Raw genomic sequence first — 72,089 nt, 5'->3', positions numbered from 1 at the left:
AGTGTCCAAAGGGGTTGGATGGGGTTGCTGGGTTACGGGTATGGGGTGGTGTTGTGGGCTTATTTGGGGTGCTCTTTCCAAGGGCCGGTGCAGGCTCGATGGGCCAAATGGCCTCTTTCTGCACTGTAAATTCTATGTTCTATGTTCCAGTGAAGCCCAGCGCAAACTGGAGGAACAGCACCTCATCTTCCGATTGGCACGTTACAGTCTTCCGGACTTTAAATTGAGTTCAACAACTTCAGGCTGAACTTTCTCCACCACCTTTACCCCATTTTTATTTGTATCAATTTTTTTTAATTTTCATTTCTTCCATTGATTTGTTTTTTTCCTCACCATTTTCCCTTTCCCCTCCCCCCACTCCACTTGGGCTATCTGTTCCTAATTGCCCTTTGACACACTGCTCACCTTTGTTCTGCCATTAACACATTTTATTCTCTTTATGTGCCCGTCTTAGCCTTAATCACCTCCATTTACATTCCTTTTATCTTCTGTACTCAACATCTTTATCTATCTCCACTATCGCTGGCCCCCTGTCCAGCCCCACTACAGTATAAATCTGACCCCATTTCCATTCTCTCTAACTGTGATCATCCAGACTCGTAGGCTGGGTAGTTTGCTGCAAACAACGGTTTGTTTGAGGTTGAGCAGTTGTTTGAAGGCAAGTACTGGGGGTGTGGGAATGACCTTGGCAAGATGTTCATCTTCATCGATAATGTTTTGAAGGCTGCAAAGAAGATGTCGTAGTTTCTCCGCTCCGGGAAAGTACTGGACGACGAAGGGTACTCTGTCGGTTGTGTCCCTTTTTCCTGAGGAGACACATTAAAGGAGCCATCCCCTATGGACAAGCCCTCCGTATAAACAGGATCTGCTCAGACGAGGGGGAACATAACAGACATCTACAGACGCTGAAAGATGCCATCGTACGAACGGGATATGGCGCTCGACTCATCGATCGACAGTTCCAACGCGCCACAGCAAAAAACCACTTGAGAACATCACCCACAAGATACGCGGTACATACTCGTGCGACTCGCCCAATGTTGTCTACCTCATACGCTGCAGGAAAGGATGTCCCGAAGCATGGTACATTGGCGAGACCATGCAGACGCTGTGACAACGAATGAACGGACATCGCTCAATAATCACCAGGCAGGAATGTTCCCTTCCAGTCGGGGAAGACTTCAGCAGTCAAGCCTCTGATCTCCGGGTAAGCGTTCTCCAAAGCGGCCTTCCAGACGCGCGACAACGCAGAATCACCGAGCAGAAACTTATAGCCAAGTTCCGCACACGAGTGCGGCCTCAACCGGGACCTGGGATTCATGTTGCACTACATTCAACCCCACCATCTGGCCTGGGCTTGCAAAATCCTACCAACTGTCCTGGCTTGAGACAATTCACACCTCTTTAACCTGGGGCTGCCCCTATCTTTGGATCTGTAAAAACCGAATTACCTGCAAATGCTCGCATTCTGAGCATTGTCTGGCACCTTTGAATTTGTCTGTTTTTATGTTTCTGGAACATACCTCTTCATTCACCTGAGGAAGGAGCAGTGCTCCGAAAGCTAGTGTTTGAAACAAACCTGTTGGACTTTAACATGGTGTTATAAGACTACTTCCTCTGTTGTAACAAGGTTATTTTCACCAGGTGACATTATTTAGTCTCGTTGACTGACCAAAATTCTGTTGATATTAGCTCATATGAAATTCTTTCTACTATTTTACTACTATGTTAAGAGTAGCAAGAATCACTTTGTGAAAACAAAGGGCAGGGAAATTTCATATGAACTTTATGTGTTAATACATTCATATGTCAATACGTCATAGTGTGATTTTATAACATACACAATTGAAAGGTCTAAAGCCCGTTTGAAGAAATAGTAAAGTCATCATAGTCTTAGATGACCATAGGCTGCTTTCCCCTTTGCGGGGGAGAGCTGAGGTGTGGTGATTTAACTTGAGGATCACCACACCTCAGGCGCGGGGCAAGGTACCTCAACCAGTACTGTTAGCCGTGCTCTGCATCACGAACCAGCTGTCCAGCCAACTGAGCTAATAGGCGAGGAGCTATAAAGGAAGCTTAAGGAGAATCTTCTTTCTGGTGCAGAAAAGGCAGTGATTGATTTTCTTTACGTTTGTTATTATAAAGTTGCTGGAACCATTCGTTACAAGATCAAACCATCACATCCTGGCTACTTCTGCTGGAGACCTTATGCATAAGCTAGGTTTATGACCAGATGGTGTGTCATTATCGCTTTCAGATCTAAATAAATTGCTTCACCACATTTTGAGTTAAAAATACTCCTATTTATCATGTAAATTGTAAATTGAATCAAGTTGGAAAGGCAGTCATAAAACCATTGAGCTCATTTTCATTGCTGCATAGATTTGAATGCATGGTGTCTTACATCTACTAATTAAACATAATATAATGAAACAAAAAATTGGTTGAACAAAATTGAGAGTAGATCTCAAATAGAAGTCTGTTTCAGTTGTTTAATGACTTATATGGGTGAAATTAAAACAAATTTACCCCTTACCTCTTAGTGCAAATTATCTTGCAGACAGCTTCCCTTGTTTTTTAAAGAAGTCAGATGTTTTATATTAGAATTTTTCATAGGAATACATGATAACTCAGTAAGTTTAATGAAACTTTATAGAATCACAAATGATGGGTTTGATTGAGACTTCCGTATCCTCTTCTACATAATTTGGCTTTGATTGTTAGATATTGCGATGTGGTTTGGATCAGAGTGCAGCTCGGAAAATGATCTGAAGAGTTTTTTTCCTGAATTTTTTCATTGGAATTTATGTAAGATCAAATTGAATAACCCAGTATAAATAGTTTCATACTTGGTTTTGGAATGTAGATGTCAACTAGGATGTAATTTTATTATGTGCTCCATTACTATTTGGAATTATCCTTAAAATAAATATATTTTTAAATAAATAAAGGGCCAGAATTTACTGTAGCCAACCAAAAAATGGGGAAGGACTTCACCCTCTTAGCTTCACCCTCTTCCAATTCATTTCGATGAGCTTTTGCATCACAAGTTACTGTGGGAGAGTGAAACAGTGTGGCACCCACTACAGGGCAATTGGTGTTTGAATGAAGAGGAGAAGCAATTGTATATCTCCATTACCAATCAATTTGAAGAATAGTTGATAAACAGTGCAGAGACTGAACCAGGAAGGGTCAATTAGAATTGTGAATTCAATTTCAAATCAGATAATGAAAATGAAATCAAGGAAAGGGAAGAAAGATTGGATTAAGAAAGAAAGAAAAAAGTGACAGAAGAAAAACTAAAAACATTCGGCTGGACTCTCCATTCCTGAGACTAAGTGTTAACACCGGTGCAGGATTCATGGATTTTTACGACAGTAAAAGTGAAATGAAATGAAAATCGCTTATTGTCACGAGTGGGGCAGCACGGTAGCATGGTGGTTAGCATAAATGCTTCACAGCTCCAGGGTCCCAGGTTCGATTCCCAGCTGGGTCACTGTCTGTGTGGAGTCTGCACGTCCTCCCCGTGTGCGCGTGGGTTTCCTCCGGGTGCTCCGGTTTCCTCCCACAGTCCAAAGATGTGCGGGTTAGGTGGATTGGTCATGCTAAATTGCCCATAGTGTCCTAAAAAGTAAGGTTGGGGGGGGGGGGGGGGTTGTTGGGTTACGGGTATAGGGTAGATACGTGGGTTTGAGTGGGGTGATCATTGCTCGGCACAACATCGAGGGCTGAAGGGCCTGTTCTGTGCTGTACTGTTCTATGTTCTATGTTCTATGTTCTATGTAGGCTTCAAATTAAGTTACTGTGAAAAGCCCCTAGTCGCCACATTCCGGCGCCTGTTCGGGGAGGCTGTTACAGGAATCGAACCGTGCTGCTGGCCTGCTTGGTCTGCTTTCAAAGCCAGCGATTTAGCCCTGTGGCGCCACAACTGGACCAATTCCGCGACCGTTAAGGGGCTAGCACCAGCACCATGTGGAACATGACTGATTCCAATGGGAAAAGGTATCTGATTTGCCAGGTCCATGATTGACACTCAGGAGGCAGACAAGCTGCAGCCACATATACACATTTCACTCCCCAGACACACCATCCCAGCCAACAAGATGGCATTGGTTATGCTGGAGCTTGCCCATCCTGTTGATGGGTCAGCTGAGGCCAGAGGGCACCTAGGGGGGTGGCCTGGGAGGACACCCATACAACCCATGGCACTAAGTTCACAGTGGGCAGTCAGTGCCATGTGCAGCTGGATAGCTGCCTTACAGGCTGCAGCAATGGTGTTCTGTGACCATCCAGCCCGATCCCACAGCCCACTTCCTGGCCACCTCCCGCTACTCCCGCCAGCCCTAGCAGAAGCTCCCTGAACCAGCGGCACAACTGTCAGCACACTATGGCAATGTTGGACACTTTCCGTAACCCCTCTCTCCCCCTCAGCAGCCACTGCGCCGGGTTTCACGATTTTTGAAAGAACACGTGAGCCTCACCATCAGGAATTCCCCCCTTTGGAGGAGGAGAATCGCGGAGGCCCCAAAAAATACCTGGTCAGGCCCGCTGATGATATGCAAACGCCGTTTACTGTGCTTATGGAGTGGAACACATTGATGCCGCTGTTGAGGCACCGGAGAATTGTAATTTGGCGTGAACCCAGCACCTGCCACGATTTTGGAGTCAAAACCGATTCTCTCCCAATCGCCTTTCCCAATTTCTACGTCGGTCAATGGAGAATCCCACCCATTGTATTTTAAACCTCCAGTAATAAATAAAAGCTGAAGGAATGCAACTCCATACTTGCAAAACTTAATTTTCAGTGGCAAAATTGTTATTTGCAGAAAATAAGACCTAGCGCACAATTAAAAAGAGTACTTGGAAGGAAAATAATAAATATTAACTTTCTCTGACAAACTTCTATCATGGCTAGATTCTCCACTCCCCCAGTGGCGTGCCATTCGCTGGCAGTGGAATTCTATACTCCCGCCACTTGTGAATGGGATTTTCCATTGAAGCCACCCCACGCTGCTGGGAAAATCGCGGGCGGGAGTGCGCTGCTGGTGGGAACAGAGAATCCCAATGGCTGGAGAATTCCAGCACATATCTACCAAACAAGTCCAAGAATTTCACACCACTCAATGCAATTCACTGACCAGTCAAACAGCGCGATGTCATTTTCAAAAAGCTGTTGGCAGAACAGGTTATTTTTAGCATAAGTGCTGGATTTCTGCATTTACCCTTGCATCTACTCTCTCCTGAGTTTGTTGAATGATTAGAGTATGAATAATGATGAGCACTGTTAGCCTTACTGCTACTTTAACTGGATATAAGCATTGATTTGGCTGATTCCAGATGAACAGGGAAACATCATCACTAAAGGATGTTAATAGCTGCTTTAAAGCAGTGCACACACAAATTACTAGAAACATACTGGTGGGAGCAGCAATGCTCCTCCTAGCTCCAAATTTTAACTTACCCTGATTCAAGAGTTTGAATTTGCTGAAATTTTCATCATAACTCCATTATTGTACACCTAGGATTAGTCTTTCTTCTTTTCTTTACAATGTCTGCACATCCTTTTGAGGCGGGACCAGATTTGGGGGCAGTTCTTTCGTAAAATGCAAAGTATCAGTATAACCTCTCCACAAATTAGCAAAAAGATTCTGAAATGTCTTGATAGGGTATTTCAAAATGTTTTAAACCTTTTCTTCTATCTCTTGATTTCACATCCTGTACCTGATTTAACTATGAATTCAAACCTACACAACCTGGTTCAGTCTCTGCATTGATCACCAACAATTATTCAAGCTGATTGGTGGCGGAGGTCGGAAATTGCATGTCCTGTTCACTCCGATGCAAGGAACGGAATTTCCCCTTTTTTGCACAATATGTCAACTGAGGCGAGAAAAGCGGTGAACCGGAGTGTATCCTGCCCGCTGCACTGCCCCCGCCCTCCATATGTTTTGACACATTGTCAAAGAAAATCGTGGAGGCGGGTCCCATGGCGTCACACTGGCGCGATGGGCTCTGAAGGAGCCTGCCCGCCAGCAATCTTGGCCCCTGACAGATTGGGATGACGGGGTGAAAGCTGTTTTGGATTCTCCCTCAATTCTCTGCCCACGCTGCCATTCCTGCCTGCTGAAAACAAGAGCAAACCACCAACCACCCCCCATAATGTCCAGTCAAAGGCACCACATTGTTTCAATTTACTACTTGCAGCAACTTGGTGCACAAATGCTCACAGAAATTAAATACTGAGAAATACTCAGAATATTTATTCATTATTTATTTATTTGATTTATTTATTGTCACGTGTGCCAAGGTACAGTGAAAAGTATTGTTCTGCTCACAGTCCTGGCCGATCGCTCCATACATGAATACATAGAACATACTATAATAATTATAGAACATATACGGCACGGGGACACAGTGGTTATCACTCCTGCCTCACAGCGCCAGAGACCTGGGTTCAATTCAGGCCTTGAGTGACTGTGTGGAGTTTGCACTTTCTCCCGTGTCTGTATGGGTTTCCTTTGGGTGCTCCGGTTTCCTCCCTCAGGCTAAAGGTGTGAAGGTTTGGTGGATTGGCCATGCTAAATTGTCCCTTAGTGCCCAGGAATGGGGTTATGGGGTTGCAGGGGACAGGGTGGGGAAGTGGGCTTGGGTAGGGTTCTCTTTCAGAGGGTCAGTACAGGCTCGATGGGCTGAATAGCCCCCTGCTGCATTGTAGGGGGTTCTATACTATAATAACGGTTATAAAAAATGTAGGAAGAGGATCTGTAGGGAAGAGCTCACAAAGGGTCACCTCGCTCCGGCGCCATCTTGGAAAAGAACATTTTAATTTTAAAATCGAGCTGCAGCCTGTTGTTTCTTTGTGCCCGACGTCAGTCAGGAAGAGGAAGAGCTCAGTATTAGTCAGAATACTCAATATTCTGACATGCTGAGAGGTTGTATCTGTAATGTCCCGCACATGATGTATGGGGACGGAATGATGATATTCCCCGTGGTTCTCGCGGAGAACGAGATTCCCCCATTGAGGGGCAAGGGAACTCCATTCATCATTGTATAAACGATCGGCCAGTAAGGCACTGACCAGATAGAGACCCGGTAGGGATCTACTGGGAAATGTATCTACCATCATTGTAAATAAATCAAAGTTCTTTATTTTACTTGGTGTGGACTTCCCATGTACTTATTGAAGTATGTATTGTCCGGGAAAAATGGAGGCACAGTCTCAGGACAAGGAGCCAATCAGTTGGGACTGAAACAAGGAGAAATTTCTTCATTTAAAGGGTTGTGAATCGTTGGAATCCTCTATTGCAGAGGGTTGTGGATGCTCCATGGGCAAGCTGAAACAGACAGATTTTGGTCTCTCAGGCAATCAAGTGATAAGGAGAGTGGGCGGAGAAGTGGAATTTTAAGGCCGATGATCGGCCACAAACTATTGAATGGCAGTGCAGGTATGAGGGATCAGACTCCTGCATTTGGTTACATAACAGTGACCACATTTCAAAAGTACCTCTCAAGCTGGCGAAGCACTTCAGGATATCATGAGGATGCAAAAAGCTCTAATATGAAAGTTATTTATTTCTCTTCACTCTATTTTTCAAACTATGCATTTCAGCATTGATAGCAGTTTGCTTTGATATAATACTGTCTAGGTTGAAGTCGGGAGTCCATAATTACACCAAGGTCCCTTTACAAACCTCTGTGCTAATTAAATTATTTTTGACCAAAGCCAAATGAAATCATCAGCATCAGGAAGGACAGTAATTATTGGTTTCACTAATTGTGGAAAATGGTAATTTCTGAAAGTCTAAATACTCTCACCATTTACAAGAAGTACAGATTAATACAGGTGGACATGTCTTAGCTAAAGTGTGGCTAATTAGGGGACGGAAATTTCCAACTGCTTGAATGCAGCTTTTTTAATTTGTTCATGAGATGGGGAAAGAAAAATTAATAAGATTGATACGGGCCCACTGGAGGTGGTTTGTCAACAACTTGTCATTCTTCATCTTGTCTGAAAAATAGGCAGTTTGCTGATGCTGAGTGAGGGACTTTGGCCCCTGATGACTACCAAGTCTCAAGGGCGCAATTCTTGGGCCGGGCCCATAAGTGGGTGAACAGAATGCAGTAACACGCTAGTCACTGCTCCAGGAAAGGTCAAACAAAAGTGCTTTGGTGAACAGCAGGAAAAGAGAATCCTGACGACCGGAGAACTTTGGCACAGATACGGATATCCCATTCGATTCCAGTGGCTTGGTGCACTTGGTGTATTTTCACGCCTCCCAAATAAGAACTACCTGCAAGATGCCAGTCAAAGAATTTTCTTTAAAATCTAGAATTTAAAATAGTTCTTTGAATACAATTCAGATGGTTTGGAATAAATGCACTGGGTTTTGGAAAAGGATAGCAGCAGTCACATGTAATACAGATCTCTCCTGGAGGTGGCGACAAAATACTGTTGTCTTTTCAGTGGTAAAGCCAAATGGTTTAGACTTTAACTTCTGCCATTGTTCATTAGCAAAATGTTGTCATCAGAATAAATTGTTTCTCTAAAAATATGCTTCAAGCAAAAATTAGATCAAATCATCCAATTACAGTGTACTTCTCTGATAATGTATCCACCAATATTTTACTTTTGAGGGATTCTATGTAAAGTGTAACAAGGGAGCAAAATTGATTTTTTGTGGATAATTCCAATGCTATAAAATATTATCTTATACTCAACAACTGAACATCGACCAGACAATGGGGTGTGGTTATTCTGCTGATAATTGCCTAAGTCTGTAGTGTGCAATGCTCAGCTGGAGGCACAACTTTCACTATTGATTGTGCCTCATGGTGAACTTCGTGAAATTCTTTAAGTGCTCTCATGGTGGTTTGCATGAGTGACAACGCTTCACATTACAAAATTGCAAACAACAGAGATACATCTCTCGTAACATTAAAGAGATTGAAACCTAAAATATAATACATATTCTAAGATTATTTTTAAAAAGCTGTATGTGGGACTGGACGTAAATTAGATTTTGACGTGAAATGGAACTGGGTGAGAATATTTACTCGAGCTGTTCTCAGATTTCTCACTTCAGTGCTTTTAGGAGTCAGCTCAATTGCCTGACATTGAGTTACATTGTTGCTTTCATGTGAAGGTCTACCTGAAGCCATTTGACAACAATTTATGACTTTACCCTATTAAATCAGAGTGACGATAATACATCACGTTCCTTTACTGAGATCTTGTTAGTAAAATTGATAACAAGTTGGGATAATTGTTCAAAATATTCTACTCACCTGTGCAATTGAACAAATTGGACGATAGCATGGTCTCTATTTTATATTGGAACGAAATATATCAGGGAACCTCACACAATTAATGTCTGTTATATAGGTAAACATTTTTTATTACATAACAACAGTCCACATGTATATCAGTAAGAAGTCTTACAACACCAGGTTTAAGTCCAACAGGTTTGTTTGGAATCACTAGCTATCGGAGTGTAGCTCTTTCATCAGGTGAGTGAAGAGGTGGGTTACACAAACACATATATAGACAAATCCAATGATGCAGGATGATACTTTGAATGTGTGACTTTGCAGGTAATTATGTCTTTACAGTTCCAGATGGTGCAACTGGACTATATCTACTATATCTGCATATATTTCTGATAAATTGTCATATTGAATGTAGCATTGCTCATGGTGAGTCACAGAACATTATTTTTTTCAAAAAAGAGGAATATTAGGTGGTGTAATGATCCTAGGCTTTAACAGTGGAGGATCAGTCAGTGCTTGGATGAGGCGCCTGAGTTTGAGGCCACTGGAGGGGAAAATTCTGTGTTTCAGAGAACCTGGATCTGGGAGAGCTGGTTTCTTTCGGTGATAATTTAGACATTCTTGGAAGGAGATGGTTCATGTTTTTTCACACTGCAGAGAGAGCCAGGAAGCAGTTAGTAATTAATTTTAATGTGAAACATATTTATGCAAACATTTTGAGGCTGGGACAATAATTAGCCCCACAGCAGTAAATGCCTTCAGTAAACAAAGCTTGTTCAGAATTGTAACTACCTGCATAAACAAAACATAGGTTTTGTTAATCATGTCCTTTGTGTCTAAACCTTTGAGGTGCAGAATCCCTCTTTATATTCGACATTAAAGTGTTTAAATTGCTTGTCTAGTGCTTTTAAATTATTTGGAAAAACACACACTGAGAAAACTCAGAGGTAAATTCAAGTAAACCAATTGTGCAAATTTGAAGGAACAGGCGGCAAGAATTTTGACAGGGACAATAATGGGAACATTTATTAATCCCTTCAAATTTTCAAGGTTTTGTGGTGTGTTGGGAACTATTCACTACTGTCTGGAAACAATTGTAAATAACTGGGTTATTTTAGAACATGGGAAAGCTCAGTGGATTGTCAAAATGATACGCAGTGTAAAAGTGATTATAAGACATAGGGGCAGAATTAGGCCACTCGGCCCATCGTGTCTGCTCCGCCATTCAATCATGGCTGATATTTTCTCATTCCCATGCTCCTGCCTTCTCCCCATAATCCCTGATCCCCTTATTAATCAAGAACCTATCTATTTCTGTCTTAAAGACACTCCGTGATTTGGCCTCCACGGCCTTCTGCAGCAAAGAGTTCCACAGATTCACCACCCTCTGGCTGAAATAATTCCTCCTCATCTCTGTTTTAATCTGAGATGGTGTCCTCTGGTTCTAGTTTTTCCTACAAGTGGAAACATCCTCTCCACATCCACTATATCCAGGCCTTGCAGTATCCTGCAAGTTTTAACAAGATCCCCCCTCATCCTTCTAAACTCCAATGAGTGCAGACCCAGAGTCCTCAACCATTCCTCATGCGACAAGTTCTTCATTCCAGGGATCATTCCTGTGAACCTCCTCTGGACCCTTTCCAAGGCCAGCACATCCTTCCTTAAATACGGGGCCCAAAACTGCTCACAATACTCCAAATGGGGTCTGACCAGAGCCGTATAAAGCCTCAGAAGTACATCCCTGGTCTTGTATTCTAGCCCTCTTGACATAAATGTTAACATTGCATTTGCCTTCTTAGCTGCCAACTGAACCTACCCATTCACCTTAAGAGAATCGTGAACAAGGACTCCCAAGTCCCTTTGCACTTCTGATTTCCTAAGCATTTCCCCATTTAGAAAATAGTCTATGCCTAAATTCCTCCTTCCAAGGTGCATAACCTCACACTTTTCCACATTGTATTTCATTTGTCACCTCATTGCCCATTCTCCTAGCTTGTCCAAATCCTTCTGCAGCCCCCTTGCTTCCTCAATACTACCTGTCCCTCGATAGATCTTTGTATCATCTGCAAATATGGCAACAGTGCCTTCAGTTCCTTCTTCCAGATCATTAATGTATATTGTGAAAAGTTGTGGTCCCAGCACAGGCCCCTGAGACACACCACTAGTCACTGGCTGCCATCCTGAAAAATCTGTTAGAGTTCTTTGAGGAGGTAACAAGGACGTTAGACAAAGGAGAACCAGTGGACGCGATTTATTTAGATTTCCAGAAGGCCTTTGACAAGGTGCCGCAGAGGAGACTGTTAAATAAGTTAAGAGCCCATGGTGTTAAGGGTAAGATCCTGGCATGGATAGAGGATTGGCTAAATGGCAGAAGGCAGAGAGTGGGGATAAACTGTAGATTTCTTTCTGGCAGAGTCATTAGTTTGGAGTGCTATTCCATTTCTTTACTCAGTTGCTCGGGTTTCAATGGAGAAGGCTCAGCTCAATTCAGTGGAGACTGCTCCTCTCCTTTTTAAAGTTTAATACAGTACCATAGAATTACAACATACTGCTTTTAGAAAATATATATTGCAGTGTAAAGTGTTAATGTTAAATACATAAACAGGCAATCTAAATGGTCAGTGATGTAAGATTGCACAACACCAGAATATGCTGAGATAATTCTATGTGAACCTTGTACTGAACATGGTTAATAGAATGTTCAATAAAAGCGACAGTTTCCTAACAGCCATGCCTCCAGTGATCTTTATTATTACTAACCAAAGAAAACATCACCTAAGACCCACAATGATGATAATCGATGGCGGTAGCAGAAAAGACAATGAAAAAAGCCCCACGTAAAGAGCCCAGTGACGACAATAAAGCAGAAAGAAAAACAAGTGTGGGATAAAGATAGTGCAGGAAAAACACAAACAGAACTCAAATAAAAGGCTGGAGTGAAGCTTTGATCACAGAGAAGGCCAGATCAACCCAAGAAATGGAAGGACTGGTGTGACTGGTTTACCATGTAGAGAAGTGTTTTGAGACTATCAGGGAATTTGAGCACAGAACAGGTCAGTACCCTTCGCTGCACCATGACAGTGCTGATGATGTGATGGTCAGAGAGGGCAAAAACAAAGAAGCCATGACATTGAAAGAGGTTTTCAAGCCCTCTGGTAGATTTTTCAGCCATAGAAGGAACACCATCATAGAATGGGTGAAGTTCAATAAAGGGAGAAAAAGACTGGGAGATGGCATATATTCCTTCATTAATGATTTATATCAACTAATTGTGAATTGTGAATATGGAACCCTTAACGATTTTGGATTGCAGTATTTTAGGAGTCTTAGAAGAGGATATTTCAGCTTTTCTGCAATCAAAGAAGGATATAACACTATTAAAGATTAAAGGAAAATTGTGTATTCATTCAAGGTGACCACGAGACTTATTGGAGAAAATCAACTGACACAGTGCCATTTGTAGGACACAGAACACACAGTGCACCTACTCAAAAAAAAAGGAAAAGAGCAAAGAAGGTATAAGAGCCACTGTTATTCAGTGTTCCCACAGAGGCAGACAAAGGTTGCAATGTCACAAAGAATGTCCCATCAAAAATTCCTGCAAAAGATGACTGCATTTTAAAGATGTATTCTGCAGGACAAAGCTCCTTACTTAGAAATCAAAGGAGAAACCAATTAAAGCATGTAGAATTCAAGAAATTGAAGGTGGAACTGCGATGATATTATGGGCAAGGGTTTAGAGAACACCAAAGTATATCATGGAGTTCATCTGACCTGCAACGTTTAATAGATTTTGGTTATGAGGAGCACGAGGGCCCACTTTCCAGGTGTTATGCAACAGAGATCTTAAGTATTTTGAAACAAAACAATGTTTATTCTATGAATCCAGTTAACATTTTATCAACACACAGTAAACATCTTATCAACTACCAACACAAATACCCCCCCCCCCCCCCCCACCAAAAGATACAGTACGCTACAGGTAACCCTTAATAACTTTCCTAACAACATCCATAAGCCAAGCACCCTTTCTTTTCCTACAAAACAATAGGTTTGCATTCCTTACAGAAACAGGTATTACTGTGAAGTTATCACGTGGTCTGAAGACATTCTTTAGCATGCAGAGAGAGAGACCAAAATACACCTCCTTGGTTTGAATGTAGCTCCCAAACTGAAAACAAAACCAAAAACACTCAGAGCCACAAAGCAGCTTCCAGCTCAAAACAAAAGTAAAAGACAAAATCACAGTCCATCTCCACCTACACAATGACATCACTGCAGCCATTTGATAAAACAACCTTTTCTTAAAGAGACCCTCACATGACATTGAAGTTCCATTTTTGAGGAGAAACTGCAGGACCTAGACGGAACTATTGTAATGCAGAGATTATGGTCAACAGACATAAAACAAACTTAAAATTAAACACTGGAGCAGGAGTTTCAGTTACTTCAGTCACAGTACAGTAGCGAAAGCAGAAGTTCCTCCAGCCATTGACTATATAACTCCACTATCCAGAGGCAATCAACTGAAGGTTGAACAAAGGAAGAGGAATCACGGGCGCGATTCTCCGCTGCCCACGACGGGTCGGAGAATAGCGGGAGGGCCTTCCCGACATTCTTCCCGACCTCCCGCTATTCTCCCCCCCCCCCCCCCCCCCCCCCACGGCCGCCCCACGACACGAATCGCTGCTCGCTGTTTTTTACGGCGAACAGCGATTCTCCCCTGGACGATGGGCCGAGTTCCCAGGCCTTTACGGCCGTTTTCACGAACGCAAACACACCTGCCCTCACCGTTCGTGAAAACGGCCGCAAAGTGCCGTTCTGGACAACCATGGCACTGATTGGCACGGCCGCACCAGTGCGTTTAATGTGAACAAAAATTTACAGGTGCCCTAGCCTCTACAACTAAACTGTGCCCTTCACCCGTGCCAACTTACTCAGTGTCTCTCTTTGTTGCCTTACGGGCCCTACCACTACGTCTAAATGATTCCCCAGATGATACAGCAGGAGTGGAGGAGGACTGCTGCGAATCGCCCCCTTCGACTCGTTTCTCCTTTGGCAAGCGTTTCCTGGGGCGACCCGGCCTTGATGGGCCAGGCTGCTCAGCGGGTGTCTCGGGTGACGTTGTACCACCCTGCTCTGCCTGCTGCCCACCCGATGCACCAGGGATGGGACGGGGGGCGGCCGAGAATTCCGGGACGTCCCGTGATGGAGTTAATGGGACGGGCCCCGAAACCTCCTCCTCCCTCGGGGAGCCCGGTGGCCCCCGGACCTCCCTTTGGGACAGAGGTGCGAGCGGGGAGGTGCCCCGTCGCGCCACCGACACCTGGCGCTGCCAGTCCTGGAGGCCTGCAACAGCATCCACCAGGATCCGAAGGTTTGCAGAGACGGAGTCCAGGGAGTTAGACATTCCCGCCAGGGACTGTGCGATCTCGACCTGTGAGTGCACGACACCATCCAGCACATTTGTCAGGCGGTTGATGCTCTCCGCGACTGACTGCTGGGACTGTGCCATCGACTTCCGGGACTGTGTCATCGACTGCTGTGACTGTGCCATGGCGTGCTGCGACTGGGTCATGACCTGCTGAGACTGGGCCAAGGCCCGCAGCGCGCCGGCAATGTCGTGTTGGCGCTGGCGCATTGCTGCCTGTGAGAGGGCAACCCTGTCCAGGGCCGAGGATGACGCGTGCACATTAAGCCCAACGCCTTGCATAACCTGACCCATTGCCTCCACCGCGGATGCCACCCGTGCGGTGTCGGCCTGGGTTGCTGCCATGAGCGGCACCACTCCCTGCTCGTGGACGCGGTTCGACTCCTCTAACAGCGTCTGCAGAGTCTGGAAGACAGCCCTCAACCCGTCATTGTTTCCCTGGGTTTCTTGATGCATCGGCTGTGCGGGCGGGTTGAGAAAGTCCAGGAACTCGGAAAACGTCTGGGAACCAGCTGCATGCTGGGCCTGGCCTGGCCTGGCCTCTGCCAGTCCGGGCCCTCGGCTGCTCCGACCTCCACCTGCTGTACCTGCTCAGCTGTGATGTGCGACCCAGACTGTGACCCAGGAGCCTCATCACTAAATAGCCCAACCGGGGTGAGTGTCTCTGGGATGGTGGATGGTGTGGGAGATAGCTGTGCCGCAAGCTCGAGGTCGTCTTGGGTTGACGCCTCCTCTATGTCATCGGCCCGCTGAGAGGTCGAAGGGCGTTCGCGGGCCATTTCTCTCTCTTGCTCTGTCGCCGCCCTCTGGGCGTCCTGTTCCACAGATTCGGTTGGGGAGGATGGGACTCCCCGCTGATCGGGCACCCTCTGTTGTGCGGCCCTGGGTGAGGTGGGGGCAGATGCCTGTGTCCGCCTGGAGGCAGACGGCCCTGGTAATTCGGCATCACGTCCCAGGGAAGAGAATGAAACGGGTTATTTAGATTCGCTCGGCCGGGCGCTGGGCGGTCCCAGTGGGCAGGCTGTGAAGGGACAGAGGATGGGGGAGGTGTCCAAGTGGGCAGGGTGTGTGAAGGGATAGAGGATGGGGGAGGTGTCCCAGTGGGCAGGGTGTGTGAAGAGACAGAGGATGGGGGAGGTGCCCAAGTGGGCAGGGTGTGTGAAGAGACAGAGGATGGGGGAGGTGCCCAAGTGGGCAGGGTGTGAAGGGACAGAGGATGGGGGAAGTGCCCCAGTGGGCAGGGTGTGTGAAGGGACATAGGATGGGGGAGGTGTCCAAGTGGGCAGGGTGTGAAGGGACAGAGGATGTGGGAGGTGTTCCAGTGGGCAGAGTGTGAAGGGACAGAGGATGGGGGAGGGAGGGGTTGTTTGTCATGCAGGGTTGTCTCACTTGTTGCAGATCCGCCAACCTCGCATTGCGCGATCTCCTGGGTGGCAGATCCCCCAACAAGGTCCAGTGCACTCTGCTCAAACGTGGTGAGGGGACGCAGGATGGGTGAACCCCCTCCAGTCTTGTTCCGCTCACGGGTGTTGTGAGTGGTCTTGTCCTATTGGGGGAGGGGGCATAGGTATATCATTACAATACGGCAGGTATCAGCAGGCCGTTCAGATACTGGCACAGTTTGGGGGTCAAGTTGTAATAAGACCATTGCATCTCTCCACGGGGGCCAGAGCGCTGGGTCTGTGACTACTTTGTGAACCACCCTCAACTCACTCTGCCCCAATCCCCCTCCACCCCCCGCGCCCTTTTACAGCGTCGGGCGGCGTCACGTGGGCATGTTGGTAGCCTCGCCGCGTTCCGGCGTCATCGCGCACGTGATTGACGCGGCCCCGATCCTAGCCCATTTCCCGGACGTGAATACCTCGGGAAATGGGCCGTGTCGGGCCGTCACAAAAGTCGGCCGTTTTCACGGCCAACTTCGCGATTTTCCGCGGGTGCGGAGAATCGCGCCCCAGGTGACAGACTGGAGCAAGGAAAACAAGAAAATATGCTTTGTCAAGCATTTCTGTCGAAAAGTCTGAACAAGAAGACATAGATTTGATTGATGTAGAGTCCAGCGCCGGCCCTAGGGTTGAACTTCGGCGCCCTTGGGGGGGGGGGGCCGAGAGGGGAGGGGGGGCGGGGCCAAGGGGGGAGGACCCGGGGGGGGGGGACCCGAGGGGGGGCGGACCTGAGGGGGGGGGGCGGGGGAACGGACCGAGCGGGGGGGGGGGAGCGGACCGAGCGGGGGGGGGCGGACCGAGGGGGCGGACTGAGGGTGGGGCGGACCGAGGGGCGGGGCCGCCCTGGGGGGGGGGCCGCCCTGGGGGAGGGCGGCCACCGCGCATGCGCTGGTTGGCACCGGCCCAACTGCGCATGCGCGGGACCCGAGTCTCTGGCGCCCCCTAGCACATGGCGCCCCGGGCGACTGCCCAAGTTGCCGGTGCCTTGAGCCGGCCCTGGTAGAGTCCCATTCAGTAAGTCCTCACTTAAAGTTGTGGCTGCATTCCTGAAAATCACAACTTTAAGTGAAACGACCTTAGGTGAATCGTGGGTGCCCAGAAGAATCAATGTTAAAGCCAGAGTAAGGTTCCTTCAGACATTTCTCACCTGGAAAAAAAATCAATGTACAAGCTGAAATAATGTACCGTACATGGGCATTCCTAGCTGAAGTACTTGCAAAATAGAATAAATCACTGAATATAAAATAAATAAAATACAATGTCCAATATAAAAATATACTCACCATACAGGTACCTGTATTGTGCAGTACTTTTGAATCCGTGGTGGGCAACTCTGCGGTCCACCTGGGTTCTGAGTGAGGCCCATGAGACATTTTGTTGACTGCTGCCCACATACAGGTTTGCCACATCCCGCTGATTTCCATATGCGCATTTTTTTCCTACTGGTGTGACTGAAATGATCGGCACAGAAAGCAAGGGCAACTGAAGTGGTTGACTGTGAGAGCCGCATGAAACAGTTGGCATGTATTAAATGCATTCAATCTTATCCATAGGGTCATGGTTAGTCAACAAATCCAACTTCAATCTTGTGACCCACTGAGATGATTGAGTCACCAGCTGAGGTTGCCCATCTGTTTTAGCTTGATCAGGCTCCATCTAGTGGCAAATTCTGGTTGGTGCAATTATCAGTTGAAGTCCCAGTCCCTGCCACGAGATGGAGTCCAGAGTTTCAATGGGAGTTCAACATGAGTGAAGCAGCAATGCAAGCAGCCAGAAGAGCAGTAGACCTGGGGGCCTCAGGAAAGTACAGAGGGTGGAAGGTGAGGCCAGGAAGGCAGGAGGCGATACTGGAGAGCAGGAGTGGGAGAGGAGGACTGGGAGCAACGGCGGCAGTCAGGGGAAGAGGCACTGAAGGTGAGAATGGAAATGGTGGGGGGTAAGAGGTTTGTGACAAGGCAAGTCACAGAAGAGGAAGTCTGTGGCAAATGACATTAAAGTAAAACTGGTAACATTAAATGGACAGACTGACTACATTATCAAAACAATGTTACAGGAGATATGGCTGGTCTAGACCTTACTGTGCCTCATTAACCACAAAAACGTCCCGAGCAACAAGACAGAGGCTAAATAAAATTCAAAAGGCACAAAAAAGCGATGAAAGGTGTGCTAAAATTCGAGAATACTACTTCAATGGGTGGTCAGAAAATGTTCCAAATAATTTCCCGCTGAAGCAGTACATTAAGCATCTCAGTGTGGTGGATGATTTGCTGATTTATGACGAGAGATTGACCAGACCTAGATTCCTCCGAGTTGAGATGCTTCAGAGAATACACCGGTGACACCTAGGCATTACAAAATGTCGTGCTAGAGCATGCAATTCTGTTTGACGGCCAGGGATCTCAAAATGATTTTGAGAAAATGATTTCAAACTGTATCACCTCTGCAATCCATCGCCATGAGTAAATGAAACCCTGTTGTTATCCTCACTTTTATCCAGGCTGCAGGAAAGTCCCAGAATCTTCATCGATGAAGTGTTGAAGGCTGCGAAGAAGATGTCATAGTTTCCCCGCTCCTCGGAGATATGTCATCGATGAAGACGAACATCTTGCCAAGGCCATCCCCACACCCCAACTACTTGCCTTCAAACAACTGCGCAACATCAAACAGACCATTGTTTGCAGCAAACTATACAGTCTTCAAGAGAACAGTGACCACGTCACCACACAACCCTGCCATGGCAATCTCTGCAAGACATTCCAGATCATCAACATAGGTACCACCATTATACATGATAACACCTCCCATCAGGTATACGGTACATACTTGTGCGACTCAGCCAACGTTGTCTACCTATACACTGCAGGAAAGGATGTCCCGAGTTGTGGTACATTGGCGAGACCATGCAGACACTGCGACAACGGATGAACGGACATCGCGCGGCAATCGCCAGGCAGGAATGTTCTCTTCCAGTCGGGGAACACTTCAGTAGTCAAGGGCATTCAGCCTCTGATCTTCGAGTAAGCTTCCTCCAACGCAGCCTTCAGGACAAGTTCCGCATGCATGAGCACGGTCTCAACTGGGACCTTAGATTCATGTCACGTTATATTCAACCCCCCCAGAGCCCCCCCCCCCCCCCCCCCCCCACCCCCAATCTGGCCTGGGCTGTCGAAATCCTACCAACTGTCCTGGCTTGAGACAATTCACACCTCTTTCACCTGTGTTTATCCCTCTTTCCATTTGCACCATCTGGACCTGTAAAGACTTAATTACTCACAAAGATTCACATTCAAAGTATCATCTTGCATCATTGAATTTATTTATATATGTGGTTGTGGAACCGACCTCTTCATTCACCTCAGGAAGGAGCTGCACTCCGAAAGCTAGTGATTCAAAACAAACCTGTTGGAATTTTACCTGGTGTTGTAAGGCTTCTGACTAATTAATTGTGCAGCGCAAAGAGTGAGAATGGTTCTGGCTGAGATAAATTAAGAATCAAAGGTTCACAGGCAAAACTGTAACTGAGCAATAGGCTGCCTGAAAAGTAGAGATAGTTTGGGAATGGTCACAGTACATTCCCATGGGGAGAAAATCAGGGCAAACAAATCTAGAGCATCGTGGATGCATATGGCAAATATCAAGTGGATAACAGATTAAGTATCAGGCTCAATTTAAGTTGTTTAGGGAGGAGTTGACCTGAAAGAGGATTCATGGAGGTAGAGGGCATGGCTGAGGTAATAAATGCATGCTTTGCACCTGCGTCTACCATGGAAGACCAAGTCATGTTGAAAGAGGAGGTAGTTGAGACAATTGTGTTAAAATTGTTAAAGAGGAGGTATTAAATAGGGATGCTTTACTTCAAGTCGATAAAACACCAGAACTGGATCTGATGTATCCAGGGATACTGAGGGAAGTATGAATGGAAATTTCAGAGGCACCGGCCATAATTTTCCAATCCTCTTACACATTGGTGGTGCCAGAAGTCTCGAGTATTCAACTATTATACCCTCGTTCGAAAAATGTTGTAAGGATAGGCCTAACAACTACAGGCCAGTCAGTTCAACCTCAGTGGAAGGGCAGCACGGTGGCGCAGTGGTTAGCACTGCTGCCTCACGGCGCCGAGGTCCCAGGATCGATCCCGGCTCTGGGTCATTGTCCGTGTGGAGATTGCACATTCTCCCCGTGTTTGTGCTGGGTAGGTGGCCACACTAAATTGCCCCTTAATTGGAAAAATTAATTAGGTATACTAAATTTAAATTTTTTTTTTAAGTTTAAAAAGTTTAAAGCTTTTAAAAAAGATGGAGGGAATTTTGCGCCTGCATTCACCGCAAGAGCAAACGGTGCATGAGCGCAAATTGAGTCGGATTGAATGGCAAAGTAGACTTGAAGGGCTGAATTGCCGAATCCTGCACCAAATTCCTATGTTCCTAAATTCCCGTGAGAGTCGGGAAACAGGATTCTCACCGGTGAGATCCCATTTCCTGATTTTCCTCGTCCCTTGCTGGTGAGGTCATGAGAAAGGGTGAAAATCTCATCTCCATAAATGTTAATACATTTACATATTACTGAAGGGCATCATAGCTGCATGATCGGCCCTCGCTAAATATTCATATCTCAATGTCAGCAAGGTTGACAACAGGTATATAAGAATGGCAATCAGTCGAGGGGAACCCTCCGGGGGGTGCCACGGTAGGTATAGCCCCTGGAGGAGAAGAACAAGCCTGGCACTGCCCCATCATGGATCACTGGTACAGATTGGCATTGCCCCATGGCACAGGTTGGCATTGTCCATGGCATGGGTTGGCATTGCCCTGGCAGTGCCCCATGGCATAGCAGTGCCAACCTGATGGTACCAAGCTGTGCCAGAAGGTAGTGCCAGGGGTGGGCCTACTGGGCAACCCCAGGAGGGGGGTTATTTGTTGGATGGGTAGGGGTGATGCAATGGGGTGGGGGGGGGGGGGGGATAGTGCCCTTGCTACTGCTGTAATGGTAGGGGAGGGTCACGCTGATACCCGCAAACTTGTCCTCTCTTATTTCTCCCATGACAGTCATTCTTATGGAGCACGTTTCTTTTTCTTTGGAGTGATGTTCTTTATGAATTCTGGTAAGGAGAATGGGGTAGGTAGTGGTGTAATCTATATAAACCGGGCTTCAGTTCTTGGATCTTCAGAAATTCTAAGAATCATTGGTTTGATTTATGTGACTTTGATGGCTTTATTGTCTTACTGATTATTTTAAATGCACTGCAATAATTTTTAGCATATACTTAATCAGGGTCAAATTTTTCTGATGATGTAATTTATGCATTGCTAATTATTCATTTATATGTGATGAGTAATAAACAAGCAAGGTACCCAAAATGAATTTCCAAGTGGCCAATAAAACTTGAATTGAATTTAATTGAATTTTGGATGAGAATGGGAGGAGGCTTTATAAGCTAAAGGATGGAATTCTAAAGTGATGTAAGAACAGAGTCCCAATTGTAAATGCACACAAGTCATTGAAGGTTGACAGGGCTGGTTGAGAAAGTTATTACAAAAGCATATGGGATCTTGCACTTTATAATAGGGTAATAAAGCGAGGCAGTTATGATAAGGCGTTATAATACTTGGTTTAGCCTTAACCAGAGTATTGTGTCCAATTTTAGAAACACAAAAATCATGAAAGTGAGGAGGCAACACAAAGCAATACAAAGAGAACGGATATGGGCAGATAATAAATCACTTACTCCATGCCTAAAAATGGGAACAGACTCAATTTGAAACCTTGGGCTCCAAGAATAAGGCTACCTTTAAATTTTAAAATGTTTTCTCAAGCACTTACATTAACACTATTACTGATTAGTCACATATCATGAGGGCAAGGAAGAGAGTGTGCAAAATTGTCAACTGCCGGCTGTTCATTTCTCACTTCAACCTGAGAAACTGTGGGAGTGTGGAGAATGGTGGTGACTCACTGACAGCTATTTGCTGACTCATTCCTCAGGGTAATGCCTTGACCAATCAATGTCAAGTTGTCTAGTTTTAAATTTTAAACAAGGCTTTGCAGTTAACTGTCAGTCACCATCAACTGCTGCATTCTCCATGGCAACGGCTCTACCAATCAGTCCACTTGCCAACCAATCAGCATATAGCATAAATTGTTGTTTTCCCATTATATTGGTATTCTTGTGAAGCGTCTTGATGAGTGCAAGACAAAAAGCCTTCGGCATGCCTCTTTTTGTCAACAAAACTTGCAAGTGAAGAGTACCAGTCAAACCTGTCTGAACTGATCATGTATAGCTTAAAATATTACTTAGATTTGAACATTTCAAAATTGTTTTTTCCTTTCTCATCTCACTTTCTCCAAGCCGAACTGCAGTCTTTGAAGGAACCACTAGAGGTCATCTTGAAAAGAAATATCCTTCACTTTTTATAATTTGCAGGAGGGCAAGAAGAACAGTGTAGTACTCCAGATACCCAACCTCCGCCGTAAATATTTGAATGTACAAAAGGGAAAATAAATCTTTCTATTCATTTAAATTTAGATTAATTTTGGAATTAATTGCAAGACAACAGAAAAGAATAACAACTGGATTGTTACATTCAGATGGGTGAGACCAACGCTACTAAATGACCTGTAACACGTAAGACACTATTGCCATAAGACCATAAGACATAGGAGCAGAATTAGGCCACTTGGCCCATCGAGTCTGCTCCGCCATTCAATCATGGTTGATATTATCTGATCCCCATTCTCCTGCCTTCTCCCCATAACCCCTGATCCCCTTATTAATCAGGATTTGCACTATGCTTTCAGTCTATACTTCTTTACTTTCATATGTAGTGCTGTCAACATTAATAGGCTCGCCACCTCTAATTTTGCAGTTTTTATTAGGGTAGCCTGTACCCTAAGATAAACTTTCCTGTTGTGTTCTTAGACGCTGATTGATGTGCTGCGTTTCCTGTATATTGTGCGCTGTTTTTATTTTCTTCAATCACAGTTTTTTTGCTTTTTAACCATTTTTCAAAAAAATTAGTTTTATTCTCCTTTTTCACATTTTCTTCAAAATTTACACACACCAACAGACAATCAACAGTAACAAATACAATGTCAATCCCCTTAACAACAGCAACAGTCCCATCCTTCCACCAACCCCGAAACAACACTCCACATGTCAACACAGACATCAAATTTTAAAAAAGGATTAGGAATCACCTATAGTCATCATCAATATACACAGTCTCCCACCGCCCCCCCACCTCCTCATAAGGTTCGATGTCATTTAATTCTTGAAAGTGCATAATGAATAACGCCCAAGAATTAGAGAACCCTCCATCCTTCCCCTCAGTATAAGTGACTACTTATACTTATCAACATATGTACTGGAAATAGTAGAGGAACTGGTTTTTTGCAGCAAAATTGTAACTTTGGGATAACTAACTAATTTTTTAGACCAACATGCCCACCACTTTTACTTAATGCCAGGACCACTTCCAAGTGTTGATTGGTCAGTTGAACTGACTGGGCTTTCTTACTGTATCAGACACTAGTTCTGATGTGTTAGAATTAAGTATTACGAAGAAACGTTAAATTGAAAATGATTTGCAGGCAAATGCAGCATTTAAAAAATAAATCTGGATAAATGCATCCTTAAATTATCATGCTTCGCACACTGGGGTAAATCTTCTGATCCCACCCACCGCAAAAATAGTCACCATTAAAAGGTCCACTGACTCCGAGTGGGAATTAATTTCCGTTCTTAGGACGCTGGCTGACCTTTCTGGTGGACATTCTAGTCCAGCTGTTTTTTAATATTTCTGGTGGTTGAGAATAGGAAACAATTGGGCAGCATGGTAACACAGTTGTTTGCACTGTTGCTTCACAGTGCCGGGGTCTCAGGTTCGATTCCCGGCTTGGGTCACTGTCTGTGCGGAATCTGCACGATCTTCCCGTGTCTGCGTGGGTTTCCTCCGGGTGCTCCGGTTTCCTTCCACAAGTCTCGAAAGATGCGCTGTTTGGTAATTTGGACATTCTGAATTCTCCCTCTGTACCCGAACAGGCACCGGAATGTGGCGACTAGGGGCTTTTCACGGTAACTTCATTGTATTCTTATGTCCTTTAGCTAAGGAAGCTAAGGAGAAAAAGGCTATTAAAATGTAATTTGGTTACAAAAACATTAGATCTTATGGAGGCAATGGAGTTTTAAAAATTTCTTTATGGGATATCACTGGGAAGGCCAGCATTTATTGCCCATTCCTATTTACCTTGAGAAGGCGGTAGTGAGCTGCCTTCTTGACCTCTGCAATCTGTGTGGTGTAGGTAGGGATGGAGTTTATTTGGAATTTTAATTGTCAATTACTTTACGTGGGATTCCATACAATGGGCATTCTAAAGCTAGTATCCTTGATGAATGTCATGTAGATAATCATTCACCGTAGAATAATGTGCACTCTATGAAAGGTTTCAGTGAATAAAGTGCTGCATATGTGGGTATTGTAGTTGTGTGCAATGTCTCTTTAAGAATCAAGTCATGTGACATGTGTGGCATCATCGGCTACTTTGCGGGCTTTTTTTTCTTAGTCTAGTACCAGCCTCTATACAGTGAAGACAATATTTAATAAACCTCTGTTAGTGTTGCTTTCAACCCACATGCATTTGCAATCTGTTTCTTTTTTATGTCAATCCACAGATACAACAAAAAGATTATGAATTAACCTCGACGGTTTGAAACAAATGACGATGAGAAAGGAAATTTCCAAAGTTAAAAGTGGGGATGCAAATCATTGATTTTCTGCTTTAGAAAAATAAATGCATGCATGTAGGAATTGTTAGGGTTTCCAGAGGCAGGGTGTCACACAATATCACGCTTTGCACAGAATATGGAAGATTTTGATTTGTCTTGAAATTTTGGTCATACAGATGAAACCTATTTTTTATATAAAGGGAAAGAGGGGAATCTGTTAATTGTGTATTAATTGTGCTTAATTGCATGTGTGTGGTAGGCATTAACTCGGGTTAATTTGAGCTCCTACAAACAGAAACACATATAAACTGAAATTGTTGGTTTGGAGATGTATATGTCAAGCACAGAATTGATGTGTTATCTTAATACCCAGGATCAGCATGTTTTATATGGAACGATACTTATGTGTTTTCTTACCCTTGGAGCATGGATTCCACTAAAGTAATTCAGCAGCAAGCTTTGGTTAGTTTAAAAACAAATAAGGTTATTTATTCTCATACACACCCCAAATTTAAATGCAATGACAAACACGCTCATTCTCTCTCACACACACACAAACACAAAGCTTCAATAAGATAAAGATCATGCACTTCTACAGATTAAAGTTATTTCAGTGTCCGATTTACAATGCCTATTCTCCTGCATGACAGGCTTATTAGTTCATTGGATGGTTTCAATACTTTAGAGTTGGAGGGAGGGTCTTGTAAAGTGCAAGGTGACAGCAGGTTGTGATGTTTCTTGTAATTGAATTTCTAAGAGTTTCAGGTGAACTTTAACTGGAATATGTTATGTGCTCTGTCTAATGTCGCAGTTTGTTTCCAAGTTTGATTCATAGACTGGCAGAACTGATGGTTCTGCTGCTTTGGTGGGACTCACTGCAAACAGCTCCTAGCTGATCATTTAAACAGGCAAAAACAACATGGCTGTCCCATATGGCTTTTCCGAAGTTCAAAGTCTTTTTCCAAATAAGAGGGGTGTTCATGTTGATTAACCCTCCTGTGTTGTGGGTTAATACTTATGAGGATTTGAGGCAGTCGGTGTATTTATTTTATAATGACCCATTCAAATCAGATTGATTTTGATTGGTTTCAGGGAAGGGCATTGACTCACATCAGTCTGGAAAGAAAATATTCCTCTCTTGAGACAGGGGCAGACACTTTGCACAAAAGAAGTGGTGACTTTTTCCAGCTTTATTGTGTCAGTTTTTAAAATATATAATTAGTTTGATGCTCAGAATATGACACGTCAGTACTGGGCATGATACGTACCTATAAAATATAAATTAGTAAACAAAATGCTTATAAATATTTGGAAAGATTGGCTCCAGTTCTATTCTTCACCAAATGGCTTTCTGGAATATAACTTTTCACACCCTTCCCTCATCATAATGTCATAGAATTTTACATCAGCGAAACAGGCCTTTCAGCCCATCATGTCTGTGCCAGCCATCAAACACTGATCTATTCTAATCCAATTTTCCAGTACTTGGTTTGTGGCCTTGTATGCTATGACATTTCAAGTGTTCGTCTAAATGCTTCTTGAACATTGTGAAGGTTGTCGCCTTTAGCACTCTTTCAGGCAGTGAGTTCCGGATTCCCACCATCCTCTGGGTGACAAATTTTTTCCTCAAATCTCCTCTAAATTTCCTGCCCATTACTTTAAATCTATGCCCGCTAATTATTGACTCATGAAGTTACTGTGAAAAGCCCCTAGTTGCCACAGAGGCTGGTACGGGAATTGGACTGTGCTGCTGGCCTGCCTTGGTCTGCTTTAAAATCCAGTGATTTAGCCCTGTGCTAAACCAACCCCACTAATTCATCCACTAAGGGGAAAGTTTGCTTCATATCTACCCGATCTTTGTCCGTCGTAATTTTGTTCACCTCAATCTCGGCATCTGTGCTGTGAGGAAAACAACCCCAGCCTCTCTTTGTAGCTGAAATGATCCAGCCCAGGCAACATCCTGGCGAAACTCCACTGCACACTTTCAAGTGCAATCTCAAGTCTTTTTTTTAGAACACCCAGGGTATTAGCCTGGGCCTCTGCGTTACTTATCCAGTGACAATGCCACTACATCACCAAAATTGCCCTTAGTGTTGGGTGGGGTTGCTGGGTTGTGGGGATAGGGTGGAGGTGTTGACCTTGGGTGGGGTGCTTTTTCTAGGAGCCGGTGCAGACTCGATGGGCCGAATGGCCTCCTTCTGCACTGTAAATTCTATGTAAATTCTATGTATCCTTGTTAATGCTGAGGCTAAAAGAGTATTAAAATTAATAAAGTAAAAATTCTCCCTTTTATTCCAGGCTACCCAAACCTTTATAAAAATTCACCACCTATTAAACAGTTGCAGCAGTTACATTCAAATTACCACTTGAGAATTAATTGACAATAAGAACATAAAGACCTAGGAGCAGGAATTGGCCATTCGGCCCCTTAAGCCTGCTCCGCCATTCAATTAAATTGTGGCTGATCTTTATGTGTACACAGCTCCACTTACGCGCCCGCTCACCGTAACCCTTAATTAATTACTTTACTGTTCAAAAATCTATCTATCGTTGCCTTAAAAACATTCAACAAAGTAGCCTAAACTGCTTCACTGGGGAGAGAATTCCAGAGATTTACAATCTTTTGGGTGAAGAGGTTCCTCCTCAACTCAATCCTAAACCTGCTTCCTCTTATTTTGAGGCTCTGCCCCCTAGTTCTAGTTTCACCCGCCAGTGGAAACAACCACCCTGCTTCTATTTTAACCGTTTCCTTCATAATATTATATGTTTCCATCAGACCCCCCCACATTCTTCTACATTCCAGTGAGTATAGTCCAGTCTACTCAGTCTTTCCTCATAAGACAATCCTCTCAACTCCGGAATCCACCGAGTGAATTTCATCTGCCAGTACATCCTTTCTCAAGTAAGGAGACCAAAACTGTACACAGTACTCCAGGTGTGGTCTCACCAGCACCCGATACAGCTGCAATATAGCCTCCCTGTCTTTAAACTCCATCCCTTGAAAAATGAAGGACCAAATTCCATTTGCCTTCCTGATTACCTGCTGCACCTGCAACCAACGTTTTGTGATTAATGCACAAGGACACCCAGGTCCCTCTGCACAGCAGCATGCTGCAATTTTTTTTACCATTTAAATGATAGTCCATTTTGCTGTTATTCCTATCAAATTGGATGACTTCACATTTACCAACATTGTACTCCATTTCCAAGCCCCTTGTCACTTAAACTATCTATATTCCTCTGCAGACTTTCAGTGTTGTCTGCACACTATAATCTACCACTCATCTTCGTGTCATCTGTGAATTTTGACACACTACACTTGTTCCCCAACTCCAATAATGTTGTCTTTATTTTATATTTGCAATTTTCTAGCCAGAGTTCACTGACAACTTTTATCATTCTATTTGAGAATCATTGACAGTCCGTGCCATCAGCTTTCAAGGTTTCATTCTCTGGTATTCTCTTCCAAAATCCTTCTGTCTCTCCACTTTCTACCCTACGTTTTAAACCCATGTTTATAACTTGTGCTTTTATCAATTTTCATTTAAATACACTTGGTAAAACGGTACCAGCAGCCTCAAACAGGGTGCTGACCAACTCCATTGCATACCGTAGACTTCTGAGTGTACCTTGGGTCTTATCTGTAGTATGAACGGTTAACAGATTGGATGTGGTAATGTATGATATAGGTGATCGTGTATCACTGACATCGGTCAGTCACGTGAGACTCTATTTCTGAAGAGAGAGGTCGGAACACCATGCCAAGATGTAATATGCCTACTCTGTGACTTGTTTAGAAGTAATGTTAATTAACTGGTTTTAAGCAGAGACCAGAGTGTGATGGCAGTCTATTTATTAACCAAGTACCATACCTAGAGTCCACAGATAGAAGTGCCATCCCAGATCATGCGCCAAGGTTTTCCGGCCCTATTATCCCAGACCCTACCGTAAAAGACTTGGTGACCCAACCAAAGACTTTCGATGTGACTGGAAGATCCTGGTGTCAGGTAGGATCAGAACCACCCCCCCCCCCCCCCCCCCCCCCCCCAATGTATTTGTGCTGTGGAAGAACTTTAGCTCACAACAATACGACAATATGATAATGATTTCCATAAAAATTCTGAAAAGAGGAGGTATTTACAGGTGGTTTACAAGACTGCCTGTTGGAGCTTGAAAAAATTGCTACTATGAGGAAAGATTGTACAGGCAAGGGTCGTTGTCCTTACAACAGAGAAGACTGATGGCTGACTTAATTGAGGTGTACAAAATTATGAGGGACCGAGATTGGGGAGACAGAAAAGATCTGTTTCCCTTAAGAAACTCTCAGAATAGCCCAGGCAAGGAAGCAGATGTGAAGTCTACTTTTTGCCTGCCACTTGTTGAGCCTCCCTAAACCCAAAGTTCTCAAGCTTTGCTTTCACTTTTCTAATTCTGGGAAACCTGCCTATTCAGGTAAAAGTTGAAAACTCCAGTTAAATCAGCTATTAAGTTCTTCAACATATTTAAATTGACAACCCACCTCTCCCAAGGAGTCTTTCACACACAGTTGACTGCACTGCAGTTAAAAGCCTAAGTTGACAGGTTTCACTATCAATTTCAGCCTTTTTAAATGTCCATTTGCTCCCACATTGTGCGCAAAGAGTGGGTTTCATTTGAAATGCTGTCAATAATCCAACTTTGTAGGTCTCATTTTCAACTGGTAGTGGAAACTCTAGTCTGCTGTTTAAACTGGCAGCTCAAGAACAGCTGCCTGGTGAAATGTTGGAGGGCTGCTGGGGTCAATGGGGCTGTGTCGATATGTCATCACTTGCATGAAACGGCATGCAATTTGTATGTGTATGGTTGATGGGAGAGATTCTCTTATCACACAATCAAAACAAAATTAAATAAAAAAGGTTGCTATATTTTTCAAGTATTCTTCAAGAAAAAAGGGAATGTGGATCCTGCAAGGTCGGAAAGTGAACAAAGCAGATGGAAGATTGAAAAGAGACCTTGGTAGATCTGAAATGGCAGTAGAATAGGTCAAAAGTAACTACTAAAATGTACTAATTATAAAAAGTAATCCATTTTCAAACTGTACATTTGTATCTGCTTCCTCTCAGGACCATCAGTGATCCCGAGTTCATCAGGTCCAAAGGGGGTTAAGGGTGGTCAAGGTATGGTACTTGGATATTGACAAACTACAATTGATACACAGCTATTTGGAATGAATACATGAAGATTGAGCCAGACCTACTGCAGCAGAGCTTCTTGCACAATGCCGCCGTGAATTAGCAAATGACAGGGTATTTCTTGTAAATCACAAGTTGCTGCCAATTTCCACATTAATAACAGCTTGAGTCATTCAGACACCTCTATTTTCTGCAGATTATGGCACAGTCTTCTCAGTTTGGATTCTTACTTACTATAACAATATGTGTTCTTTATTAACAAAGTAATCTAATTTGTTTGCAGGTTTATATTACAATTGATATTTCTGTTATTAAAATATAAGGTGTCATACAATATTCGTAGTTTGCAGTTATGTCTGGTTATCCAGCCAGCAGTCTGATTTCAGACCTGATAGAATGATTTTGATCCTGTCATTCGTATGGTCCAGAAATCAACTGAATCTTTATATTCATCTCAAAAATTATAAAAACAATAGATTCTCTGGTTGGGTACAAAGTTCAGTTTCAGTCACAGCTGTCCATTTGTGTCTTACCTAATTGTCTGCTGATCTACACATTTGACTCACTCTGGAAGATGCTAACACTGGATTATAATAAAAGCATTGTTATGTTCCTATTCCAGTATTTGCATAGATGAACCTCGGAATGCCTATTTGGCTCCACGTTGCATTATGCTTTGTTAATGCCTAGTGTATCTCATTAGAAACTAAATTGCGTTCAGCAGAAAGCATAATGCTCCCACCTTAAATACAAACAGTGAATTAACCATTGTAGTCAGATACATGTAAAATTCCAAAGTGTGTGGAACCACCGAAAGGGTGATTGCCCATCTAAAGCCAAGGGACTCATTGGACATGATAGATTGTCTGAGTCCATTTCCTCCAATAGCTGAGAGATGTGGTTGACCCTCCCAAAGAAACACATGTTGACACTTTTAGCTTTGCTACAAGGGTTGTTGGATGTGTAACAGATTTTCATTCTATTAACAAGACATTAAAAAATGGCAGCTACCTCTCAACATTCTATTGAAATCCAAGTGTTATGGTGGGTGCAAAGGACACGGGGGATCATCAGTAGATCTCCGGGTGGGCTTCATGGAGTAGGAACTTCCCTTTGAACAGGCAGGAGCTCGCCCAAGGGAAAATGAGTAGCGGGATTTTAAAATCCCGTCTTGAACCCTATGATCTAATTGGAGAAGACTGGGCCCAATACACAGAACTTGTGCGCTACATCCTCTGGGCTAAAAATATTGAGGGAAATGAAAAGCAGAAAGTGATCTGACTGACAGCATGTGGGATCCCGACATTCAGCGTGATATAAAGTATTACCTATCCAGATGCCCCTGACTCGAAGACTTTTCATGAGTTAGTAGACTTGGTAAAATACCACCAAGATCCAAAGCCCTCTGTTATACTCCACAGATACCGCCTTCACACAGCAGCGAGAAGCCCACGGGAACCTGTCACCGAGTTTCTGGTCAGATTACCGAAATTGGCAGAACGTGGTGAATTTGGACCATCGCTGAACGAAATGTTGCGAGTTGGATTGGTAACCGGAATAAGCAACTCGACAAGCCAGACAAAATTATTGGCAGACCTCAACCTGAATTTTCAAAAAGGCACCAAAATAGCCATGTCACTGGAAAACGCAGGAAAGGGGCTCAGAAGCTACAAGGGGCATCAGGCAGCAATGTCCTCTGATTAGGGGGAGGGGACCTCATATAACAGTGACCATTCCTCAACTGAGGGTGCTTGTGTAAGTAAGATGTCAGATCGTCCATCACAATATCGGAGATCAACTTGCATCACCCGGCAGTCAAGGAAATGCAATAATGGCCCCAAGTATACTAGGAAACATGTCGCGGAAGTTAGAAGATGCCAGGCAATGGAGTATTGCAAGTACTGCCAAATGGACAAAGTTATATGACTAGCCAAAACACGTGCTTAACAGGGAAGAAGCCAAGCCAAGTACTCGCCCATATCACACAGGTATACCTTCTACCAGAAACAGGGGCAATGCTACTAAACCAAATCATTATTACCAAGGTCATGTGACAATAAAGATTATTATTATAATGGTGGAACTGCTGGTAAACTGTCATCCATTGAAAATGGAGGTGGACACGGGTAACAGATATATGATCACCTCCAAACTGGTATTCAACGCTTGAGCTTGGAAGATACGAAGGTCAGACTAGCCATCTACATGGGGAACCACTATGAATAAAGGGCACCACAGTGGTTTACAGGCAGTAATCAGTCTGATTCCCAATCATTGTTTTTTTTCAAATATAGAGTACGCAATTAATTTTTTCCAATTAAGGGGCAATTTAGCGTGGCCAATCCACCTACCCTGCACATCTTTTAGGTTGTGGGGGCGAAACCCACACAAACACAGGGCGAATGTCACATGGATGGTGACCCAGAGCCGGGATCGAACCTGGGAACTCAGTGCTAACCACTGTGCCACCATGCTGCCCTGACCCCCAATCATTGTTGTGCATGGACAAGGACCAAGCCGAATGGGGAGAGATTGGCTCCAGTGGATCAGGTTGAACTGGTTGGAGATCTCAGGCTGGGCATGGGAGGATTGTATGAAGTCATCAGCAAATACCTTGAAGTGTTCCAGGAAGGACTTGGGGAACGAAGAGGAGCCAAAGCCAAGATTTATGTCAACCCTAAGTCTTTTAGAGTGAGCCTGGATCCATACTCTCTATTGGGAAAGGTGGAGACCAAAATTGGGTGCCTGGAAAACCGAGGCATAATAAGGACTGTACAGTTCACAGAGTGGACCGCGCCTGTTGTTTCTGTCCTTAAACCAGACAAATTGGTCTGCCTCTGAGATGATTATAAGCTAACGGTCAATGGGTTTCCAAACCAGATAGATACCACATACCTCAAATCGAAGACCTATACGCCAAGATAGCAGGTGTCCAGAGGTTCACTACGTTAGATATGAGCCACGCCTATCTTCAACTTGAATCAGGTGAGCCTTCCTGGGTTCCAATCAACATGCACAAGGGGCTATACGAGTACACTTGCTTGCTCTTTGGGGTCTCATCAGCATGCACCATATTCCAACGAATCATGGAAAACATACTCCAAAAGTTACCCAAAGTGGTGGTGTACTTGGTCTCCTGGTCATGGGAACTTCAGAACGAGAGCAACTGGCGAATCTAGAAGAGGTCTTGCAGAGATTCTCGAGAGTTGGGGTATACCTGAAGCAGGAAAAATGCGCTATTCAAGCAAATGAAGTGACCTACTTGAGCTTTCGGGTGGATAAAAAAAGCTTTACATCCGGGAGAGGACAAGTGAAGGCCATCACGGAAGCACCAACTAACTCCAAGAAACACCAGAGTTAAAATCCTTTCCTGGGATGAATAAATCATTACAGGAAATTTATCTCAATCTTGGCCTCCTTGCTGACCTCCTTGCATACCCTACTGAGGAAGTACCAAAGATAGTCTTGGAAAGCACCACAGGTGGAGGCTTTCAATAAAGTTCAGCAACAACTGCTCTCGCCCAACCTATTGGCCCATTTTGTCCCCAAGAAGGAACTAATTTTGACATGTGATGCTTCCCATTATGGGGGTCAGCAGTACTTTCACACTGCAGGAAAGAAGAAACAAAAAGGCCTATCACATACACATCCAGGACCCGAGTGGAGGTATTCTCAAATTGAGAAAAAGGGCTTGGTGGTCACGTTTGGTGTAATAAAAGTTCCACCAATATGTCTACGGTAGGCGTTTCATAAGAGTAACTGGTCACAAGCCCTTATTGGGACTTTTTAAAGAGGGTAAGACAATTCCGTCTATTACCTCCGTCTGGATATAGCGTTGGGCCCTGTTATGTGCAGCTTACGAGTACCTTCTTGTGCACCGCCCTGGAATCCGGATAGCTAATGCTGATGCACTGAATCGTTGCCCACTGCCAACAAGCCCAGCTCCTTCACCAGCATCAGATGACGCTAAATATTTTAGAGATTTTGCCAGTGTCCTCAAGGCAAATTAAAGCCTGCACATAAAAAGATCCAACTCTGTCTAAACGAAAGTACATTATCCTGAATGTTGGATTCCGAGGACAAGCCTCAGAAGAAATGAAACCATATCTGACAAAGAAAGACAAGCTCAATGTTGAGGACTGTATCGTTCTCTGGGGATCCGAATAGTTGTCCCTCGCCCATGGTGGTGTCTGATACTTATGGAACTACATGATGACCACCCTGGAGCATCAAGAATGAAAATGCTTGCCAGGAGCTATGTCTGGTGGCCAGGCCTCGACTCGCATCATGGACTTGGTGAGACAGTGCAATCTATGACAGGCGAATCAAAATCTCCCTCCTTCAGCCTTCCTACATCCATGGGAGTAGCCTGGCAGGCCACGGGTGCAACTGTATGTGGACATTGTCGGTTCTTTTATGGGTTACATGTTTTTAATCCTGGTAGATGCACACTCCAAATGGTTGGAGAAACACCTCATGAACTCCACTATCTCCCATGCTGCAATCAAGAAATTATGACAGGATTTCTGCACACATGGAGTACCAGAAGTCCTGGTTTCTGATCATGGCACTGCCTTCACCAGTAGTGAGTTCCAAAACTTCCTCCAATCCAATGGTATCAGACATGTCAGAACAACACCTTGTCACCCGTCATCAAATGGGCTGGCGGAACGGGCAGTACAGACTTTTAAAACTGGTAAGAAGAAACAACCTGTGGCATCCATAGAGACCAAATTGGCTTGATATTGTATTTGACTATAGGGTCATGCCTCACACAACAGGAATTGCCACAGTGGAACGGTTAATTGGACTGCAGCTTTGTACGAGACTAAGCCTACTATTCCCAAACCTGACAGGGAGGGTGGAGTTCCAACAAGTGAACCAGGACAGATTCTCCGTTCAGCCGCCAGAGTAGAATCGCTTCGGATCTCCGCTGATTCTCGGAGCGGGGCGCAGTATGCAATTCCCTCTCTTTGCTGTGCAATTTTCATGCATGGCAAAGAAGCTTACGTAATTCCATCCGAATCCTGGTTTCGGGCCACCACTGCGTGGATTGCCTGACACTGAGATCTGCCGGTCGGCTCCCTTTCCCCACAACGCAAATCCTGTCCCCCGCTTCGCTGACAAGTAGGGGCATTGTCCCCCCCCCCCCATCAACACCATGTAAATAGAGGGTCAGCCCCCCACAACGCACATGCATGAGGACGACACGACCTTCTCACCCAACAGAGATCTCTAATCAGACCCTCAACAGAGACCCCCCCAACAAGACCCACGGGCGAGATTCTCCAACCCCCCGCCAGGTCGGAGAATCGCCCGGGGAGGGGGGGGGGGGGGGGTGGCGTGAATCCCGCCCCCGCCAGCCGCCGAATTCTCCGGCACTGTAGATTCGGCGGGGCGGGAAACGCGCCGCGCCGGTCGGCGGGCCCCCCCCGGCGATTCTCCGGCCCGCAATGGGCCGAAGTCCCGCTGCTATAATGCCGGTCCCGCCGGTGTGAATTAAACCACGTCCCTATCCGGCGGGACCAGGGTCCTGGGGCGGGGCGGTCTGGCCCCGGCAGGTGCTCCCATGGTGGCCTAGCCCACGATCAGGGCCCACCGATCCGCGGGTGGGCCTGTGCCATGGGGGCACTCTTTCCCCTCTGCTTCGGCCGTGTCAGCCTCCGCGATGGCCGACGCGAAGGTAACCCCCCCCTGCGCATGCGCGGGGATGACGTCAGCAGCCGCTGTCGCTCCTGCGCAAGCGTGGATTTCTGCCGGCCGGCAGAGTCCCTTCAGCCCCGGCTGGCGTGACGCCAAAAGCCTTCCATGCCGGCCGGGGGGCTGGATTCTTCCCTACCCGGCGGGGCGGGGGATCCCGGCGGGGTGGAATGGCGTGAACCACTCCGGCGTCGGGCCGCCCCAAAGGTGCAGAATCCTCCGCTCCTTTAGGGGCCAAGCCCGCGCCAGAGTGGTTTGCGCCCCGCCGGCCGGCGTGGAAGGCCTTTGGCACAACGCCAGAGGCACTCCACCGGCCGGCGGAAGCCCGCGCATGCGCGGGAGCAACAGTGGCTGCTGACGTCACCCCCGCGCATGCGCAGGGCGGGTCACCTCTGCGTCAGCCATCACGGAGGCCGACGTGGAGGGGAAAGAGTGCCCCCACGGCACAGGCCCGCCCGCGGATCGGTGGGCCCCGATCGCGGGCCAGGCCACCATGGGGCCACCCCCCGAGGCCAGATTGCCCCGCGCCCCCCCAGGATCCTGGAGCCCGCCAGTAAGGGAGGTGGGCAATTCCCACGCACGCCAAATCTTCGGTGCCGGAGAATTCGTCGGCCGCGGGGGCAGGATTCACCCCCCCCCACCCCCCAGCGGGGGCGTGGTTGGAGAATCCCGCCCCCTGTGTTCCGAAGTTTAATGCAAAAAATATTTGCTCAAGCAGTTGTATTATACCATGCAGCAGCAATTGTGGCAGCAGTAGTTGGACAGTCACTGGGTATTGCCTATTATTGTATAGAAGGGGAATGTGTCAAAAACAGTATGCAGTGTAGTCTATAGTGTTCAATTCTGATTTGTTTTACCGCTATCAAGTTATAAATGCACAAGTAAATAATAAGTTGCAGGAGATTCAATTATCCACAGAAGTACTCTGTAAAGCTCATTAAATTTGACTTCAGGTGAAAATTTTAAAACTATTTGCAGTCATCCATTTCTGTTGAGTGGATGTGTGAGGCTGTCGGGAGAAAATATCTGAAATCTATAGTTTGGTGTAATTTTTGGCTAGGTGGGTCTCTTACACAGAGTTCATGTTTGAGCTGACAGCAACTCAAATAGAGGAGAAGTGCAAAGGGGAGCCAAAACCAAGAGATATAAGAGATTATGGCGCAGTTTCTCCTATTCCTACTGGAATGCCTCCAAGGTGCAATTTCTGTCCATTCATGAGGCCATTCCATTTTACTGCTTCATGATCAGTTACATATGCAGGGTGTACACCCAGCAGTATCTTTGCTCTGCAGAAAAAGCTCGTCACTGCAACACGAGAAATGAGCTGTTCAATGTTAAAGTAACAATTGAATTTTGGAAAATGTTTGATGGTGTCCAGGATAATGTTTGATGGCGTCCAGTAGGGGCTAGTTTAACACAGTGCGCTGAACAGTTGGCTTGTGATGCAGAACGATGCAAGCAGCGCGGGTTCAATTCCTGTACCGACCTCCCCAAACAGGCACAACTTGGGGCTTTTCACAGTAACCTCATTGATGCTTACTTGTGACAAAAGCAATTATTATTATTCGGGCTTCAGAGAGATAGGCATTTAGTTCTGCCTGACAATTTTCCTGCTTTAGGCTAGCACACTTTCCACAGCTGCCTTCTTCCATGGAGGCATAGAAGGAAGTAATTTGGTCCATCAAATCCATGATAGCCCTCTGTCGAACAATTCAATCAGTTATATTCCCCCACCCTATCCCCATAGCCCTAGCAAATGTACTTCCCTCAAAGGCCTATCCAATTTCCTTTTAAAAACATTCATTTATTTGATTTGATTTATTATTGTCAAAAGTATTAGTATACAGTAAAAAGTATTGTTTCTTGCATGCTGTACAAACAATGCATACCGTACATAAGGAAGGAAGGAGAGACTGCAGAATATAATGTAACAGTTATAGCAAGGTGTAGAGAAAAGATCAACTTAATACAAGGTAGGTCCATTCAAAAGTCTGATGGCAGTAGGGAAGAAGCTGTTCTTCCATTTCTGCTTCCATTAATCTTGTGATCAACAAAGTTCCTGCATAAAACACGTTCTTCTTAACACCTCTCCAACATTTCTTGCCCAAAGCCTTACATCTGTGTGCCCCTAGTCCTTGTGCCATTGACGAGTGGGAAGAGATTTCCTTTGTCCACCCTATCTACCTGGCATCATCTTGCACACCTCAATCAAATCCGCACTGGAAGAAAATCTAAATCTAAGAAACAAAAGCAGAGAACCAACACGAAAGGGAAGCAAAGGTGTAAGAGACTAAAAAGAAGGGAAAAATATATTGCCAGTTGTAAACTGGCACAAAGAAATTTACAGGAAAATCAGAGTTTCAAAGAAAGTGGTAAATGATGAAAAGCCAGAGCGTTATCCGAAAACGGTTTTATATTGAAAAATGACTGTGACATATGATATGACAAGCCCATATCATCCTGATATTGTAGCGATATGTTAGTTTTGTGTTATGTCAGAGTAAGTGACATGTCAAAATTGCGACATGTTAAAGTCATGTCATGTCAGATGTTATGACAGCGACAGGCGCAGTGGAATAAATCTGAAATAGAGTTATGGCACGGCAAGTAACATTAGTGACAGGTACTAAATGAAAAAACTGTTGGTTTGGTTTATTTTGCGGTGTTAATATTTAAGAGTGATAATATCATGTTTTTTTTCTGGATGAAATTAATCCAGTAATGCATAGGGTAGAAAATTGTGTTTTGCTCAAAGCTGTTAAGTTACCGACCAAATGTTTAGGTAAATGAATAAATTAAAAGGCAGAAAAATCGCAATGAGGAACAGATAACCAACAGGAAACAAAGCACTTGAGTTCCTCAAACTTTTCCATGCCCCCATTCACAAAGACAAAGGATCACCAAACTGAACTGTCAAGTCGCTCAAGTAATTTTAACATGCTGTTTTCAATGTCAATGGTTACAGCTAAAAATTAACGGAGCTGAAAATTCACACCCCTTTTGCTGCACTCCAGTTTTAACTCTGACCGGCATGCAAGGGAAAGCCTGTGAATTAAGTATTTTGTATGGATTGATGTGCATTAACAGTTTCTTTCCAAAGGAACCCCAGCATTGTCAGACTATCATTGGAATTCTCAGCCTCCTGAGTTACTCCCAAGGTGAAAAGCTGACCAACTGGGTCCTGGAAACTAGTCAGTTGATTAATGGCATTATTCGAGACGATTTTTAAAAATTGGTGTAATTCTCACAGCCAAAGTACTTTTGAATTGTAGTCACTTTTGAAATGTAGCAAAACGCGGCAGTCAATTTGTACAAACTATGTTAATAAGAGCTGGTTTAGGGACTGGTTTAGCACAGTGGGTTAAACAGCTGACTTGTAATGCAGAACAATGCCAGCAGCGCGGGTTCAATTCCCGTACCAGCCTCCCCGAACAGGCAACGGAATGTGGCGACTTGGGGCTTTTCACAGTAACTTCATTGAAGCCTACTTGTGACAATAAGTGATTATTATTAAAATTATTTGGTGTTGCTGTTGGACAACAGTCATTCAAGCAATCAGGTCTGGGCTGTGATGATTGACAATGGACAGTATGAAAAAAATGTTCAGCAGTGCTCAACAAATGACAGCTTCAGCAAGAGCTACAAATCCACCATGAAATGTAAGGAGACAAATCATAGAATCATAGAATTTACAGTGCAGAAGGAGGCCATTCGGCCCATCGAGTCTGCACCGGCTCTTGGAAAGAGCACCCTACCCAAGGTCAACACCTCCACCCTATCCCCATAACTCAGTAACCCCACCCAACACTAAGGGCAATTTTGGACACGAAGGGCAATTTATCATGGCCAATCCACCTAACCTGCACATCTTTGGACTGTGGGAGGAAACCGGTCACATCAATTTAATAATCTTAGGAAACTTGAAGAAAATGACTATGGAATCAGCCCTCAAACCTGACCGACTAGAACTCGACCCATAGGATGCAGAGGCAAAATAAATCTTTCTACACTGGCTCAGATGTTTCAAGGCCTACCTGGCTGAATCAAGCACCTCAGAAACTACGGAGGAGCAGAAACTCAGCCTACTGCATGTAAGGGTGAGCCACCGTATCTCTACTCAACTTAACAGTACTACCTCGTATACGGAGGCCCTGGCCATGCTCGATTGAATGTACGTGAGGCCCATCAACGAAGTCTACGCGCGCCACATTTTTACGACCCGCCACCAGCGCCCCGCGGAGTCGCTGGACGAATTCCTGCGCAATTTAAAAGCTTTAGCTTGGGACTGCAATTATCAAACTGTATCAACCGCCCAACATATGGAGCTCGCTGTCCGAGATGTAAACGTGGCAGGGCTCAGAAAAAGGGGCCCAGAATTTGGAGGACACTGTAGAGTTAGCTACAACTATGGAGGTCTCGTTCCGCAGCCTCACATCGTTCCCCGCGGACCAAGCGACCCCATCATGGGCCCCCGATCAGCGACTGCCCCAGGCCTGCACCGCGCGGCCACCCACCCACTGCGCAGCTCCAGTGTGCCATTTTTGTGGGCAGCCCCAACACCCACGGCAGCAATGCCCGGCCCGCAACGCGACCTGCAGCAGCTGCGGTCGCAAAGGACACTATGCCCGGGTCTGCCTGGCAAAGAAAACTCCCACTCCAAACTCTCCCGCAGCCCAGAGCACTCGCTTCCCAAACTCGCAGGCCCGCAGGCCCAGAAATGCTGCAGCCTGTATGCCGACTCCGCCCCCACCCGACACTTGCGACTCATGGGGGCGGCCATCTTGACAATCCTCCTCCATGCGGCCGGCCATGTGTGACTCATGGGGGCGGCCATCTTGGGCTCCATCCTCTTCAACCTCTAATACTCACCTCGAAGACTACTACCTCAGCGGACAGTCATCACGGGGCCACTCCAGCACAGCTGATCAAGCCGCTGACTACCCACAACTCAGCGCGGTCACGTTGGACCAGTCACGTGCGAAACACCTCCGCAACTCGATGATGACCGTTAAAATCAACGGGTACAGGACACCGTGCCTCTTTGACTCCGGGAGCACCGAGAGCTTCATACACCCAGATCTGGTAAGACGCTGTTCGCTCCCTATCTTCCCTGCACGGCAAACTATCTCCCTGATGAGACCATCAATTCACGCGACACGTGGTTAGAAGTGAACAGTGGTTTTAATCGTCTTACAACAGAGCCTGCCTGTGACGAGATGAACTCCAGATGAACTGGCAGGCAGGCTCTCAGCATCAACCTTTATACTTCCGGTTAGGGCGAGGGGCCATGGGTGGAGCCATGGGCGGAGCCAAGGGTGGAACCCAGTACAAGCTCCTCATCTCCCCCTATGGGTAGAGCCGCGCAACTACACGTAATCCAATACAATATACAGGCTCAACACATGTTGTACAATACAGTGTGGATTATTAGTATTTATAATTCACCACACTCCCTCGCTTCGGGCTCACACTCTGTTCACCACCAAGGGCGGACCGTCGCGACCCTAACGATTCAGGGCGCTAGCTACTCGAACTTCCAGCTATACGTACTCCCCGAACTGTGCGCCCCACTCTTACTGGGACTCGTCTTCCAGTGCAACCTTAAAAGTCTCACACTCAGCTTCGGCGGGCCCCTGCCCCCACTCACTATCTGCAGTCAAGCGACGCTAAAAATTGACCCCCCTCCACTCTTTGCCAATCTCACTCCGGACTGCAAACCCGTAGCCACTTGCAGCAGGCGATACAGCCTGCAGGACAGGGTGTTTATCAGAACTGAGGTCCATAGGCTTCTACGTGAGGGGATCATAGAGGCCAGTAATAGCCCCTGGAGAGCTCAGGTGGTGGTCGTCAAGATCGGGGAAAAATTTCGAATGGTAGTGGACTAGAGCCAGACCATTATTCGGTTCACGCTCCTCGATGCGTACCCCCTCCCCAGGATTGCAGACATGGTGAATCAGATCGCCCATTATCGCATCTTCTCCACGGTGGATCGGCAGTCTGCATACCACCAGCTCCCAATCCGCCCGGAGGACCGCCACTACACGATGTTCGAGACAGACGGCCGCCTCTTCCACTTCCTCCAGGTTCCCTTTGGCGTCACGAATGGGGTCTCGGTGTTCCAACGAGCAATGGACCGAATGGTGGACCAGTACGGGCTGCGGGCCACGTTTCCGTACTTGGACAAAGTCACCATCTGCGGCCATGATCAGCAGGACCACAACGCTAACTCTATCGATTTCTCCAGACTGCCCAGAAACTCAACCTCACGTATAACACGGAGAAATGCGTTTTCCGCACAACCAGGCTAGCCATCCTCGGCTATGTCGTGGAAAACGGAGTCCTGGGCCCCGACCCGGACCTCTTACAACTCCCTCTCCCTCACTGACCCAGGGCCCTCAAAAGGTGCCTGGGGTTTTTCTCTTATTACGCCCAGTGGGTCCCTCAATATGCGGACAAAGCCCACCCACTATTTAAGGCCACACTATTTCCTCTATCAGATGAGGCTCGCCAGGCCTTCACCTGCATCAAGGAGGACATCGCCAAAGCGGCCAAGCGGGCGGTAGCTGAATCCGTCCCTTTTCAGGTAGAAAGCGATGCCTCAGAGGTCGCTCTCGCAGCCAATCTGAATCAGGCAGCGAGACCAGAGAACCCGGAGAACCCTCTCCGCTTCGGAACTTCGACACTCCTCAGTCAAAAAGGAAGCACAAGCCATCGTGGAAGCGATACGACACTGGAGGCACTACCTCGCAGGTAGGAGGTTCATCCTCATCACCGACCAAAGATCGGTTGCCTTCATGTTTGACAACTCACAAAGGGGCAAAATTAAAAATGATAAAATCCTGCAGTGGAGGATCGAACTCTCCACCTACAAGTACGATATTGTGTATCGACCGGGGAAGCTCAACAAGCCCCCAGATGCCCTGTCCCGCGGCACATGCGCCAGCGCGTATGACGACCACCTGAAAGCTATCCACAATGACCTCTGCCACCCGGGGGTCACCCGGCTCGCCCACTACATCAAAGCCCGAAATCTGCCTTTCTCCACCGAGGAGGTAAAAGCCATCACCAGGGATTGCCCGATCTGCGCGGAGTGCAAACCGCACTTCTATAGACCAGACAGGGCCCACCTGGTAAAGGCATCCTGGCCCTTTGAACGCCTGAGCATCGATTTCAAAGGGCCACTCCCCTTGACCAATCGGAATGTGTACTTCCTGAACATCGCCGATGAGTTCTCCCGCTTCCCCTTTGCTATCCCGTGCCCCGATATGACCTACCACACAGTCATCAGAGCCCTGCACAGTATCTTCACCCTGTTCGGGTTCCACAGCTACATACACAGCAACAGGGGTTCGTCCTTTATGAGCGACAAGCTGCGCCCGTACCTGCTCGACAAGGGCATCGCCTCGAGCAGGACTACCAGCTATAACCCCAGCGGGAACGGGCAGGCAGAGAGGGAGAACGCGACGGTCTGGAAGACCGTCCTACTGACCCTCCGGTCCAGGAATCTCCTGACCTCCCATTGGCAGGACGTCCTCCCCGACGCGCTCCATGCTATTAGGTCCCTCCTATGCACAGCCACCAACCAGACCCCGCACGAACGGCTATTTGTTTTTTCTAAGGGCACTACTACAGGGGTTTCGCTCCCAGCATGGTTGAAGACACCAGGACCGGTTTTCCTCCGGAAGCACGTCCGGGCACACAAAACTGACCCACTCGTAGAAAGAGTGCTCCGACACTCGAACCCCCAATACGCTTTAATCGAATACCCTGACGGCCGTCAGGACACTGTTTCCCTCTGGGACCTGGTGCCTGCAGGATCCAACTCCACCACCACTACCGCCGAGGTACCCCTCACACTACACCCCACCCAACCCTCCGCGCCCTGAGCCCCCGCACCTAAAGGCTCACTGCCCGTGCCACGCGCCCCCACGCCTATAGGTTTCCAGCACTCCCCGTCGCCAGTCGAACCAGTCGGGTACGAAGCTCAGACCGAATCACCCCCAGAGTCCACTAGCATACACTCGGCGACCGCCCCCACCCAGCCACCCGAAGAGACTGCAACTCCGGTGCTCCGCCGATCCCAAAGGACAACTCGGCCGCCGGACCGGCACAATTTGTAGACCCATCACCCCCGCCGGACTTGATTTTGGACAGGGGGTGAATGTGGTGAATTATAAACCTAGTAATTCACACTGTGTTCTATTATATGTATTGTGTCCTTGGAGGCTCTGTATACGAGCTGTTGTGCGGCTCTGCCCATAGGGGGAGATGAGGAGTTTGTACTGGGCTCCACCCTTGGCTCCGCCCATGGCTCCTCCCACTAACCGGAAGTATAAAGCTCTGAAGTCGTGAGCTGCTGCCAGTTCATCTCGTCGCAGGTAGGCTCTGTTGTAAGATTATTAAAACCACTGTTCACTTCCAATCATGTGTCTTGTGAATTGATGGTCACATCAGCAGCTGAAGATGGTTTGGCCTCGGGCTCTACCTTTGGAAACTACTGCAGTGAAGCCCTTGGACTGAGATGATTGAACTCAAACAACCACAGCCATCTTACTGTGTTAAAATGATTGCATAGTTAACTCTTCATAGTTGACTCTTCAGATGTCAAAGATCTACCTAGGTATTTCCCAATTTGGCAGATAAACAGGGGTGTTACAATGAAGCATCTTTGTCAGCTAAATCTGGTACGTACGTCTTTAACGCAACATCAGTATGCTGGCATGGGCGGCAAAGTAGCACAGTGCTTAGCACTGTTGCTTCACAGCACCAGGGTCCCAAGTTCCATTCCCGGCTTGGGTCACTGTCTGTGCGGAGTCTGAACGTTCTTCCTGTGTCTGACTGGGTTTCCTCCAGGTGCACCAGTTTCCTCCCACAAGTCCCGAAAGACGTGCTGTTAGGTAATTAAGACATTCTGAATTCTCCCTCCGTGTACCTGAACAGGCGCCAGAATGTGGCGACTAGGGGCTTTTCACAGTAATTTCATTACAGTGTTAATGTAAGCCTACTTGTGACAATAAAGATTATTATTGTGAACATGAATGCTATGTAATATGATGTGGAGTTAACTGGATAGTGATATTATTATCTGGACCTCTGGAAGACAGTGAATGGGATCATCCACGCAACACTTTTGGCTGAAGGTGATGGCAACTATTTCAAACTTGTCTCTTGGCACTAGACTCCATCATTGCTAAGGATGACGATGTTCGTGTGGCCTCCTCCTCCACCATTCATCACCATTCTTGATTAGATGTTGTAGGACTAGAACACATTCCTCTGATTTGTTTCAATGGATCCAGTTAATTCTGTATACATTCTATTGCTTTTAATGATTAACATGCAGATAGCCATGGATTTCATAGGTATGCCTGGTCCTTATTTTTTTCTGGCATGTCTTTCTACACTGACAATTGAACCAGAGTTCCCCTCTTGACTTGGACTGAAAGATAGAATTACAGATGATGATCGCATGTAATCCTGCTGCTTCCGATAGACTACAGTGCCTTTTGAATATTCAGTTTTGGCCTGCTAGATCTACCCATGGCGTAGCCTACATAAGATAATAGTTGTGCCACATTACATGATGGAGATTGTCCACACTAAATAAATTATCATTTTTGTCTTCACAAGGACTGTAAATATTGCTGGTAGCCATGATGTGGAGAAGCCGGCATTGGACTGGGGTGAGCACATTAAGAAGTCTTACAACACCAAGTTAAAGTCCAACATGTTTGTTTCAAACACTAGCTTTCGGAGCACTGCTCCTTCTTCAGGTGAATGAGCAGTGCTCTGAAAGCTAGTGTTTGAAACAAACATATTGGACTTTAACCTGGTGATGTAAGACTTCTTACTATAAACATCATGGCTACAAGAGCAGGCCAAAGGCTAGGAACCCTGCGGCAGGTAACTCACCTCCTGACTCCCCCAAAGCCAGTGGTTATCAAGTCAGGAGTGTAATTGTATACTCTTCACTTGCCTGGATGAGTGCAGCTCCAACAACACTCAAGATGCTCGATACCATCTAGCACAAAGCAGCCCGTTTGATTGCAACCCCGTCCACAAACATTCAATCCCTCCACGACCAATGAACAGTGGCAGCCGTGTGTACTATTACCAAGAGGCACTGCAGGATCTCACCAAGTTTCCTTTGGCAGCTCCTTAAAAACCCACGACCACTAACATCTAGAAGGACAAGAGTAGCAGATATCTGGGAACCCCACCACCTGGAAGTTCCCCTCCAAGTCACTCACCATCCTGACTTGGAAACCTATCCTTCACAGTCACTGGGTCAAAATGCTAGAACTCCCTCCCTAACAGCACAGTGGATGTACCTGCAACTCAAGGACTGCAGCGGTTTAAGAAGGCAGCTCAGCACAAGCTTCTGATGGGTAAATAGGGATGGTCAATAAATGCTGGCCTAGCCAGCATTTATTTTACATCCAGTAAAATGATTTTTAAAAAAATATATATTTTTAAACAAAGACATCGTATACAGCTATCTAATCTAATCTAGGGCAGAAGTAAAATGTAAAGAAAATGTATGTGTTTTTCTAACTATTTAAATTTAATGCTATGACAATTATTTTGATATATGTTCTTCATTCATGAATTTTGTTATGAGAAGCAACTGAGAAAATTCTGTCATATCATTATGTGCTTTACTGCTACAGGAATAGGTCAAGTTACAATTTCAGTGAACACTTGGAGAGGCTCTTCATTTGTTTGACCTTATCAAAATGTTTAAGCATGCTAGATGCATTCTAAAGTACCAATGCAGTATTCAGTTTTAGGGATTACAACATAGTCCTTGCTGAAATTACATTTTAAACTCATCAGGACATTCTGTCTAATTTTCAGTATAGCTGTAATGAGGAACTAATTTTTTGAGAACATGTTGGTGTTAGAGCATCTTACACATCAGTCTGTACCCACAACATTACTCCTCTGTGACTTATTATTGCATTTAGTATAGGATAGGTTTTCTCAGTTCTCAGCCAGATACCAGATAGAACCATTATAAACAAAATCGAGACTAGCCCTATTCCATTCACGACAATGCATTTACCGATTTACGTGGAAACAATTATTAAATCCATTTATAAATTAATTTTTTTTTAAAATTACAATAGGAATATTTTAATAATAATTTTATAACTTATTTCAGGCAAACAGGACCTGTCCTTGACGTCCATTATTTTAAAGGTCCAAAATTAATTTCTTTGGAATAGCAAGCATTCTGCTTCACATGTGTTCCTTTCTCATATCTTCATAAAGATTACTTTTCGGCTTTTATGATTACTATTCATAACTTTCGCTGATGCATCACATATTACAAATATGTTGGTTATTTGAAAGGTGTGTGTTTGTAGTGTTTTTGTTGCAGAGCACACTCCCTCACGTAGTGAATATCATTTATTGACGTGATCAATTGCTCTGTTCAGAATATAGTGAAAAGAGTCATTTGGAATTTTTAGTGCTGCATTCCTTCTAAGACCTGAACGTTGTTCCTCAGATGCAGTGCCACAACTATGGACAGTAACCCAGATGTGGTATAACCAAGACTTTGCATAGCTGTCATAAAGTTTCATCCTATTTATATTCCAGCCATCTAGTTATAAAGGCCAACTTTCAACTGACTTAAAAAAAATACTTTTTTGTGCCTATGATCAGTGTTAACGAAGCCTAAACATCTTTGAAATTCCCAACCCAAGCTTTTCCCCATCTATGCTACTTACTATGCTTCGTTTCATCAGCAAACTTTATACGTTTTTCTCTGGCAATAATAAATTTAGTGAATATTTGAGCACCATGTATAGATTTTTGAGGGGAAATGCCAGCCACTTCTTTCCAATTCAACTATATTCCAATTATCTCTATCCTTACCCTTTATGTTGAACCAGCTGACCAATTAGTATTTGCCTCCAACGCCATGAGCTTTAGCTGATAGCCTACTGAGCGCCTTCTGGGACTCCATATAAATTACATCCATAAGCATTCCCTACTGTGGGAGGAAACCAGAGCACCCGGAGGAAACCCAAGCAGACACTGAGGGCGCGATTCTCCGCCCCCCCCCCCCCCCCCACGCCGGGTGGGAGAATAGCAGGAGGGTCTCCCGACATTTTTCACGCCCTCCCGCTATTCTCTCCCCCCCCCACATGCCCGACCCACGCCACGAATCGCCGCTCGCCGTTTTTTACGGCGAGCGGCAATTCTCCGAGGCCGATGGGCTGAGCGGCCGGGCCTTTACGCCCATTTCAACATCGCAGCAAACACACCTGCTCACTGCCGTCATGAAACGGGCGGCAGTTTGGGGCATCTGGGGGCCCGATTGGCACGGCAGTACCACGGCCGTGCCAAGGGGCGCATAGGCCCGCGATCGGTGCCCACCAATCGCGGACCGTGCGTCCCTAACGGATGCACTCTTTTCCCTCCGCCACCCCGCAAGATCAAGCCGCCATGTCTTGCGGGGCGGCTGAGGGAAAAGACGGCAACTGCGCATGTGCGGGTTGGCATTGTCCAACCTACGCATGCGCGGCCGACATCATCGGCCACGTCAGCTGGCGTGACGCTTGACGTGCGGCCTTGATGACCGTCGTCAAGGCCGCGCCGCCGTGACGCACGGGGCCACGCTCCTAGCCCCGCCCGGGGGGAAAATCGACCCCGGAAGTGGGCGTGAAGGCTGCCGTGGGTCACGGCTTGTCCCACGGCAGCCTTTACGATTCTCCGCATTTGCGGAGAATCTCGCCAAGTGTTCTGTGCAAACACAACACAGTCACTCAAGGCTGGAATTGAACCTCGGTCCCTGGCACTGTGTGGCAACAGTGCTAACCACTTTGAGTTCTAAATGATCAATCACTAGTCCTGAGAATGCGCCTGTCTTCCAGATGCCCCAGCCCAGGAGGAAAAGCCTCTGTGTCTACTCTGCCAAGCCCTTCAGAGTCTTATATGTTTCAATAAGATCATCTCTCATTCGCTGAACTGCAGACAATATGAAACCAATTTTCTTAGCCTCTCATAGGACATATGGACCTATTGTTGACATGGGTTCTCGCTCATCTGCAGATAAGACATGCGAGTTCTGTAGACACTGGGTTTTGTGCGCCTCATACACACAATGGTTCTGTGAACCATGTTATTCCAACAGGTGAGTTTCGAATCACTAGCTTTCGGAGCACTGCACCTTCCTCAGGTCAATGAAGAGGTAGGTTCCAGAAACATACATATAGATAAAGTCAAAGATACTTTGAATGTGAGTCTTTGCAGGTAATTAAGTCTGCAGGTCCAGACGGAGCAACTGGAGAGAGGGATAATCACAGGTTAAAGAGGTGTGAATTGTCTCAGGCCACATCATCACTTATTCCATGTGTCCAGAGGAGGACTTGCTGGCCCTTGGTCTTGAGGGTGTTGCTCCTCTCTTTGGCAATCTAGGTGTCTCGATATACCTATGGGCTGTATCATAGTTGGATGGTGTGCAACCTCCAACCAGCAGGTGGCAGTACAGACACACCATGCGGTCTCTAGACCAAGGTCATGTAACCTGCAACTCGGTTATAAAGGGAGATACATCTGGCCATCTTGAGAAGAAGATTGAGAGGGGAGTAAGATGTACATGTGAATGGTCAGTGCTAGGTGCAAGTTCCAGAAGTGTAGTTAGCAGACTCCATGATAACGTGCTCTGCTTCAGATTGCTATCTTACCACACGACCAGCCTCCCCGAACAGACGCCGGAATGTGGCGACTAGAGGCTTTTCACAGTAACTTCATTTGAAGCCTACTTGTGACAATATGCGTTTTTCATTTTCACGAGACTCAATAAAGGATTCTGGTTTAGACAAGTCGAAGTGTTTGGTGAGTTCCTTTGAAATACAAAAGGACCAACCACAACATGCTACCACTGAAGATTTAAAGATAGCGACGGCAGTGACAATGTAAGGCATTCGGCTGGAAGACTCTGGTGAACTACAGCCTGAGGTGACCCAACGCGTAAGAAAATGATTAAGCTTGAGATGGATGGATTGAGGGCCCCCCCACCAGCTTCAGATATCCGGTAACGTAGATGAGAACTGACGGCTGTTCAAACATCTGTTCCAACTTTATGTTGCAGCCTTGGGTCTGCAGGAGCAGCCTGATGAAAGGCCAATCGCGTTGCTGCTGACAGTGGCAGGTCTACAATGCTTGAACTGTACAACCCGTTTGTGTTTGATAATGGGGAATATCACAAGAAATTTGTTGAAGTGGTGAAGCACTTTGATAAGCGTTGTTCCCCTCAGAAGGATGAAACGTTTGAGCACAATATGTTCTGTATGCATACCCAGAGGTCTAGTCATGCAACTTCAGTTATCCTTGACCAAATTGTCTTTGGTTTACTTGATGATAAGCTTCGAGCGACATTATTGAGGGAAGAAGATTTGGTGCTGGAAAAGACAGTAAGATTTGTCAGGCGAGCGAGATTGCTGAACAAAGAACAGGAGCACTCTACTCAAAAATGTTTGCCGCCAACATGGAATAAGAAGCCAGCGCCATTAGTGCTGTGATGCACATCATGAAGAAATGTGGTCTCAGTGCGGGCGGCCATTTTAAGCGGCCGACAGAAGCTGCCGCTATCTTGTGCCAAAAATGTGGCACTCGACATGCACCATGGCAATGTCCTGCCTATGAAAAAATTTGTTCCAGGTGCAGCCATGATGGGCACTTTGCAAACAATGTTTTGCGTGTTCCACCATGGACTATGCATAATTGGTGCATGCAGCAGATGAGATAAACACAGAAGAGCAGTTTTTCATCGATCTCATCGTGGAGAGAAACTAGACAACTCTCAGAAACAAGGATGAAAGCAAAATTGAGACAAAGAATAAAGATAATCAGAATGCTCCGAAAACCTTTACATCCGCACTCCAATTGAAAGTAATGCTCAATGATGCTTTTATCCATTGTGACTTTGACTCTGAAGTGACAGTCAACCTTGTGAGTCAACATGCTTTGCAAAAGCTAAACATGCAGTGGGACTTTGCAGATCGACAGGGCTGATGATAGACTTCAGAATAAGAACTCTGGAGCCCTTCGATGTTTGCGACACTAGTGCTCTCAGTGGCAGGCATGAAGCACACAATACTCTTTCATATTGTAGGCATGGATGTGGACACAGTACATGGGATAAAATTGTGTGAATCCTTGAATCTAGTCCAGCGGCTAAATATCCCAGAAGATGGCTGGCCACCTGAGCACAGTGAATCACTGCAAGGCATTATGGTGTGCAGAGTGTATGAGGATTTAGAATAAATCCTAGTGGAGGACGACAAACCAGACAAGCGGATGGAGCTGCCAGTCTGCATTCTGCAATACTGATTAACAGTCTTCATGAACGTCCATAGGCTCAATGGCATGATACGAGATCCTGATGAACTCGTATTACAGCATCTGCAAGATGTGAGTGTTAAATGGACAGGGAATAAATAGCCGTGGAGCTTCACTCTGGAGTTTACATTCGGGCCCAATGAATATTTCACAAGTGAGGTGATCACTAAAGTGTATCAGTTAGACAATTGTGGGAGAGCTTCTCCTACAGAGACACAGAGAGGACATCGTTAGCCACACGTGTGTTTCACATTGGTGAGGGGCGGGGGGACAGGTGTGAAGGGAGAGTTGGAGTGAAGGGAAGGTTGGGATAAAGGGAAGGGGGGGTGAAAGGTGGGTTGGGGGCAGATGGAGGGTTGGGGGGACTGGTTGCATTGGATGGTGGAGGATTTCGGGGAGGAGGCCAACTCACCAGTACTGCCTGGTGTAGGTCGTTGACCGTCTTGCGGCATTGGAGGCCAGTCCTCCTGGTCACGCTGCCCGAGCTGACAGCTGCTGCCATTTTGTTGCATGCGACGCTGACTGCCCTGTGGCTTACCTCTGGGCCCCCGGGGGGGAACAGGACATCTTTCCTGGCCTCCACCATTTCTAGGAGCTTCCCAGGTCCGTGTCTCCAAACCTTGGGGCCGGTTGTCTCAGCGCCATGGCTGCGAGCTGAGTGGGGTAGGCTGTGAAAGTGCTGTTTACGTGATGCTCGACCATGTTAGGGGGAGGGGGGGGGCTGCTAAGCACGGTCCTGATGAATCGGCTGGCGTGCCTTCATATGCGGCTTGAAGACCTTGAGACCTCGTTAAGCGGGCCAAATAATGTTGAATAGCATTGCCAGACTCGCTAGGCTGAGTGCCGGGAGTCTCACGGCATTTCCCACTCATTACCACACTTCGAAATCTTTCTGGAGAATCACGCCCTATAACTTTCTAAGCGTCTGTTAAGACTTCGTAATAATAGATTCCAGCACTTTCCCCACAACATTTGTCAAGCTAATTAGACTGTAGCTCCCTGTTTTCTCTCTCACTCCTTTCTTGAATAGTGGTGGCACATTTGCTAACTTCTAATTTGCTGCAATCATTCCAGAATCTAAGAAATGTTGCAATATCATAGCCATGGTATCCACTATCTCTGCAGTTATCTCTTTTAGAACCGGAGGCTGTCGGCCATCAGGCCCTCAGGATTTGTCAGATTAAGTCTCTTATGTTTCTCCAGCAATTTTCTCTGCCAAAGTTCATTACTTTAATTTTCTCATGCTTACCACTTCTGCTGCATTCCTTTTTTGTGATATATCCTGTATCTTCTACCGTGTCTGAAGTAGAAAATGATGTAATAGCAAGTGATAGGAGGGAGCATGGGAAGAAGGACAGAAATCATAAGGTTGAAGAAGGGGAGATTAAATTAGAAAGTTATTCAGGGCACAAGGTCAAAGTAGTGTTAACTGGACAAGTAAATAAACAAAAGATATGTTTAGAGAATGGCAGGAGAGTGGTTGTTCAAAACTGATTCATTTGGCTGCCTGTCTTGTCTTCCTTCAACCCTTATTTTCTCATTGCAACATGAATATGTGTTTGAAAGCAGCTGAAAGAGAAATCTTTACTGTAAGGCAAGATGGCGCCAGAGAGTGGCGACTCTCTGCGAGCTCTCTCCCACAGATCCTCTTACTAATCTCTTAAAACTGTACTAATCTTTTACAACTTAATTCTAACACTAGCACTATCTCTAACCTTTTATGTTCCCCTACAGGTCTGAAGATACACCGACATCTGTGGGCCGGCCCTCATGACCAAACCAATGCAGCAGGTCTCTTCCAACGACCCGACCCTAGCCTCAACCTGGAAATGGATGAGGCCTAACCCGAAAGTCCAATCACGACCTCGCTTAGGACCTCACCCGGCTGTCGCAGCGCCCGACCCAGCCTGGGAAGCGACACCGGTCCAGGAGCGCCAGATCCAGCTGCCGGAAAGCCCGTCCCGGCCCCCAATCCCGAGACCCGGCTTGACCTGACCCAAGATGCCCGCCAAGCAACCTGACTTGAAGAGGCGCACTCAGCACCATGATATACCGTCTGATGGAGAAGAGGAGGAGAATCCATGTGGAGGCCGACCAGGCCTACTCCAAGGCCTGACTCCAGGAATCCCCCACCAGACTACCAACGCTGGAACTGAACACGGAACCAGACCCAGGAAGACCCTGCCAGCGACTCAAAAACAGGCTGCGTACTTAACCCCCAACTATACTCCCTACACACACACACGGCTGTGTGGCAAAATGTGGCTTCAACTCCATCTATAAGTTTGCTGATGACAGGCCCATAGTGGGTCAGATCTTGGGCAACGATGAGTCAGATTACAAGAGGGAGATAGTGAACCTAGTGGAGTGGGCAAATGTCATTGACTTCAGGAAGCAAAGTACTGTACACACTCCTGTCTGCATCAAAGGGCCCGAGGTGGAGGTGGTTGACAACTTCAAATTCCTACGTGTGCATATCACCAACAATCTGTCCTGGTTCACCCACGTCGAAGCTACGGACAAGAAAATTGTGATTTTTATCAATGACTTGGAGGAGGGGGCTGGAGGGTGGGTCAGTAAATTTGCTGATGACACCAAGATTGGTGGAGTAGTGGATGAGGTGGAGGGCTGTTGTAGGCTGCAAAGAGACATTGATAGGATGCAGAGCTGGACCGAAAAATGGCAGGTGGAGTTTAACCCTGACAAGTGCGAGGTGATTCATTTTGGTAGAAAAAATTTGAATGTGGATTGGCAGGGTTCTGAGGAATGTGGAGGAACAGAGAGAGAAATCTTGGGGTTCATGTCCACAGATCTCTGAAGGTTGCCATTCAAGTGGATAGAGCCGTGAAGTAAGCTTATAGTGTATTAGCATTTATTAACAGGGGGCTTGAGTTTAAGAGCCACGGGGTTATGCTGCAACTGTATATGACCCCGGTGAGACGACATTTCGAGTATCGTGTGCAGTTCTGGTCACCTCACTATAGGAAGGATATGAAAACATTGGAAGGGTGCAAAGGAGATTTACCAGGATGCTGCCTGGATTGCAGGATAGGTCTTATGAGGAAAGGTTGAGGGAGCTAGGGCTTTTCTGTTTGGAGCGGAGGAGGATAAGATGCGACTTAATAAAGGTTTCTAAGATGATGAGGGGGATAGATAGAGTGGACGTTCAGAGACTATTTCCTCGGGTTGATGTCGCTGTTAGAAGGGGGCATAACTATAAGATTCAGGGTGGGAGATATAGGAGGGATGTCAGAGGTAGGATGCCAGAGAGTGGTTAGGGTGTGGATTGGACCGCGAACATACACCCCCCCCCATGATCCTGAAATCATAACCAGCGCCTGGGACTCTGCCAGACGCAACCTTCCACAGGATTTCTCCGATCAGATCCTGGGATCATCCAGAAGCAGCCGCCAACTAAGGAAGCGAGGGATACGCAGCAGTCTGCAGGTGAGACTAAAACAACAAGGTTTCAAGACTCCACTCGCAGCATACTCCTGGCAAACGTCCAAGCGATCAAATACAAGCTGGACGAGCTTAACGCCAGACTTACCTCTCATAGGGAAGTAAGAGACTGCTGCGTGCTCTGTTTCATGAAGATATGGCTCACTCCTGCCTCACCGGACTGTACCATACACCTGATGGCTTCTCAATACACCGGACGGATCGCAGGGCGGCATTAGGCAAAGCAAAGGGTGGAGGGGTTTGCCTCCTCATCAACTCCTCCTGGTGCTTGGATGTGGTGACGCTGGTGGCCTACTGCTCCCCGGACCTGGAATACCTGACTGTGAAATGCTGCCCATACTACCTTCCATGGGAGTTCACTTTTGCCATCATCACGGCTGTCGACATCCCACCCCAGGCGGAAGTGAAGAAGGTGCTTGTTGAATTGTGCACCTCTATAAATAACAATGAAACAGAATAGCTGGAGCCCTTGTTCATTGTGGCCAGGGACATCAAGCAAGTCAACTTCAAGAGTGTACTGTCAAAATTCCACCAACTCATCTCCTGTCCCACCAGGGGCCCCAGCATCCTTGACCATTGCTACACAAACATCAAGGGCACCTATCGATTCATTCCCCGACCGCACTTTGGAAAATCGGATCGCAGGATTTGCTCTTTCTCCCAGCATACAAGCAGAAACGTAAGCGGGAGAATAAAGAAGGTCGTGCAATGCTGGTCCGAGGCAACAAAGAGATCCTACATGGCTGCTTGGAGTCAGTGGACTAGTCCATATTCAAGAACTCAGCGGCCAACCTAAACGAGTATGCCATCACCGTCACAGACTTCATCAGTAAGTGTGTAGACAATTGCATGCCAAAGAACGTAGTACATACGTACCTCAACTGGAAACCATTGTTTAATCGGGAAATTCACTCCCTACTGAAGGCCAGGTCTGAGGCACTCAAGACAGGCAACCCTGACCTACACATGAAATCTAGGTACAACCTCCACAAAGCCATCAGGGATGACAAGAGACAAGACCAGACTAAGTTAGAGTCACAGAGTAACAGCACAGACTCTCGGTGATTGTGGGAAGGTGTAAACAATGTAATGGGCTATAAAGCAAAGCCGAGGAGAATCTCTGGCAGCAACAGACCCCTCCCTGATTAACTCTCTGCTCGTTTAGAGCAGGAAATTATCAAACTGTTGTCAACTACCCCAACACCCATACCTACTGTCACAGCTTCCAAAGTCAGATAGGCTTTCTTGAAAGTGAACCCTCAGAAGGCAATGGGTCCTGACGGAGTCCTAGGTTGTGCACTCAGAGCCTGCACAGGCCAACTAGCGGGTGTGTTCGCGGACATCGTCAACCACTCCCTACTCCGTTCCGAGGTTCCCACCTGCTTCAAGAGACCATCATCATATGGATGGCAAAGAACAGGCAATGTGCCCCAATTACTATGTCTGGTGGCCTTGGCATCTGTCATTATAAAATGCTTCGAGAGGTTGGTCATGAGACACATCATCCATACTTTCAAAATGCCTTTATCCACTGCAATTCTCATACCGCCACAACCACCCACAACAGCCGTCATCTCCCTGGCCCTACACTCATCCCTGGAGCATCTTGACAACAAGGATTCCTACGCCAGGCTCCTATTCATTGACGACAGCTCCGTCTTCAACACAATAATCCCAGCTAAGCTCATATCAAAACTCCAAAACCTAGGAATTGGCTCTTTCCTCTGCAACTGGATCCTTGACTTCCTGACCCATAGACCACAATCAGTGAGGATATACAACAACACCTCCTCCATGATAGTCGTCAATACCGGGGCCCCACAAGGCTGCGCACTTAGCCCCCTACTATACTCCCTGTACACACACGACTGAATGGCAAAATTTGGCTCCAACCCCATCTACATGTTTGCTGATGACACGACCGTAGTGGGTCGGATCTCGATTAATGATGAGTCAGAATACAGGAGGGAGATGGAGAACCTAGGTGTGGTATAACAACAACAATCTCTCCCTCAACGTTAGAAAAACTAAGGATTTGGTCATTGACTTCAGGAAACAAAGTATCATACACACCCCTGTCTGCAGCAATGGTGCTGAGGTGGGCATTGTTGACAGCTTCAAATTCCTGGGTGTGCACATCACCAACAATCTGTCCTGGTCCACCCACGTCAACGCTACAACCAAGAAAGCACATCAGCACCCATACTTCCTCAGAAAACTCAGGAAATTTGGCATGTCCACATTGACTCTTATCAATTTTTACAGATGCAGCATAGGAAGTATCCTGGCTACATCACAACCTGGGATGGCAACTGCTCGGCCCAAGACCATAAGAAACTACAGAGAGTCGAGAACACAGCCCAGTCCATCACGCGAACCCACCTCCCATCCATTGACTCTTGTCTACGCCTCCTGCTGCCTTGGAAAAGCGGGCAGCATAATCAAAGACCCCTCCCACCCAGGTTATTCTCTCTTCCAACCGCTTCCATCAGGCAGGAACATGGAACATAGAATTTACAGTGCAGAAGGAGGCCATTCAGCCATTCAAGACTGCAAAGGCCCATGGAAAGAGCACCCGACTTAAGCCCACAACTCTGCCCCATACACGTAACCCAGCAACCCCACCCAACTACTTTGGACACTGAGGGCAATCTAGCATGGCCAATGCACCTAACCTGCACGTCTTTGGAATGTGGGAGGAAACCGGAGCGCCCGGAGGAAACCCACGCAGACGCGAGGAGAACGTGCAGACTCTGCACAGACAGCGTCCCAAGCTAGGAATCGAACCTGGGATCCTGGAGCTGTGAAGCGACAATGCTAACCACTGTGCTTCCGTGCCACCCATAAAAGTCTATGAACACGCACTAACAGATTCAAAAACAACTTTTGCCCCTCTGTTTTTTCTTATGTTTTTCATGTGTGGCATGATCTGTCTGGACTGGACGCAGAACAATACTTTTCACTATACCTCGGTACACACAACAATAAATCAAATCAAAATCCAACTTCCACTTGCAGTTTCCTCACCTAAGGTGGAACTTTCCGCTCTGGAGACCAAGTGCGATAGTGGGCAGGAAAGGCAACAGGATTTGATGAATTTCCATGCCAAATTGTCTACTTTTCAGCTCATTATGTATGCATGAACAAGAAGCACATCATATTTTGTGGCAGGGCGGGCTGGGATTTGTCCCCTTACCACTACCTCATCAGCTCTTATATCCAGGCACCATATTTAAACCAAACCTGTGTATACAATCACTCTCTGCAGCCCAGGAGATGTCATTGCAAACACCAGAATGGATCCTCAATCCCACTGCTCCAAATTTCAGCGACAAAGCACTGGCAGCACTCGGCCAGGCAGTTGAGGACTAGCAGGAGATATCTTTCCCACGTGATGGGAGCTGGAGGTCTACCAATCTCAACACCAAGGCTTGCGAAGTGGCCGCCAGTATGGTAAATGTCAACGTGATGCAGAAGAGGACCGCCGTCCAGTGCAGGATAAGGATGAATGATCTCATTCATTTCACCAATTTAAGTCAGTATTCTCCTCACTCTCAACTCACACTCTCTTAAGGCCATCCATCAGGATTTGCAAATTGTATATACTTTGCATAGAAGTAAATATATTCTGTTTCTGTGAACTTCTCAGCTAGTGAATGGCTCTTCTATCTGTTGCAATGCTCCTTGGTCTCTGCCAGCGTCACGTTGTCAAAGACGCAATTAAATTTGTCAGGCATGACCTGCCCTTGACAAAGCTATGTTAACTGTCTAGTATAAACTTATTTTTCTCTAAATGCATATTTATCTCATCCCGTATAATGGCTACCATCAGTTTTCCTACTATTGATGTCAAGCTGACAGGTTTGTAGTTTCCTGGGTTATCCTTTGCCCCTTTCTTAGAACATAGAACATACAGTGCAGAAGGAGGCCATTCAGCCCATCGAGTCTGCATCGACCCATTTAAGCCCTCACTTCCACCCTATCCCCGTAACCCAATAACCCCTCCCAACTTTTTTGGTCACTAAGGGCAATTTATTATGGCCAATCCACCTAACCTGCAAGTCCTTGGACTGTGTGAGGAAACCAGAGCACCCGGAGGAAACCCATGCAGACACAGGGAGAACATTCTTAAACAACAGCGTCACATTTGCAATCCTCCAGTCCCTGGAACTAATCCGGTGTTCAGAGATTCTGAAAAGTTCTGTCAACAGCTCCGCAATATGCTCCCTTAGCTCTTTCAGTAATCTATTTTTTTTTAATTAAAGTACCCAGTTCATTTTTTCCAATTAAGGGGCAATTTAGTGTGGTCAATCCACCTACCCTGCACATCTTTGGGTTGTGGGAGAGAAACCCATGCAAACACGGGAGAATGTGCAAACTCCACACAGACAGTGACCCAGAGCCGGGATCAAACCTGGGACCCCGGCGCCGTGCGACAGCAGTGCTAACCACTGCGTCACTGTGCTGCTCCTCTTCGCAATCATTTAATACCACTGTCATACCCTGTGCTTCAGTGAGCAGTATACCCTGTTCCCTTATGCCCCCCACTCTATCCTTCACTAATCTTTTGCCATTAATATGCTTGAAGAACTTTTTGGTATTTGTTTTATCACAGCCTGCAATCCTTTCCTCATGCTTCCACTTAGCCTTCCTTATTACAGCCTTAGCCTCTCTCCTACATTTGAGATAATCGTCTTGATATTTATTGCTATTATTAATCCAGCATGCGTCATATGCCTCTTTTTGTCTTCCTTATTTTTTGATCAATATCCTTAGTCATCCAGGTACTAGCTTTGGATACCCCTTATTAATTTATCATGGGTACGTCCCTAGCTTGCACTTTATTCATCTCTCCTTTGAAAGTCTGTCATTTTTCATCCACTGTTTTATCCCCAACATGTGATTCCAATCAATCTGGCCCAATTCAATGTTTAGACCCCTAAAATTTGCCCTTTTCTAATCTGGGATCTTAATCCTTGACTGATTTTAATCCTTTTCTAATTTAATATTGAACCGTATTATATTATGATCGCTACTTCCCAACGACTCCCCTCCTCTGATGTTCTCTACCTGCCCTGTCTCATTTTCTCGGACCAGATCCAGAACAGCTTGCTCCCTGATAGGACTGGAGATGTATTGTTCCAGAAAGTTCTCCTGCATACTGCAGGAATTTCTCCCCTTCCGTGCCCCACACTCTACCTATTTCCAAGTCTACCTTCGGGTAATTAAAATCCCCAATTATCACACCCCTACTGCCCTGCAAATTTCCATAATCTGCCTCCAAATGCTCTCTTCCACTTGCTGCCCACTATTTGGAGTTCTACAGTAAATACCAAACAAGGTCACTGCTCCCTTCCTCTTTCTCACCTCCAACCATATAGATTCTAATTCAGGAACTACATCTCTTTCAAGACCTATGATACTATCTTTGACCAAGACTCCCTTTTTATCTACCCTGTTCCTACTAAAAACCTTATAACCCAGGATGTTAAGCATCCAGTCCTGTCCTGGCTTGAGCTATATTTCTGTCAATGCTATTATGTCATCTACCCCTAGAGCAATTTCTGCTTCCAGTTCCCCAATTTTGTTCACTATACTCTCTGCATTTACATACATACAATTTAACCCGCACTTACCTCTTTCTTGCCCTTTGGGAGGCAACTATTTCTTTGTTTAATGTCAACACTCAAGCTTTCTCTCACTTCCTTTTCCCTATTCCCCATCTTCTCTCTTTTGCCCTATTTTTAAAACTAGCCCCATTAGTCAACCCAGCCCCCTGCCTTACAAGTTTAAATTCACCCCACTACACTACTTACTGTCTTGGAATGGTTCTGCTAATGTTATGCTAATATTACTCTGAAAAAGTTAGAAGAAATAAAACCACTTCTAACTTTGGCATAACTATTTTAAAGATCAATACCAAACCCCACACGGGATTCCCCCACACTCCTGACCCCACAAGGGACTCCCTTGCCCAGGGAATTCACCCCCAACTCCATCCTCCCCTTCCACCACCCCCTCCCCCCCCCCCCCCCCCCGCCCCCGCCCCTTGCCGGCATGGGATTTCCGACACCACACCTGACTGGATACAGTTGGACCCCCAGTCTCCCGACCTGATTGTCCACAGAATCTGACCCAATCTGACCGGACCTGACCCCCCCCCCCTTTCCCAACCCAAGCTACCCCCCCCCCCCCCCCCCACCACCAACCCAAGCTGACTCCGGACCCACCCCTGGAAACCTGGCCTGACCCAACCCCCACTGCAGAGTTGACTTGACATAACATCCCCCGAACCAAACCCTGACCCAGCAGGATGCAACCTGACCAATTCTCCAATACGATCTTCCCCCCCCCCCCCGACCTAATCTGACCTGACCCATCCTGACACTACCCGCAACCCAACTCTGTTGGACCGCAACCCCCACCACCCCTCAACCAAAGCAACTCGCCCGATGTCTGACTCCCGCCGATGTCCCAAACCCCCATATTCAATTTACCAAATGTCAAATTTCATCCACTTACCTTAGAGACTTAACTTCTGCCTGGACTGTTACGTTCAATGCAGTCTTTAAACTCACGTGCTTTTCTGCAGCTTGTGCTGTAAAAAAAAGGGGACATGCCCTCCTTCAATCCGTTTTTTCTGGACTACAGCACTGGAGCTGGGGGTGGGCTGCCCTTCCTGAATCTCAGCCAGCCTGAGTCAGGAAGGTCGGGCGAGACACTTTGACAGATAGAAGGTATGGTGTGACCATCCAACGCTGATTGCCAATCTGAGCAATTTATGTTTTATAAATGTTTTTTTATTGGGTTTTGGAAAAAAGTATATTTACCGTTATGTACACAGAATAAGATATATATATATATATATATATACAGAAGAGAAGAGCACACACAAACATACCAAAAAAAAGCAAACAAAAAATAAAATAACTGGTAGGGTATTATGCACCAGCTCAACAGCAGCAACTCTGTACAATTGGTAATATTATTTTTAACACATAAGTAGGCATCTGTTTGTGGTGGACGGGGGGGGGGGGGGGGGGACTGGGGAGGTAGATATACATTTGGGTGTCGGAGAAAGAATTACAGAGGGCAATACTCCAATGGGTCTGGTGCTGGTGTTGTCACTTGCTTCTCCCGGATGCATTCCGCTGCCGTTACCGTCTCGCATTCATATCCGCTTCAGCCGTTCGTCCCGTCAATCGCCCAAATTTTCCTTGTTCTCTGTCCCTGGAGATGCAAAGTTTGTTATCATTTCCCGTGCCCTTCTTCCAGCTATCATTCCCCTGCCTCCCCCCACCTCTCTGGTTTCCTTCTATTGTTCCCTTTCTCCTCACTCTTCCTCCCCCTTCTGCCCCCATCCTCCCTCCCCTTCTCCTGTGGTTTGCCTTTCTTTCCTCTTAAGTTTAGCTGTCCTCCCCGCTCTCCCCGGGTCAATCCCTCCCTCTCATGCCTTGGCCATTTCCACTGCTTTCTGGCTACCTGGCTGTTCTTCTGCTTGTAAGTTGGCCACAAACAGGTCCCGGAACAATTGGATGAATGGCTCCCATGTTCTCTGGAAGCCGTCGTCTGACCCTCGGATGGTGAATTTGATTTTCTCCATTTGGAGAGATTCTGAGAAGTCGGACCGCCAGTCTGCAGCTTTGGGTGGTGCTGCTGACCACCAGCCGAACAAAATTCTACGGTGGGCGATCAGGGAGGCAAAGGCAAGGGCGTCCACCCTCCTCCCCAGGAATAGATCTGGCTGGTCTGATACCTTGAAGACCGCCACTTGGATTGGATTGGATTTGTTTATTGTCACGTGTACCGAGGTACAGTGAAAAGTATTTTTCTGCGAGCAGCTCAACAGATCATTAAGTACATGGGAAGAAAAGGGAATAAAAGAAAATACATAATAGGGCAACACAAGGTACACAATGTAACTACATAAGCACCGGCATCGGATGAAGCTTACATGGGTGTAGTGCTAATGAGGTCAGTCCACAAGAGGGTCATTTAGGAGTCTGGTAACAGCGGGGAAGAAGCTGTTTTTGAGTCTGTTCGTGCGTGTTCTCAGACTTCTGTATCTCCTGCCCAATGGAAGAAGTTGGAAGAGTGAGTAAGCCGGGTGGGAGGGGTCTCTGATTATGCTGCCCGCTTTCCCCAGGCAGCGGGAGGTGTAAATGGAGTCAATGGATGGGAGGCAGGTTCGGGTGATGGACTGGGCGGTATTCACAACTCTCGGAAGTTTCTTGTGGTCCTGGGCCGAGCTGTTGCCATACCAGGCTGTGATGCAGCCAGATAGGATGTTTTCTATGGTGCATAAGGGTTAATGTGGACATGCTGAATTTCCTTAGTTTCCTGAGGAGGTATAGGCATTGTTGTGCTTTCTTGGTGGTAGCATCGACGTGGGTGGACCATGACAGATTTTTGGTGATGTGCACCCCTAGGAATTTGAAACTGCTAACCATCTCCACCTCGGCCCCGTTGATGCTGACAGGGGTGTGTACAGTACTTTGCTTCCTGAAGTCAATGACCAGCTCTTTAGTTTTGCTGGCATTGAGGGAGAGATTGTTGTCGCTGCACCACTCCACTAGGTTCTCTATCTCCCTCCTGTATTCTGACTCATCGTCTATTCTGACACTTTCGGGCATGGCTCCACCCTCATCCCCACCACTTTGGGCATTGCCTCGAAGAAGGCTGTCCAGTACCCCACAAGTCTGGGGCAAGACCAGAACATGTGGGCGTGGTTGGCCGGCCCTCCTTGGCACCGTTCACATCTATCCTCCACCTCCAGGAAGAACCTACTCATTTGGGTTGTTGTTAAGTGGGCTCTATGTACCACTTTTAGTTGTGTCAGGCTGAGCCTTGCACATGTGGAGTTGGTGTTGACCCTATGCAGTGCTTCGCTCCAGCGTCCCCACCCTATTTCAATCCCCAGGTCCTCCTCCCATTTCTTTCTTGTTGCGTCCAGTACGGTGTCGGCCCTTTAGAACATAGAACAGTACAGCACAGTACAGGCCCTTCAGCCCACGATGTTGTGCCAACCATTTATCCTAATCTAAGGTCAACCTAACCTACATCCTTCAATTTACTGCTGTCCATGTGCCTGTCTAAGAGTCACTTAAATGTCCCTAATGACTCTGACTCCACCACCTCTGCTGGCAGTGCATTCCACACACCCAGCACTCTGTGTGTAAAGAACCTACCTCTGACATCTTCCCTATTCCTTCCGCCAATCATCTTAAAATTATGTCCCCTCGTGACAGCCATTTCCACCCTGGGGAAAAGTCTCTGGCTATCCACTCTAACCATGCCCCTCGTCACCTTGTATACCTCTATCAAGTCACCTCTCTGCCTTCTTCGCTCTTGTGAGAAAAGTCCTAGCTCCCTCAACCTTTCTTCATAAGACATGCCCTCCAGTCCAGGCAACATCCTGGTAAATCTCCTCTGTACCCTCTCCAAAGCATCCACATCCTTCCTATAATGAGGCGACCAGACTGGATACAATATTCTAAGTGTGGTCTAACTAGAGTTTTATAGAGCTGCAGCAAAGCCTCGTGGCTCTTAAACTCAATCCCCCTGTTAATGAAAGCCAACACACCATACATCTCCTTAAGAACCCTATCAACCTGAGTGGCAACTTTGAGGGATCTATGTACGTGGACCCCAAGATCCCTCTGTTCCTCCACACTTCCAAGAATCCTGCCTTTAACCTTGTATTCAGCATTCAAATTCGACCTTCCAAAATGAATCACTTCACATTTATCAAGGTTGAACTCCATCTACCACTTCTCAGCCCAGCTCTGCATCCTATCAATATTGTGACTTGCCACAGCCCTCAACACTATCTACAACTCCCCCAACCTCCGTGTCATCAGCAAACTTACTAACCCACCCTTCCACTTCCTCATCCAAGTAATTTCTAAAAACCACAAAGAGCAGAGGTCCCAGAACAGATCCTTGCGGGACACCACTGGTCACCGACCTCCAGGCGGAATACTTTCCATCCACTACCACTCGCTGTCTTCTTTTGGCCAGCCAATTCTGTATCCAGACAACCAAATTTCCCTGAATCCCATGCCCACTAACTTTCTGAATGAGCCTACCATGGGGAACCTTATCAAATGCCTTACCGAAATCCATATACACCACATCCACTGCCCGACCTTCATCAATGTGTCTCGTCACATCCTCAAAGAATTCAATGAGGCTTGTGAGGCATGACCTGCCCCTCACAAAGCCATGCTGACTGTCTTTAATCAAACTATGTTTTTCTAAATAATCATGAATCCTATCTTTCAGAATCCTTTCCAATATTTTGCTCACCACAGATGTAAGACTGATGGGTCTGTAATTCCCAGGGATTTCCCTATTCCCTTTCTTAAACAGGAGAGCAACATTCGCCTCCCTCCAATCATCGGGTACTACTCCAGTGGAGAGTGAGGACACAAAGATCATCGCCAATGGCGCAGAAATCTCCTCCCTCGCTTCCCGTAGTAACCTTGGGTATATCCCATCAGGCCCAGGGGACTTATCGACCTTGATGCTTTTCAGAATTTCCAGCATATCCTCCTTCTTAATATCAACCTGTTCGAGTCTATTAACCTGGTTCACACTGTTCTCATGGGCAACAAGGTCCCTTTCTCTAGTGAATACTGAAGCAAAGTATCCATTTAGGGCCTCCCCCATCTCCTCAGACACAAGTTCCCTCCACTGTCCCTGATGGGCCCTACTCTCACTCTGATCATTCTCTTTCTACCAGTCGGTCATACATGTCGCTATAGTTCCCTTTATCTAGGATGCTTGCGTCCAGTAATTCTTCCAGTAATGTCTGTTGTGGAGGTTGTGGGTACGTCCTTGTTATCTGAGCAATTTATGGTCCAATATGATGGTTCTAGCTTATGAAATCCTATAACACAGGCAAGCAGGTTGCATTCATCTTTGACCAGATGCTTCACAACTTGTATACATTTCTAAAGTAGTGTTTTTAATTTATGGATTGTTCATGGGATATGCTTTTGGACATTTCAATTAGACCCTCACGTCTGTTAGGTAGATGACATTTAGGCAAGTAAAAATGTGGATATTGGGGATAAATTTAGTTTAACCCACCAGCAAGAGACCGGCAGATTGGGGAGAGTGTAAAACGAGAGCGTAGCCTGACCATGGCTGTACCACACTTGGTGAATTAGGTTAAAATTATCCTCCTTGTGCCACTGTCACTTGTACCAGTACTTTTATCAGACTGACAATGTTATTCCTTAACTGAATCTGGAAGATAGCATATACAACTCAGCCTTCCTAGTTGAGGTGCAACGTCCTCACACAGGGTATGTGAGAAAGTAAAATTCAAACCCTTCAGACTCATGTTTGTTAGCTGTATATTGTTTGTATTTAAATGGATGCAGGTGATTTTCACTAACTGGGGATTCACCTGTGGCCCTATACATAGAAACAGACTGAAACTGTGGTTGCGAGGTGAAGAGGTGCATATTTGTAATGACATCTCTGTAAATCAATGTTTATAAATGTGTGTAAATGTTGGCCCTAGTTCTCTCCTTCACTGCTAATGTACCATCAATTGAACGCGAGACGAGTTGCTGTACAAAAGTATGGCTTTAATCAGCTAGATGTTAGCCCTGCGGTCGACTACAGTAAATGGACGACCGCCGGGAGTACTGGGTATTTATACCCCGCCCTGGAGGCGGGGTTAACTCAGCCTCTCGACCAATCGGGGAGCCGTCACATGACTGGTCTCAACCAATCGGTCGAGAGGCACGTGACCGACCAGGGCCAATGGTAAGCGGTGTTCTGCACCAATGGCAGGCAGCTATGTTAATCATACCACCACAACTGCCTGACTTTCTGAATGAGGACAAGTTGTGTGCATTATTGCACTTCCCAGTGATTCTTCTTCATGGTACCTGATCTACCTGGTTTTCCTCTGTTGTTCTTCCTGATCTACCTGGCTTTGCTCTATTGTTCTTGCTGATCAACCTGACTTTGCTCTGTTGTTCTTCCTGATCTATCTGGCTTTGCTCTGTTGTTCTACCTGATCTACCTGGCTTTGCTCTGTTGTTCTTCCTGATCTACCTGGCTTTCCTCTGTTGTTCTACCTGATCTACCTGGCTTTGCTCTGTTGTTCTTCCTGATCTACCTGGCTTTGCTCTGTTGTTTCTCCTGATATACCTGGCTTTTCCCTATTGTTCTTCCTGATCAACCTGACTTTGCTCTGTTGTTCTTCCTGATCTATCTGGCTTTGCTCTGTTGTTCTTCCTGATCTACCTGGCTTTCCTCTGTTGTTCTACCTGATCTACCTGGCTTTCCTCTGTTGTTCTACCTGATCTACCTGGCTTTGCTCTTGTTCTTCCTGATCTACCTGGCTTTGCTCTGTTGTTTCTCCTGACCTACCTGACTTTGCTCTGTTGTTCTTCCTGATCTATCTGGCTTTGCTCTGTTGTTCTTCCTGATCTACCTGGCTATCCTCTGTTGTTCTACCTGATCTACCTGGCTTTGCTCTATTGTTCTTCCTGATCAACCTGGATTTCCTCTGTTGTTCTTCCTCCTCCAAGAGGTCCAGCAATGTGAGACTCACTGATGTCTAGTGCCATATTGTGCTTTTTGCAACAGCTGAGTTGCTCCCCGTGCTGTTCCATGTTTGAGCTTTGCTAGCTACCCCCACTTGCTAATATCTCCTTTTATATGAGTAATATGTTTAAAGGCAAGCTTGAGTAGACTTGCAAATTCCCTATTAACTACGTTTTGAAAGGTGAACAACCTGCTGTGCATTAGATCTGTGAATTAACTGTGTACTCCCAAGAGCGATTCTAGAAGTGCAAACATTTGAGAATATTCCCATGATGCTAACACAGAATTACTACTCATGACACTCTTAAAGGCACAGAGAATATCTTTTTCCCCTCAGAATTTTCCACTCAGATTGATAATAGTAACCAGCTCAGGATATAATACACATCTGTCATCTACAGTCTACAGTTTAAAAATGCCTATTTATATCTTTCATCATGGGTGAAAGTTTTCAAAAGATTTCCATCTGCATTTCTTCTGAGCAGACCTCCCCAGGTGGCTGTCAAATCTTGTTCTGGTTTTGTGGAGATTTTTGAAACAATTATTTCTGTGTTGATGGTACATCTTATGGTAGATTCCCTTGGTCCTGTAAACTGTACTGGATAGCTTTTTTGATGTATCCCAAAAGAATAGGACTTAATATATATAAATTGACCTGTGTCTTTGGAGGAGGGAAGGCAATTTTGATTGATATATGACAATTTTTAAAAGAAGAAACCTCAAAAAGACCAGGTGGGAAAAGCACAATCAATTCTTTGTTCACTTAGAGACACTCTGTCATAATTCTTAAAAAATGTGCATAATTCTATTTTACCACATAAGAAGACAATACTGTGTTGCATCACAAGTTGCACGGCAAAGTTGAAGTATCGACATGGATTGGCAGTTCCCCATTAGGTTTACTAACTCTGATTGGAGGTTTGATCACCTGATGTTTTCATCACATGATATCTGATCATGTGACTTCTACAAAAATGTTACCTCATGAAAGTTGGGTGCCCTGTCTTTCAATATTTTTGCTTGGAAGTTTGAGCCAGCCAAGCATTTGTGTGAGAAATTCTAAGAGCAGGGAGTAGGCTGATAATAAATTGAGGGTGGGGGCAAGGAGAAATCAAAGGTGGGGGAATGATTGGCAGAGAGGAAACCAGGAGTGGGAGAAACTTTGATTCCACAAATAACTAATTGTAACTCACTGAAATTACACTGATAATAATAACTGATAACACGAAGATTACACTCATAGCCAACAGTAATACAATAACTCAATATGTAATAGGTATTAAGAGTAAGACCCTGAGAAAATCAATTAGTAATCCTTTGACATTCAGCCTGAAACCATGGTCAGAAATCTGCACAGCACTAGGTGGGTTCCAGCTCCTTGGTTGTTACTTCTTTTAATAGGTGTTGATTTCTGGATTCCATAAGTTAGAAATAATCACAGTTTAGACTCAAAATGCTGGGGGTCATTGTATTTCTTGCTGGTCTCTATGTAGCTGGTAGACTGATATATTGTTACTCAGCACATGACTGCAGTGTAGCTATAAAATGTGACACTCCAGATGTACATTCTCAAAGATTCTAGCTCTTCTAATGACTAATATTTTCTTCTATTTCCTTGGATTCTGATTTGGACCCTCATTCACTTTTGACTTGGGTCCCGAGAGAGCTGGAAACCTAGTGCCCTCTGGCTTTAAAGTAGTCGTGTCCTACAGCTTCTTCCCCGTGTCATAATATCCACTCATGTATATAATGAGATGCAGACAGACAGTGATTGACACATAGGATGACCAGTAAGCATACAACACAGTACAGCCAATCACCAGACAGAACACTACCAGTATAAAGCCAGAGGGCACAATGTTTCCCGCTCTCTCGGGACCCAGCTACTGAGACAGTCAGAGTCCAGAGCTAGCAAGTGCAAACACCATGCGGTAGCTAGTAAGTCTGGTCACGCTACTACAAGGTCACCAGTCAGATCAGTATAGTGTCGACCCACAGTTGAATATGTATAGCAGTTCCATAGTTGAATAAAACAGTGTTGGATCTTCTCCAGTGTTAGACGTCTGTTTCTAACTTCCCTGCATCGAGTGCAGTCCACATTGAACCAACCTGCCTAACACATTACCCCGCTGTTACCAGACTCCTAAATGACCGTCTTATGGACTGACCTCTTTAACATTACACCCCTGTCTGCTTCATCTGATGCCGGTGCTTATATAGTTACATTGTGTACCTTGTGTTGCCATATTATGTATTTTCTTTTATTTCCTTTTCTTTTCATGTACTTAATGAGTACTTAATGTTGAGCTGCTCGCAAAAAAATACTTTTCACTGTACACGTGACAATAAACAAATCCAATCCAATCTAGAAAAATACTAGTTTAACATCTGGGTAACCCCTAAGCTCGAATCCTTAATCACCCTCCTTGCATACCTAACTATCCTCTCTGGCCCGACCTGACTGCCCCCCCCCCCCCCAACCCAACCTAACAACAACCCCAACTGCCACCCGCTACATCCATGACCACCCAATTACGCCATGACCACCCAAAACACCCCTGACCTGACCCTGTTGATAGTTAAATTCTTCACCCGGTAGTCTGGCTCAATAAAATGAGAGATGGATTTGTAGGTATAGTATCATTTAATAATAACTAACTTGCAAGGCTGGCCTACTGGGAGAACTCCAGGACACACAGCTGCCTCCTGTGAGTTCCGCAGTAAGTGAGACAGAAGACAAAAGGGTTTCTGCTGATGTATTCAAAATCACAGTAAGAGTCACATATAAGCTTCCCATTGGTCATTCTATACACCTTCTGACCTGGCCCTATATCCTAATTGGTCACTTTGCATTGTAACCCCAGCATCCTTTTCACCTTCTGACCATGCGGCCACCCTCCCCCGATAGTTTCAAACAGGCTTTGGCTGAATCTCTTTGTTCTTTGTCTGTGAGCCCCCTACCATCAGCCGGCCCTACTAACTATCCTATCTTAACTAATAATTCTAATTTTATCACATTCATTTATTCATTTCCTCAACCCGACTACACTTCAACCTGACTGGACTATCCTCAGACACAACTACGTAATCACCCACCTACCACCTCACCCAGACTACCTCCTTACCTCCTACTCACTTACATGCCTCATCAACCTACCCATTCACCATCCACTCACCCCATTCACTCATATTCCATCACTGATATTTATTCACTAACATTCAAACTGGACCTATAAACTCACCAGAGAGCAGCCAGTGCCGTCTAAAGAGGACATGTTCTATCTTCCCTCAGTTCTACTGCACTTTGATGGAGTTCCCTTATGGATGCTGCACTTCATATTTCTGTACAAGTCGGGTTTGGAAGGTCCTAGAAGAAGTGTGCAGCAGTGTTGAGTCAGGGGTCTGCGACAATCCGATCATCATTACCGCTGCTCGAAAGATCCAGGCCAATGTTTCCGTTCGATGAACTAGATGATAGCTCGTCCGGCTGAATGTTGGGGAGGGGAGAATTTTTGCTCCCATTTCAGTAGCGCGGGATCAGCATCTGGAGTGGAAACACCAACCAGAGACCCAAATCACACTTCACACCGACCTAGAGGCATGACAAGATTGTTCCTGGCCTCCGCCAGTGAGATAGCAGGAATCCCAAGGTTCAACGTGGGGAACCCAATTACAATAATTTGCACCTGATTATCAGGACTCATTGTCTGATAACTCCTCATCACCGTTACATTGCCCACAGCAGGTCTTCCATGGGGTGGATCTGGTGAGCAGAATCCACCAGGTGTGTACATTGTTTAGGGGAAGAGGGTCATGTCCAGGCACTGCCCCTTGGCACTGCCCTAGACTGGGTGAGGTGGCAGGTGGGTGAGCGAGAGTGGTGTCCGTGGAGAAGCAGCCTTTCTGGATGGGGGTGCTGCATGCGAAGGGTGTTTGGTGGGGGGGACATTCTATTTTTACTTTTTTGTATTGGGACAACCTTTAAAAAGGGCATCCCAATCTTTAAAAAATGAAATTGCTGGTGGGACTGGTGCCGGGACTATCCTTTTCCCCCTCACCTGGCTGCAGACCCAGTGACTCATCACATGAAGACCATGCCTGTAATTTACCCTGTAAAGCGTAATGAGCGCAGTGACAATGTCTGGGCTGATGGCTGTGCCTCTTTACTGTGATAATTGGTGGAATCTTCCCTGACCAGCAAAAGCGGTTTTGGAGGCGGAACCAGGAGAGAATTGTGCATCATAGCGGCTATCTGAAGTGTTCCATCCTCCAAGCGCTGTTGCTGGATGCATGTTCGAAGTGGCAGCGGCTGCTCACTGGATCACCAATTAGGGTCAATGAAGGTCCCACTTAGGCCAAGGTGCAAACGCCGCCAGTATTCTCCGGTCTTGGCCTGGTTCCCTGGGGTGGTCAGGAGCAAATGGAAGGTCAGATGACCATTGGCCTCTCATCTCTTAAAACCACTTGCTAAGGACAAAGCCAAGCCATGACCATTCATGTGGAGGAATTACTCTTAAAATTTGAGTGTTGGCATTAAATGCCAACAAATTGCCAGAATGTTGTTAGTGAGCCTAAAGGGGGCGGAAAGGTTGAACATAAGCTGTGCGTTAGGCTCATTAGGTTCTGACTTTAATGTAAATAAGGCAGCCAACACATAATGTGAATGCAGTGCCTGAGCAGTTCACCAGCATAGATTTAATAATGGGAGATCAGGAAATGGCTGAGGAACTGAACAGGTTTTTTGGGTCGGTCTTCACAGTGGAAGATACAAATAACATGTCAGTGATTGATGGAAATGAGGCAATGACCTTGAGATGATTGTGAACACCAAGGAGGTAGTGATGGGCAGGCGAATGGGGCTAAAGGTAGACAAGTCTCCGAGCCCTGATGGATTGCATCCCAGAGTACTAAAAGAGATGGCTAGGAAAATTGCAAATGCACTCGCGATAATTTACCAAAATTCACTAGAC

The sequence above is a fragment of the Scyliorhinus canicula genome, chromosome 2 (genome assembly GCF_902713615.1).
Source record: "Scyliorhinus canicula chromosome 2, sScyCan1.1, whole genome shotgun sequence".
Lineage (NCBI taxonomy): Eukaryota > Metazoa > Chordata > Chondrichthyes > Carcharhiniformes > Scyliorhinidae > Scyliorhinus > Scyliorhinus canicula.
This window is presented reverse-complemented; position numbering follows the sequence as displayed.